General features: G+C 37.9%; 2 pseudogenes; both read right to left on the minus strand.

The window, feature by feature from the left end:
• Nucleotides 1-28,083: 28,083 nt before the first annotated feature.
• On the minus strand, nucleotides 28,084-28,865 carry LOC127137210 (pectin acetylesterase 8-like; annotated as a pseudogene).
• An 11,196-nt stretch (nucleotides 28,866-40,061) lies between these two features.
• On the minus strand, nucleotides 40,062-40,843 carry LOC127137211 (pectin acetylesterase 8-like; annotated as a pseudogene).
• Nucleotides 40,844-72,089: the final 31,246 nt, after the last annotated feature.

Genomic DNA, 72,089 nt, shown 5'->3' on the forward strand with positions numbered 1-72,089 from the left:
ATTTGACTTTGTTGAGTTAATGTCATTGGATTTAGGGGATTGATGGAATGTACATTCCATCTCCCAAAATGAATGGATGATATTAATTTGGTAAAAGTACTCCTTTGACCAATTTGTGTTTTGATCCATTCCCCTCCCACTTCATCTCATTCCCTTTATTCATTCATTCATTTCATTTGGCCTACGATGTCTCAAGATCCTAAGGCTAGTTGATTGAAAAATTAACATAAGTATGGATGAGATTAGGCCACACCTTTTTCATATTCTTTTTGTGTGTCGTATGTTTCATGAGCATAGTTCATAATACTATGTCTCTAACATGCATTAACACCAAAATTCTATTGCCCGACCTCAAATAGTTGTGACTTCTACATAAGTCCAATTACGATTGCTTAACATAGCGCTAAATTTGTGACATCAAAGGCATAGCATTCTAGTTAGTCAGATTGTAAGTCTCCCCTCTTTCATGGTATTGTGTGGAAACTTGGCCTTCTTTCCTTCCTTTGAAAGATGTTTTGGTTCAAGGATCCATGCTTGTGATAAGTGGGTTGAGTGTTCTCCAAAGAATGTCTAAAAATAAAAAGCAAAAGCAAAACAATACTAACTTCTAACTCATTAACAACTAACTTTTAATTTGAAGCCATTTATACATTTTCCATTGTTCATATCATTCTAATTGTTTATGTTAATGCAATTTTCACTTTGTCCACTTGGACCATATTGTGTGATATATTTTGTTTGTGTATGCTTTGTTCATTTGTGTGGTCTTTGACCATTAATGTAGAAAATAATAACAAAAACCCTAAAAAAAACTTTTGAGTGAACTGTTGGCTTAATCTTAAACAAATGGACTTAGAATCTAGGCAACCTTCCGGTGCTAATGGACTTGGCCAATGCGAATTTGTTGAAGAACCAAGTGCTTGGAAATTTGAAATTCATCTGATGCATCTTTGAAGACATCTCTAAGTTCATCTGCAACATGATCATTGTGAAGCTGTTATTTTGAACCTGTGACTTGTGGAATTCATCTGTTGCATGGGCTATTTTGAAGAAGATCATGGAATGGATAAGCTTGGATGTGGCCATCTTTATTTGATGCCTTGCTCTTCAAGATAATAAAATTGTGCATTTGTGTGTTGCTTGATTCTAAAAGTCCAAAAGGGAATTCTGGGTTTCTATTGGCATTCTTGTCTATTGGATTGCTACCACTTGGTCAGATCTTTTCAAACTCTAAACTTTTAATTTTGTACATATGATTAGTCTCTTCGTCTTCTCCCCATTTCATTAATTTCAAAATATCTCCCTCCTTTTTCAAAACCTTCTTTGTGTGAACTACTTTTGTTCTAAACTTTGACCACTTTTGCAAAAAGATAGAAACTTTGGCCTTATGCCATTGCATTTTCAAACTTCTTTTCTTAAATCAAACTTGTAAATAGACTTAACTATACCTTACTTAAACTTTCAAAAAGCCAAAAAGAACTAACTCTTTCAAACCATTTTTAGTCCTTTGTGCCTTTCAAACTTAATTTTTGTTAAAAACAATGCATCCACTTTGAAATTTGTATCACGAACTACGAGGTTTTGATCCCTCATTTTTATGTTGGTACGTAGGCACAAGTCTAAAGGTCTTGTCAAACAACAAAAATATAATTAATGAAATCTTTTCTCATCTCCCCGTTCTATTTTTTTATAAACATCACTTTGTACAAAATACATATGCATACAAAAAGGGCTCCATAGGAGTACCTAGGACATTTTGGGTGCTAACACATTCCCTCTGTGTAACCAACCCCCTTACCTGTGATCTCTGACTTTTATAAGTTTTTATTTGAAAACTTCTTACTTTTTTGGGGTTTTGTTCGTACTTTTTCCCTTTTCCCTTGGAAACAATAAAAGCGCAGTGGCGACTCTTGTTAATTGATCTCTAGCTTGTCAATAGCTTGATGATCATGAATTTTCCACTACACCCATGAAGAAGGATTATGATGCAAAAGCTATCTCACAAGAGAAACATAGGAGGCTTCCGAGGAATAGTCAATGTCACCAGCATGTGGCGTCGGTAACTCTAGTTATTAATTATGCTCATGTCGTTCACGCAACACCGAGTTATCAACCGCATTTTCAGCAACGAACGAAACAACAGAATCAGCAAAATCATTATATATATTTAGAAAAAAACTAAAAACGGAACAGATAAACATGTATATGTAAAGCTTCAACCAAAAATATAGAACATTTTATAAATAAAACAGAAAAAAGATCAAAAGTGTATATACACACACATAACTCAAACACTAAAAAGTAATGTGTGTGTATATACACTTTACTTTTTAGTGTTTGAGTTATGTGTGTGTATATACACTTTTGATCTTTTTTGTGTTTTATTTATATATTATTCTGTTTTTTCGGTTGAAGCTTTACATATACATGTTTATACATGTTTATTTGTTCCGTTTTTAGCTTTTTCTAAATATATATAATGTTCAGTGGGAACAATCACATTCACCTCATGCCCATCTTCACTTATATCCCTTGTAACCTAAATAAGGTTTTGATCCAGCATCTCTTGTAAGTCCCTTTCACTAGAACACATCATCGGGGATCTCTAGAACATACATGGCAAGAAGCATGGTCAGGCTCATAATAGCTCAAGGATCTTCTGATTAGATTAACGTCAAAAACTCGGTACATTCCTGGGCATCCTTCGACCATATTCAGAGTTGTATTGCCATGTTTGGGTAGCATATTAGCTTGTACATTAGGACTAGAATCTTCGAATGACAAGATACCACCTTGCATTAACCTCCTTACCTCGGCTTTCAAAGCGAAACAATTCTCAATATCATGGCCAGGTGCTCCTTGGTGGAATGCACAATATTGATCAGGTTTATACCATCACATAAGCTCTTTCGGAACAGCTGGTGGAGTTCTTGCTTCTACCAAGTTTTTCTGAATTAAAGCAGGAAATAACTCTGTATAGATCATTGGAATTGGGTTAAATTATGCTAGCCTTTGGGCACGATTTTGTTGATTCTGTTGATTCGTTTGTTGCTGAAAATGTGGTTGATAACTCGGTGTTGCCTTAACGACAAGGGCATAATTAATAACTAGAGTTACCGATGCCACATGCTAGTGACATTGGTTGTTCCTCGGAATCCTCATATGTTTCTCTTGCGAGATAGCGTTTGCATCGTGTTCCTTCTTCATGGGTAACCCATTCCCATACTTTCTAGAACCATCAGATGGACTTCCTTCTTTCAACTGTCCTTCACGGACACCTTCTTCTAATCTCAAACACATATTTACCATTTTAGTAAAGACACTAGGAGCACTTACAACCATTCAGTCATAATATATTGTACTCAACGTCTTCAAAAAGAGTTTTGTCATTTCCTTTTCTTCCAATTGAGGAATAACTTGTGCAACAATTTTGCGCCATCTTTGCACGTATTCCTTGAAAGTTTCTTTATATTTTCAGAACATAGCACAAAGTTGATCTCTGTCTGGTGTCATGTCGATGTTATAGTTGTACCGACGAATGAACGCCTCACCCAGGTCATTGAACATTCAGATATGGGTGCTACCGAGTCCCACATACCATTTCAATGCAGCACCAATCAAACATTCTTGAAAGTAGTGGATCAATAATTGATGGTTGTTAGTCTGAGTCGACATCTTACGAGCGTACATCATCAGATGACTCAGAGGACAAGAGTTGCCTTTATACTTTTCAAAATCCAAAACCTTAAACTCGTGCGGAATCTTCACATAAGGAACCAAACACGGATCATGAACATTTTTCTCAAACAGATCTTTCCCCCTCAAAGCTTGAATTTCTTTCTGCATAACCTAAAACTGATCTTGGAACAGTTCAATTCTTTCATAAACACCAACAGTCTCCCTCTGGTCAGCATGAAACACAAATTCTTCAACATAAGGGACAACATGTACTACAAGAGGTGGTACTGACATCACAGGTTAAGCCATAGGAACTTCAACAATAGGTTGATACCCCTCGGGAACAAAATCATGAGGCATTCCACAAGGGAAACCATAAGGCATTTGGTGCTGCAGAGCACTGACGAGAGCCATAGAGATGGGCGTAGAGACGATCTCCAAAATCACGGTCATCTAAAGCAAAATCTGAGGAGGAGGAGGTGGTGTAGGATGATTCTAAGCATCTGCCAAAGCCTCCATCATTGCAGTAAGTCATTCGTACCCGTCCCTCAAAGTTGTCACCTCTTCACGGAGTTCATGATCCTCTTGCTCTAGGTGGTTCATCTTCTTTAACTGATTAGCTCGAGTATTATATCGGTGAGACAACTTGTCTAGATGAAGACCAAGAAAGAAATAAGACCCCTGGCGAACTTTCTTAAAGAAAGACCAAGATGCAACATGATGCATGACATGCAAATGCAAATGTGAATGTTATTATTATTATTTTCCAAGGAATTTTAAGCCATAAATTTCAAACATTATAATAAGAATAACAAATTTTGATGTACTGAAAATCTCATTTTCTTAATGGTGTAAAGGATTACAATCAGAAATACAATTTAAATGGTCATAAACGGAAAAAAGCTAGACCTATGGAATCATGTTCGATGACGATCCAACTCCGAACTGATACTTATTGCGAAGCCTTTTGATCTTTCCTTGGTAGCTGTTTTTCAAAGCATCCTTCTATATTACAAGCTGGTCTACAATGCCTTTCCAAATGCCGGAAGTAGGAAGATGAGTAGATGATGGACTGTTAGAGGAAAATGAATCCTCTTTGGTATCTTGATCTCTTCATAGCAAGTTGCTCAAGCAATTCTATCAAGTTGTCCTTCTCCTTTAGCTGCTCCTGCAATTCTACTTTCTTAAGGTGTGAGGTGTGAAATTTGTCTTCCCAATCATCTCTCTCATGCTTCATCCTATCCAAATCCTCTTGCAACTCCTTTATGCCTTTAATAGTGGGTGATTTGACCACTACTAAGGACATAGGTCTTTCATAAGCTTATGGCATCTTGAATTCTTTTGCTTCGTTTTTCACCTAACTAGTGTAAGGCTCCAAAGCTATATAATTCTTCAATCCAAGCTCTCTTTTTCCTTTCCTATGAATATTGTACCAAGCACGTACCATTATAGATTTTAAACCTTGTGTATTTCCCTTCTTTGAAAAATAAACTTTCTAACAATGTGTTATTAGGTTTGTCCTTCATAGCGAACCCAAGTTGACGTGTTGCCAAAGCTAGATTGTAGTTAATTCCCTATTGTGTACCAAGAAGAGGCACATTAGAGAACTCCCCACAAATATCAATAATCTCAACGTCATCGTAAATAGAAGAATACCAAGTTATGTCATCATTGATGAGAGATATAAGTCTTTGAGACCACCTTAAATAACCCTTGTTTTCTTTTTAGATGGGAGACTGCGGCAAGTGCGAAATAAACCACTTGTACAGGAAAGGTGCACAACAAACAATAGTTCCACGCCCTTTAGAATTCCTATGATTAATGGAGAAATAAGTGTCGCTGAGCAAAGTTGGGATCAGATTCCTAATCAAGAAGACCCTCATAGCATTAACATCAACAAAATTGTCAATGTTGGGAAACAAGACCAAACCGTTGATGAGTAAGGCAATAATAGTTTCAAAGGACACCTTGATACGAATATTAGCAAAATAAAAAGCTTTCTCAAATAGAAACTTTGAAGTTAACCATCTAATACCTCCTTTGACAATGAGATTGACATCTATGTCAGACTTCTTCAAACGAATGGCTTCGGCAATAACTCGAGATTCAAGAATTCATTCCACCCCATTAAAAAGAAATCTATCAAAAACTAGTATACCCAAAAGATAAGCATACTTCTATTTTTCAATACAATCACTTGAGTAGTGACAATACTTCTTACACTTGAAACACTGAATGTGACTTTTGTCAGGTTTTCGACCATCACCTCTTCCTCTACCTGCAACACCACCTCTTTGCTTTCTTTGGTATTAGGACATTCTCTAATTCTACCAACTTCCTTCTTGATGATTTCGACTATTCAAATTGTTGTAGCCTCCTCTACCTTTGTTGTTGAGCCACTTCCCTTTGTCTTTCTTTTCTCTTGTTGATTGTGGATGCAAAGCCATATCCCTTTATGACTTTCCTGCAGCTCTTTCAATCATTTTTTTCATGAGATTGAAGTGTCCCTTGAAGCTCTTTCTTTGTCAATGTTGATAAATCTTTCGACTCTTTTATGATTATACCACGTGGTCGAACTTTGGAGCTAATGACCTCAAGATATTTTTGACAACCAATCTTGATGTCAACGCCTCTCCACATACCTTGATTTGATTCACCAATTTTGTAACCCTAATGAAAAAATCAGTTATTCTTTCATTATCTTCCATCTTAAGCAATTCATACGTTCTTTTGTGAGTTTGTAACCTCACTTTTTTCACCTTTGTTGCACCTCCAAACAATTTTTTTAGAATTTCTCATGCTTCTTTTACTGATTCAACATCATTAACCTTTTCGAAATTGTTTATATCAATACATTGATGGATCATAAAGAGAGCTTTATAATCTTTCTTCTTCAATTCTTTGTGTGCAGTCTTTTCTTCATCTGTTGTGTTTGCTACAAGCGACGTCACTCCCTCCTTCACAAGATCCCAAAGACCTTGATAGCAAAAGATAATATTTATCGGTTTGCACCAATTCTCATAATTTTGATTCTTCAGAATTGGGAGACTCATTGGAAAATTATCGTTCTGATGATTCATCACCATCGTGTTTTTCTTTCCATGAATCTCCAGGCCAGTGCTCTAGATACCAAATGTAGAAAAATCACCAATTTTCGTTCAAGAAATTCACCACAACTTGATGAATTCCAAACCGAATCTTGATGAACATGAATCAATCTTTCTGATTGATTACTCCTTTTGTTCTTCATTCTTTACTAGAGCGAATCAACCAACCTTGGTTGCAAGTTACGTTGCACAATTGATAATGAAAAGAAGAAAAATTGAATTGGGGAAGAAGAGAAAATTATGAAGTTTGAGAAAAAAAAAAGAAAGGGGGTTTGAATTGTTTTGGAAATAAAAACTTTTTCATAAATCAGACAAACACAGAATCAAAAGGGAAATGACAAAAAAATTTATACTGGTTTTCTTGAAATTCAAAGCTACTCCAGTCCACCCGGCCAAGGTGATTTCGCCTTCAAAAAGGACTTAATCCACTAATCTTGAAAGATTACACGAGCAATCGTCTAAGAGAATAATATCTCAGCCCTCTCAAGTATTCAGACTACACAGAGTCACTTGAGGAAGTATTTTACGCAAAAGTATAAATTATAACGTAATGTGCTTCTAACAAACAAGCAAGAATTACAAAATTGTAAGAACAATAGCTTTTCACGTAAGAGCAGTAACTCGTGAAAGATAAGAAGGAATGATTTAAGAGTTTTCGTATTCTTGTGTGTCTCAGGTGTATATTCTTGTGAAGTATTTCGTCCTTTATATAGTCGTTGTGAAGGACCGTTGGAGTGATGATAGGATCTTGGTCAGTGAAGAATGTTTAATGTCATTACTCTCCTTGTTTATTTCTAAAACAGTTTTGCACGCCTCATTATTTCCTTCTCAGAATAATTTCTTTCCAAATTAAGATTTCTTTTCGGTTACGCGTTCTGAACTGGTGAGTCTGCATCAGAGTCTTGATAAATCAGAGTTGTCTTCAAAGGTTGATTATGTCTGACCACATCAGAGTTTCTCAATGCTCTAGACTTCTTCAGATTCACAGTCTAGATTCGGTATTCTTTTATCAGAGTTTCTGACTTCTTTATGTTGCACTGATATCTGCGCTGATCAGAATTAGAGCCTTCTGGACACAATCTTTCTGAGTGGCATTTGATAGTTGAATATTTTGTATCTGATGTAATTTTCTATCTGATGTTTGATCAGAGTCCTGCATACTAAGAAAAAATCACGTTAGAGTGCCATTTTTGTTTCATCCTTTGTTATCATCAAAATCTTAGAGATATATTGTAGAACCAACTTTGTTCTTACAATCTCCCCCTTTTTGATGATGACAAAACAATACAGAGTAAGGGTGAAACATTAAAGAAAATCTTAGATTAGATAGGAAAGTGGGATTCCCCTGAGTTAGATCCTGGGATAACTCAGAAGTTCTTACCAGACTTTCCTTGGTTTAGTGCTTTAGCTACTTTCCTGCATATCTTTAGTCATTGATTTAGTAATAATTTATTAATAATGTTTGCAATGCTTGAGAGGATTTAGTTATGTATCCATCAGAGTTGTTTTAGTCTTCCCCTTTTTTGTCAGAATCAAAATGACAACAAAAAAAGGTTGATATTGATAAAAGGCATTTACAGATAAGCAGCAAATATGTCAGAAAGCAGAAAGCAAAGAGAAAACAACAAAACAGAGAAAGAAACAAGAAAATAGCCTAGGTGCCTAAGGGTTTGGAGGCGGAGACTTCCTTTGGAGCAGTTGTGGTAGCATGTTCTGAATATTGATGTTGACTGAGTCCTATTGATCCAGCCTAGCCCAAACTACCTGTTGTTCTTTCTGCAGTTCCTCTAGAGTGTTCAAGACCAAAGGGACTAACTCAGAGTTGGAGTGCTCCCCTTGAGTCCGTGCAACAGCGTTGGTTTCGGCATCAAATTCTTCAGCAATACGAGCTGCTTCTTCAGTGTTGGCTTTAGCTTGTGCCTCATCCTCAGCAGCAGCCGCAGCAACATCAGCAACAACCTTTGCTTTAGCTTTGCTGATTCTTTGAAGTTCTTCTTGGTGCGCTTTCTCTTCAGCTTCCTTCCTTGCTCATTCCTCTACTTCTCTAGCTAAGCGCTCTTGAAGTCTAATACCAGCATCTCTGATGAAGTCGTTGCGGACTTGTTCAAAGAGGCCTTTTAGTTTGAAGACTTCAGAGGTCATCCAACTTATCACTTTATTCCAGTGGATCCTTACAGTATAGGGATCATCACTGATACCAGAATTGATGGTTAGAGACTTGACCTTCTCAACTGAAGACTCTGCAAAAACCTGGATTGTGTCTTCAAGGGTAGGAAGGGTAGTTTCTGGTTCAGTGGCAGAGGCTGGGGAGGGTGGGGAGGGTGAATTTGGGGCACTTAGATTAAGTGTGGAAGTTGTGGGGTCAATGGAAGTGATGGATGATGGAATGTCAGAGCGTGACTATGAGGATAGTTCAGGTTGTGGGGTTGGTTCAAATGGTGGTTGGGTTGGTTGTGGTTCCGAGTGGATTGGTTGTTGTGTAGGTGGTGGTGTTTGTTCAAATGTGGTGCGATTTGGATGTTCAAGAGGTGGGGAAGGAAAGTCTGGTGCAGGTTCAGAGTGTGATGGTTGTTGAGAGACCAGAGCACGGGCTTGTAGCTGAGCTAGAGTGGGGGATTGGGGGTCAGATGGTTCGGTGTCATATGAGAGTTTGTAGTAAGGTAGGGATTGAGGAGATGGTGATGATGATGGTGAAGTGGTTTCATTCAGGATTTCTGCTTCCGAAACGGGTAATGGGGTGGTAGCGAGGTTGAATTTGAGAGAGGGTGGGTTAGAGGATCTGGTGGTTGAGGGAGGAGTTTCAGAAGAGGTGTATATGGGAGTTATTTGGGGAAGAGAAGAAGCAATTGATTTAATTTTGACAGAGCGAGGGAGAGGTACAGACTTACCTGGAGAGCCAACCAGAGGAACTGGGGGTCTTCATATAGAGGATTCTCCCAGCTTAGCTTTCTTTTCCTTCTTGGACTTCTTAGAGGGCTCTCACATTCTCTTCATGAAGTTAGGTGGATGCTCAGGAAGCCAGTCCACTGTGAAGTCAGAGATATCCACCCCTTGATTGGCAAGGTCCTATAAATAGTAGGCTATTACCTCTGGAGGGTCAATCTTGGAGAACAGGTAGAGTCCATTGGGAATCTCCCTCTGATCTATGAGTGCTTCCCAAGAGGTATCAATTGTTGGTTTGGCTCTGACTTGATCAATGATTCCCATGCTCTTCAAATTCCGAGCATTCAGCGGTCTTCCAGTGTCAATGGTGACATCTTCCATGAGTCTGAGCATAATCAGGTGATCCACTAAGCCACTCTCAATAAATACATCAGATATCAGTCTCCCCAAAGGGATGTAGTTCCTTGTCTTCATGTTGTTTCTGGTGTCTTTGACTTAATCTCTGAGGTACTTGAAGAGGAGTGCAGGTAGACACAGTTTCAGACCCTTGTGAATGCAGTACAAGATACACTTCTGATCTGTGTTGATGTAGTCAGAAGAGTTTGAAGCAGGGCGATGATGAATGGTGCCTAAGATGATCTTCAACTAGACCCGGAGGTTCTGATGTAGCTCCTTGTTCTTGGAATGCTTGCCTGCAGCACTTTGTTGGAAGATGGTAGGGTTGATTTCCTTGGACGAGTATTTTGCCCTAGGGTTTATGTTGTAGATGCGTCTTCCTCATGTCTTCTCCATGTTCAGAAGGGAGGCAATTGATTTCTCAGTGCTGACTATCTTGACTCCCAGAACATAGGAGACAATGTAGGGATTATCTAAGTTTGCGAATTACCAAAACTCCTTCACCAGGTTTGTGTACACAGGTCCATAGAGGCGTTGAAAGTAGGTTTCCCACCCTTGCATTTTCAATTCTTTAGTAAGGTCTACGCCATTTCGCTTCATGTTTTCAAAATTAACTAAAGATTCACATGGAACTTCAAGCTTCTCAAAGGGAGTTGCTAGATGTATGTGGGGCTCACGATCGAGGATATGGGGTTCTCTGTAGATGAAGGAGAATTGCGGTCCAAAACGCAGCGGAAATTAAAATTTCTCCTTTAGAGATCCTTACGAATGGTCATGATCAGTGATAGAATATTTACCTCTTGTGATGATCGAAACCTTTGGTGCAGATATCTTGTGACGATCAAAACCTTTGATGCAGATCCACGAAGCGATCACGAACGTTGAACGATGACAACGTCTCTACTCAGTCCACACGAACGAGTTCCTTCAATCTCAGTGCTAGCTGGTACGAATGAAGGCTTTGAGTGAGAGAGAGAGAGTGATAGAAAACGAAAATAATGCAACCGCAATGAATGCTTCTGCACAAGGGTTCTATTTATAGAACCACTTGTGTGGGCTTCAAGCTAAAAGCCCACTTAAGTGTATTTTGGCCCATATCTTATAATATGCCCAAAATCACTTAAGCCCGTGGTACCTTACCATATTTCGTATTCTACTCAAGTACACTGTACCTTACGATGTTCTATAATTCACTTAAGGGCACCGTACCTTACGGTATTCCTTAGTTACTCTATCTCTCATCAATCCGTCCTTTGTGTGTGACCCTGTAGGTTTTCGCGACGTTGGCAATTATATTAAATCACGCGTATAATATAATAAACAGTGAGCGGTATCTAGCAACACATCACTGCTACCCAAGACACGAAAATGTCATGTGATCTGACAAAACCATCTGTGATAATAATTATGTGTATAATTACCCTTTTGCCCTTATGTTTATATTGAACACAAGGCATAGACCGTGTCACCCTTGTCCAGTTCAATATTGGGCCCATAGACATTTATCCTGTTATGCAGGATGGGCAAATTCCATCTAGGTCACTCATGTCCCTCAGCATGCTTCGTGGAGTACCCATCAACTGTCTTTATGGTTATCCAGTTACGAACAACGTTGGATCAGCAATAAAGCACTCGACTCTACATCTAGGGTCCATAGTGGTTTCAGGTCGAAGAGTGGAATACACTATTATCGCCATGAGAATAACTTATGACACCTTGCATAACTTTCTATATAGTATTCTCATAGCGGGTCAATCCGGTATAAATATTACTCCTAATATTCATACCTATGTTTAAGACTTGATAACTCTTTATCCATGATCCATGAGATGTGATCATCAGTCTACAAACATAATAGTCTTAATGCTTTAATGTTATCCCACTTCACACTAAAGCTCGACTACGGATACTTTAGGAATAGTGTCCTTATGTTTAATGTGTTCTCATGATTAAATCACACTTAATACATTAAACGGACTATCTATTCTAGGGACTTTATTAATCAACCATAATAAAGAGAATGCCTTTTATTATTCGATACAAGTACCAAAATGTATTGGCCTCTAGGGCTTACACCAACAGTAGACTGGGGTTGAGATGACGCCGGTGGTTGCCGTAGTTTGTTGGCTTGAACTAGTTGCTTGCTCCGTTGAGTTAATTTGTTGGGAGAAGTTGTAAACGGATTGTTGCTGAGAATCCATGAAGAACAGTTGAAGATGATGATGAAGGTTTGAAGAGCTTGATAAAGACTGCAGAAATTCTTTGAAGGAGATGAAGAACTAATTGAGAGGGTTTTGTGAGGTTGTGGGTGTAAAGTGTGCAAGTGTAGTTTGTGAAATGAATATATACACATTTAGGGTGCATGCAAAATGAAAATAGAAAGTGAGTTTAACAGCTAAGAAATTGAATGCAGCACGTTAACCAAGTAAGCATGTTTGGAGGAGAATGATTACAGCCCATGATGGAGGTCTAATCCCCAAATCAGCATACTGCTCGAGGAGATATCAAGAGCCTGTCTCTTGATTTCTGCTAGACAACTGTCTAGAAATTCCAAGGTCATACACAAGATGTACCACGTGTTACTCTATCTGATCTTCAGGAATACCAAAGGGTTGGATCCTGAGGATTTCTGACTCAGATGACATCTTAACTGGTAGTAGCATCAAAATCAGATGCAGATTCCAGGTGTTTACTTCAGAGTCTTATTTTGCTATTTCAGAGGCACATTTCATTCTGGACAATTTTGAATGTTTAGATTTTTCAGGATAAAAGAGAATCTATCTTCAGCGAGGGGTCTATATCAATAAATTTTAAGATTATTACCCCTTTCTGAACATAGTCTCTAATGAAATGATGTTTTATTTCTATGTGCTTAGCTCTGGAATGCAAAACAGGATTCTTACTTAAATAGATGGCAATAGTATTATCACAAAAGATATAAACGTTACTCTCAAAGATCTGAAGGTCTTCAAGTTGATTCTTCATCCAGAGCATCTGAGTAGTGCATAGTGATGCTGATATATATTCTGCCTCTATAGTGGACAGAGCTACGGTTGATTGCCTTTTGCTGGCCCAGGATATCAGATTCTTTCCCAAGAACTGACAATTTCAATATGTACTTTTATGTTCCATTTTGTCCCCTGCATAATTTGCATCACAATAACCAGAAAGTCTATACTCTGGTGTTTTCTCATACATCAGGCCCAGGTTAGGGGTTCCTTTCAGATACCTGAGTATTCTTTTAACAGCTGTTAAATGAGATTCTCTAGGATCTGATTGGAATCTGGCATAGAGACATACACTAAATAGAATATCAGGATGTGCAGCAGTCAAATAGAGAAGAGAGCCTATCATACCACGATAGAGCTTCTAACAAACCTTCTGGCTAATTTCTTCTTTTTCCATAAATGCAGGTTGGATGCATAGGTGTCTTAGCAGGTTTGCATTAAGCCATTTCGAATTTTGAATTTCTTCAGAATGTCTTTTATGTATTTACTTTGATAAATGTAGGTAGCTTCTGAAGCTTGACTGATTTGAATCCCTAGAAAGAACTTTAGTTCTTGCATTAAGCTCATTTCAAATTTTGCCTGCATTAGCTTAGAGAATTCTTGACATACAAAAGGGTTAGTTGAACTAAAAATAATGTCATCAACATATATCTGGCATATCATGAGATCATTTCTAATGTTTTTACAGAAGAGTGTAGAGTCAACCTTTCCTCTAATAAAGTCTTGTTCCATAAGGAAGTTGCTTAATCAATCATACCAAGCTCTAGGAGCTTATTTTAAACCGTACAATGATATCTTGAGTTTAAAAACGTGTTCTAGACATTTAGAGTTTTCAAGACCTGGAGGTTGATTAACATACACTTCTTCTGATATATAACCATTAAGAAATGCACTCTTGACATCCATTTGATATAGTTTGATAGAATGATTTACAGCAAATGAGACAAGTAAGCGAATAGATTCTAACCTGGCGACTAGGGCAAAGGTTTTGTTGTAGTCAATACCTTCTTGTTGATTGTACCCTTGTGCCACCAGTCGTGCTTTGTTTCTGACTACTTTTCCCTTTTCGTTCAGTTTGTTTCTGAACACCCATCTGGTTCCAATAATATGAGTTCCTTTAGGCTTTGGAACAAGATCCCAAACGTCATTCTTTGAGAATTGATCTAGCTCTTCTTTCATAGCCAGAACCCAGTCATTGTCTTGAACGGCCTAATCACAAGAAGTAGGTTCGATTAGAGATACTAATCCTAGAGGAGTCTCTTCAGATACTTTGAATGTTGACCTAGCTCTGACAGGTTCATCCTTGTTTCCCATAATTAAATCTTCAGAGATGTTGGGGTGACTCCTTGATTTCTTCTGGATGATTGTGGTTTCCGATTCATCTGGGTTTTTTCTTTCAAATACTTCTGGTGATTTAGTCTTCTCGTCAGAACCTGCAAAAGTAATATCCAAATCTGCAAGTTTCTCAACTAGCTTTGACTTTTCAGGGTCAAGCTTATCATCAAATCTAACATGGATGATTCTTCCACAATTTTGGCTTCTGTGTTGTATACTCTGTAGGCTTTAGAGCGTTCTGAGTATCCTAACTGTAAGACCCTAATTTTGTCCCTAAGATCCCTCATGGCATCATAACCTTGCATTTGGCATTGCCTCAAGGATCATTAGCATCTTGGTTCCCTTTGCCTTTGGGGTTGGACCTCCTTGTGAGTGGTTTGAGATCACCAAGCATGCTTGAATTGTATATAATTGCTTTTCCAATTTTGTTTACTAACCAAAAGCACAAAAATATATCACTAACATCTTTTGTTTACTGCTTGAGCAATCACAAGGTCCAAAGCTTCTAGGAGGTCATTGGTACAAAGAAATGGTCAAAAAGAGATGATAGCAAGCATGGTAATGGTTCCCAAAGCTCTCATCCATCAAATATGCCTCCCTAACATCTCAATTCATCATTTTGATCATAGCAAGTCAAAAGGTTTGAGGTCTTGTTCTTCAAGGAAACCCTAATTCATCTGTGCACCACATTGCCTTGCTCCTGAAGCAACCTCAGCCCATGATCAAATACAATCAAGGGAAGTTCTTTAACTCTTAATTTCGTACATATTTGAACTTATTTGAGTATCCTCAATCATCAATTCATCAAGATATGAGGCATGGACTTAAGAAGTTGATCAGTCAATTCATCTCACTATTTTGAAATGCACTGAGACCTAACTTTTTATGTGTTGGTCAAAAGGAGATGGTTCCAAAAGAAAAAATGTTCTTAAGGACAATATGAACAACTTTCATGTTCATCAAACAATTATTTGAAGCTTGGAAGGCCATATGTCATTCCAATACATTATAGGTCATTTTGACTGAAACCCTAATTTTGGGTCAGCTTCCCAAGGACATAACTCCTTCATTTTTTATGATCTTGAGGTGGGATCAAATGCATTGGAAAGCTTAAGATGTCTACTTCAAATGTTATGTTGAGCAAAATTTCAAAATCTCAAAGAAAATACATGTGATAATGCAAGACATTATAGGTCATTTTGGACCAAAAGCATTAAAAGGCAAAAAAAGTCCAACTTCAAGTGCCCATAACTTCTTCATCAAAAATCGAAATGATGCAAAATGTAAGTCCATTTTGAGGCTTGCATCATCAAAACAGACGGGCTTGAACATTGGCCAAATTTGGAAACCTTGCATTGACATTTTTTTGCACATCACACTTTAAACTCAAAATTCACTAATTTCCACACTTCAAATGAGCTTTTGTCCAACATAACATTTGTTCCTTATACAAAAACCTTTCCTACCATTACCCACATGCTTATGTTTGGATTTTCTAAATAGTATTTTCGAAGAGGTGAAGGTTTAGGTTCAACTGTGGAATTCATGTTGAAATCTTGATGCACAAGCAAATTCAAAGCAAACTACACGTCCAAACCTTTGGCATCTAAGTTCAGCTTGCAATTGGCATTGTTTTTGGGCCTTGTGCATGATAATGCAAGCCCATGCAAGGATTATCCAATATCATGCACACGGCTTTGTTCATCAATTCCTTGCCACTCTCTCTATAAATAGAGACCCTATGCCATTCAAAACGGGACCCTAGTTCAACCTGAAATGCTGTAGAATTCTCTCCATAGCCATTACTAAAGAAGCTAGTTCATTTTCTCAAAAAATTTCAGATCCAAAACTCAACTACATCTGGTTGAATCCTTGGATCTAGAGCTTCTAAACTTTCACCATTCATCTCACTGATCTTCTGTTTTGGTAAAGAAAGCAAGGATTCGAGCTCAAGTTTCCAGAAATTAAGCTTACTCTCCAACTGGTATTTTCTTCGAATCTCATCATCCTTTGACCTATTGGCTTAGATCTTGTGTTGGCTGAGGTCCTCTCAATAGAGGCATCATGTTTATGCATTCAATTTTTGGAATCCATTGAGTTCATGATGAACACCAGATTTTTCAGCTTCTGATTTCTCACACCATGGTAATCTAGAGTGAAAATGGATGGTACAGGGATGATGTACATCATCCCAGCTTTCCAATGATGTATAGATCGCGTGATTTGGTTAAGCTTTGTTTGTCTGCTATGGTGGCCGGAAACTGCAAGCTCACCGGAGAAGAAGGTGGCTCCGGTGGCTGCTTCACTGCCAGATCCAATCTGGACCGTGTGATCGCCTTCCCAGATTCAATCCATGCCTTTGATTGTTATGACTTTTATTTAATCCACGTGTGGTTGCATTGATTGTGGAACATGTTGGACGCGCGCCTCTGGATGCTTGGATCTGCCAGCTCAATTAATGAGCTCAGATCCAAGGGCTCTCGTTTCTTGCCATTTTTAATTTCTGGTTTTATTTTCTTTAATTCCTTTTTATTTCAAAAATCAATATCTCTTTCATTTTTTATCCAAAAATTATGGGACCAATTGCATTAGTCTCCCAATAAATTCTAGTTTCCATTTCTGATTTTTAATATTTTTTATTTTGTCATTTGATATTTTTCATGAATTTTCTGTTTTCTGGTTATTTTTAATTCATTTTAAATAGTTTTTGATATTCAAAAAATACAAAAATATTTTCCTAACCTATTTGAATGATGATAGATCTATGAAAAATATTCTCATTAATTTTTAAATTGATTTGAGATTTATTTGAGATTTTAGTTCAATTAGGTTATTTTTATTCATTTTTAATTGATTAAAAATAGTTTCTGACTTTTAAAAATGCTGAAATTTTTTGTCAAACTTTGTTTGACCTTGTTGAACTTGGGATTAATCACTTGGACCTTTCAAGGTTGATTTGAAGTGATTTTGAAGTTTGACCTTTCTTTTATTTTTAATTCAAGTTTATTTTTAATATTAAAAAATGCCAAAAATATTTTATTCATTTCTTGACTTCCAATCTTCATCTCACTTCTGTTTTTGATTGTTTGACTTTGACTTTCAATGTTATTGGTCAACATATGATGATTGGTACATGGTATTTCATTTAATGCATTTGTATCATTTTGCCTTCTTTTGTCTCCATTTATTCATCTCCTTCTTCTTCTTCTTCTTTTTCTTTTTGATCAATGAGTTGAAGGTTGATAAGTTGGCATTGATTAGGGAGACTTAGTCTTCCTTGATTCAAATCTAATTCATCTTGATCAATTGATCAAGTGAATGGCTTTGCATTAAGGATAGGTTGTTTCCTAAATCATGCAAAAGGCTTAAACCAATAAAAGATCAATTCTCTTCTCTTTTTGGCATGGCAAGTTGTTGGGACTTGGTTCACTAATCAAGACTCCTAACTTGTGTTGGTTGCCTACATTATTATTGACCGGCCTCAGATAGTTGTGACTTCTACATAAGTCCAATTACGATTGCTTAACATAGCGCTAAATTTGCCTTATGGCACACTAACTACTAACACTAACTATTGACAATTAACATTTACTTTATGCACTTTACTTTTATTGCAATTTACTATTCTTGCACATATTATCCATTTGCTTTTCTCTTTGCTCACTTGAGCACATGTTTATGCCATTTGCCTTTTGCTCACTTGAGCACATAATTGTGTATATATTGTTATGCTTGTATTTTGTTTTGATTGTTGTGAACCAAATGCAAAGAAATGGACTTAGTATCTAGGACTTTCCCTATGCAAAGAATGGAGAATTGGACTTAGATTCTAAGACTTTCCTTATGCAAAATTGGAGTAAATGGACCTTAATGAAGAAGATGGATTAGAAGGACCAAATCTCTAAACTCACTCTTGTCCATTCTTGATTTACTTCATGGAACTTTTGATGTGTGTGTTTTTGTGCTAGGGAATTCTACTTGAGCTTAATTGGAGGACCATTGCCATGATCATTCAAAGTGAAAGATACAAGACACATTGAGGATCTCTTATGAGACTTGTTTGATTGCTTATGCTTTGTGGTTGCTTATTCCAAAGGACGGGAGCTACTTGGATCATCAATATGATCTCAAGAGAGGAACTCCTTGTGTGGTTTTGTTCTCTTTCCCCTCACTTCTTGTATGCTTAGGATCTTAGCCCTCTTTCTTCTTCTCTCCATTCTAACCCAAGCCAAAACTCTTTGTGCAAACATTTAACCATTGTTTTTTTAAACATTAGAAACCTAAGCCTTATGCTTTTGATTTTCAAACTCTCTTGTCATAAAACTTATTTTGAATTGAACTTTTAAGTCAACTTTGACCATTTTTGTATATACTTCTAATCGGTAAATATAACCCATTCAAATGTCTTTTGTGGTTCCAATGGCCACTTTCTTAATCAAAATCTTTCATATTGGTAAATATATCCTTAGTGAAGCCATCCTTAGTGATTGATTTTGTGGTTCCAATGGCCACTTCTAATTGGTAAATATATCCTTGTGGTAGATGTAATACTCACCTATATCCTTAGTGATGGACAATAAGTCTTCATGCTTATTATATGGTTAACCCCTCACTAGCATGTTGAAGCCATCCTCACATGGTGGATTTGTGGTTTGGTTGAGTTTTCCCCCTTTGATAACAAAAGACCTTAAGGCTTTTGGACCAATCAATTCACCCACTTGTTTAGAGATTTTTACCCCGAACTATGAGGTTTTGATCCTAATCTTTTTATAAGATGGTACGTAGGCAATGGGTTTATCCATCCAAACACAAAATGTAAATAAACTTGAATATTCTTTCCTCATCTCTCCAATCATGTTTGCACAAACAAAATTTTCCACAAAACAAACAACCTTCACAACAAGTATGAAAAGGGCTCCCTAGGAGTACCTAGGATGTTTTGGGTGCCTAACACCTTCCCATTAGATAACCAACCCCCTTACCCAGATCTCTGTTTCTTTTACTAGTTTTTGTTAAAACTATTAGGTTTTTGTTCGCTTTCTAACCATTCCCTTGGATAAATAGAAGTGTGGTGGCGACTCGACTTGTATGATTTACCTTGGATTTAGTCAATATCTCTAATGGTAACGAATACCCCGCTATACTAACATAATACCTTTTTGTGCTTTTGAATCAAACTTGTTCAGATGTTCTTTAGTATTGACAATAAAACAAGAGCATCCAAAAGGATGAAAATAAGAAATGTTGGATTTTCTTCCCTTACACAGTTCATAGGGAGTCTTCTCCGGAATAGGTCTTATAGAGATTCTATTATGAATATAACATGTTGTATTTACTGCTTCAGCCCAAAAGTGTTTAGCCACATTTGTTTCATTGATCATGGTCCTGGCCATCTCTTGGAGTGTCCTATTCTTCCTTTCTACAACTCCATTTTGTTGTGGAGTTCTAGGACAGGAGAAATCATGGGATATCCCATTAGAGTCAAATAGTTCCTCAAAAAATTTATTCTCGAATTCGCCACCATGATCACTTCTGATTCTGATGATTTTAGAGTCAAATTCATTTTGCACTTTGGAACAGAAGCTAATGAATATAGAGTGAGACTCACTCTTGTGCTTTAGGAATTTTACCCATGTCCAACGACTAAAATCATCAAGAAAAATTAGTCCATACTTCTTTCAATTGACTGACGTTGTCTTAACAGGTCCAAATAAGTCGATGTAAAGAATTCCAGAGGCTTAGAGGTTGGAACAATATTTTCCTTTTTAAAAGATGTTTTAGAAAATTTCCCTTTCTGACATGCCTCACATAGAGCATCTGAAGAATACTTCAGCTTGGGTAGACCTCTGACTAACTCGAGTTTATTTAGCTGAGAGAGTTTTCTCATGCTAATGTGGCCCAAGAGTTTATGCCATACCCATTGCTCTTCATGAACAAACATCCGACGTTTTACATTTTGTTCTTTTAAGTCTGAAAGATTTATTTTGTCAATATTGTTTTTCCTCCTGCTAGTGTTTTTGATTGAAGATTACATCATAGCCGTTATCACTTAATTGACTTATTGATAACAAGTTATGCATTAATACTTCTACATAGAGGACATCAGATATAGAGGGAAGAGTTCCATTACCAATAGTTTTGGAGCCTCTGATTCTTCCCTTCTGATTTCCTCTGAACCCCACAAAGCCCGCATCTTTAAGTTCCAGGCTTTGGAACATATACTTTCTTCCCGTCATGTGTCGCGAGCATCCAGAGTCCAGGTACCATGACTGGTGTCTTAACTCTGCTGTATAAGATATCTGCAACATAAACAATCTTATCCTTTGGTACCCAGAATCTTCTGGGTCCTTTATGATTAGTTTTCCCAGAGTTTCTTAGCACTTTGGGTTTTCTAGCATTATCAAAATGTTGTGCTTGTGTATGTGTGTAGTGATAAGAAAAAGGAGATTTAAGTTTGTCATTTGTGGAAGATTTATCTTCACTGGGGACATACCCTATTCCCCTTTTATTATTCTGACTTACTCCATAAATCATGGATGCCATTCGACTTTTCTCTATCCCATTTTTCAGAAACTTTTGAAAAGATTTTTCATATTCATATATTACTGTGTTCGAATGTTGTGGAGCTTGAGATAACGCTTCTTCATGTTTTGAGCATTGTTTCTTTATGGAATCTCTTTCTAATATCAAAGTTCAGTTTTCATCTTTTAGTTCTGAAAGTATCATCTCAAGTTTACCACATTCTTTGATGGTTTCTTCAAGAACCTCTTTTACAGCTTTAAATTTTTGTTTAAGTTTCTGATATGAGTTTAGAGTTTCAGAAAGGCATGATTCAAGGTCAGAGCGAGAAAGATCAAAAAATACCTCTTCAGAGTCAGATTCTCCATCTGATGTATTTCTGGAGGTGGTAGCCATGAGTGCAACATTTGTCTGTTCTTCAGAGTCTGATTCTGAGGAATCAGATCTATTGTCGTCACAGGTGGCCATCAGTCCCTTTTTAGTTCTGAATGAGCTTTTCTTAAAACCTTCTCTTTTGGAGCTCTCTTTCTTTAGCTTGGGACATTCATTTCTGTAATGACCTGTTTCCTTGCATTCATAACATGTTATATCTTTGTTTGACTTACCTCTAGAAGTTGATTCTGAGCGATCTCCCTTAGGTCTTGGTCTTCTGAAGTTATTATTCCTTTTTCTCCAGATTTGTTTTACTCTTCTGGTTAAAAGGGATAACTCTTCTTCGTCGTCAGAGTCTTCCTTCTCAGAGTCGTCATTATCTTCCTCTTCAGCTTGGAAGGCTTTGTTTCTTTCTAGTTTATGTCTTTCAGATCTGGACTTTAGTGCTACAAACTTGATCTTCTTTTGTGGCTCATCTTCCTCCAGTTCAATCTCGTGGCTTCTAAGTGAGTTAACGAGTTCCTCAAGGCTGATATTGTTTAGATCTTTAGATAACTTTAAGGCTGTGACCATAGGTCTCCGTTTCTTTGACAGACTCATGACAATCTTCTTGACATGATCTGCAGTTGTGTAGCCTTTGTCCAACACTTTGAGTCCTGCAATTAAAGTTTGAAATCTAGAGAACATTACCTCTACAGCTTCATCGTCCTCCATTTTGAAGGCTTCATATTTCTGGATTAGAGCCAGAGCCTTTGTCTCTTTGACTTGAGAATTTCCTTCGTGAGTCATCCTTAGGGAGAAGAGTATTTCTTTAGTTGTTTCCCTGTTGGTGATCTTTTCATATTCATTGTAGGAAACGACATTGAATAGTATCGTTTTGGCTTTGTGATGGTTTTTGAATTCACGCTTCTGATCATCTGTCATTTTGCTTCTGGGAATAGCAACGCCAGCGTCAGTCACAGGTGGTGTGTAACCGATTGTGACTATATCCATTAGATCAACATCGTAGCCCAGAAAGAATTTTTCAATTATATCTTTCCAATAATTAAATTTTTCTCCATCAAAGATTGGAGGTTTAGCAATGTAACTATCTCTTTCATTGGTGTTGGCCATAGTGTTTTTCTCACACTGGATCTCTCTACACTGTTAAGTGTTTGATTTGAAAATCAATAACAGAGCCGAAGCTCTGATACCAATTGAAGTTTGAGAAAAACAAGAAAGGGGTTTTGAATTGTTTTGGAAATAAAAACTTTTTCAGAAACCAGACACACACAGAATCAAAAGGGAAATGACACAGAATTTTATACTGGTTCGCTTGAAATTCAAAGCTACTCCAGTCCACCTGGCCAAGGTGATTTCGCCTTCAAAAAGGACTTAATCCACTAATCTTGAAAGATTACACAACCAATCATCTAAGAGAATAATCTCTCAGCCCTATCAAGTATTCAGACTACACAGAGTCACTTGAGGAAGTATTTTAAGCAAAAGTATAAATTGTAATGTAATGTGCTTCTAACAAACAAGCAAGAATTACAGAATAGTAAGAACAATAGCTTTTCACGTAAGAGCAGCAACTCGTGAAAGATAAGAAGGAATGATTTAAGAGTTTTCGTATTCTTGTGTGTCTCAGGTGTATATTCTTGTGAAGTATTCCGTCCTTTATATAGTCGTTCTGAAGGACCGTTAGAGTGATGACAGGATCTTGGTCATTGAAGAATGTTTAATGTCATTACTCTCCTTGTTTCTTTCTAAAACTGTTTTGCACGCCTCATTATTTCCTTCTCGAAATAATTTATTTCCAAATTAAGATTTCTTTTCGGTTACGCGTTCTGAACTAGTGAGTCTGCATCAGAGTCTTGATGTCGCACCTCGATTTATGGGGATACGACTTCAAAGCGAAGCGCGATCGCACGCTCGCAATGATAGACTGAACAGAGTCGCCACCGAACTTTATTTATTCCTAAAAAGGAAAGGGGAAATATCGATAAAACCCAAGACAAAAGAAAGGATAAGATATGGTCATCGCAACCAATATCAGGGTTCGGGAGTCGATTACGCAAGGGGAAGGTATTAGCACCCCTCACGTCCGTTGTACTCAACGGGAACCATTAGGTCAGTTGTGTGCGTTAGTGTTAGTTAAAATATTAGGCTTTTCAATTTATTAGGTGGGAAAGAAAGAATAAAAGAAAGGAAAATGTTTTTGGATTTTTTAACAAAGGACTAAACCTAGGTTTTTTATTAGTGGGCCTGACAAGATTTAAAAATCCTTCTCCTACGTATCTCAAAAGAGAAATCAAGGCTTACGTAGTTCTGGGTAGAAAAATGTTTGTTTGTTGGTCGATTTTAGCGAAAGCTATCCTGTATTAATCGATGAAAACATTGTTTTACCCAAAACAGATGAGGAGTGGACGCATACCACACATCGAACGGATTTATAAATCTACATTCGGAAAAGCGTCATTATCTCTACTCAACAATCGTGGCCGAAACATTGTTTTGTATCACTTAAGACAAGATACCTTTCGTTTATGAAAAAGGTTTTTGATTAGTCGCACGGCGGCGAGAAAAAGTTTGATTGGTTGGATGTATTTTGAGTGATGGCGAGAACTTGGATGAGCGAGATATACATCTCGAATCCTAGCCTCAGGAGTGCACGGTATACACCATGTTCCATTTCCATCTTTATTGGCAAAAGTGTTTGCTAGAGATTAAGTATTTTTAGGTTTGATTGAGAAAGGGTTTGAAGAAACCGCATTGACAATTTTAGACGATGGCGAGAGTTAAGATTGGCGAGGCATACGTCTCGAATCTTAACCTCAGGAGTGCATGATATACACCATGTTCCATTTCCACCTTTATTGAAAGAGTCTTAAATAAGATTTAGGTGTTTTGAGTTTTGTTGTGAAAATGACTTGACCTAGATCAAGTATTGATGGACGTTTGAGAAATTTGAATGAGTGTTCGAGAGAACAAAGTGGATAATTTTGGATGATGGCGAGAGCTAGGATTGGCGAGATATACATCTCGAATCCTAGTCTCAGGAGTGCGTGGTATACACCACGTTCCACTTCCATCTTTATTGAAAAGGTCTTAATTATGAATTAATATTTTTTGAGTTTTTATTATAAAAAATGGCTTGACGTTGGATCAAGCATTTGATGAAGTTTGAGAGAAACGGAATAGAAAGGAGGAATGAGTTGATTTGTTTATTGAGAAAATACTCGACATTGGATCGAGTCATATTTTTTGTATTTTTTTGAAATTGTTGATTTTATTCTTATATTAGTAGCTAACTAAACAGTCAAACAAATAAAGAACTAAATAGTACAAAATTATTACACATCGGGGGAGTGGGGTACATTTTGTCAAATGGGGATTCAAAATAATGAAATAATTAAATCAGGCCCAAACAACAAATAATGCAAAAGTAGGAGTGTAAGTGCAAGAGAACCGGCTCATTGTAAGAAAGCCCAAGAGTAAGCTATGTGAGGTTGATGGCGATGCTTAAAAAGCAATCGACTTACAAGGGTGTGGAAAATGGGCTCGATATTAAATCGAGAAAATATGATTTTTATAAGTTGAAAAAATGGTTTCGAATGCATGATGCAATTAAAAGAAAAAACAAATCTATATTATTAAACAATAAATAAAAAAAGAAATATGAATAATAAAGCATAAATATAAAAGAAAATATTAAAAGAAAGAAAAACTACGCCTAGGAGTATCGAACCCACTACACTAAAGATCTAGAAGCCACTCCCCTCCACCGACCACTTAGGATTAGTTGTTATTTTAGTACTAATTTTAAATATATAAACTAAGGTAAATTAAAAAATAGGATTGAAATAAAAAACTAAATAGAAAAAGAACTGTTAGTCTACTAGTAACTGAACCCAGCCGCTTGGCTGTTGGGTTGTCGATGGGGAATGTGTATTGGAAAGGGGGAAATAAATTGAAAGTATAAACAAACATTTAACTAAATACCTAGGAAAATTAAATGGGTTTAATAGTTTTTTTTTTAATAGATATTCTATCTAAAATAAATTATGGAAAGAAAATTGAAAAAAGAAAAGAAAACAAACAGACTCCATCGTCTAGCTCTCTCGAATCCTCTTCTCCCAATCTCACTCCCTCTGCATCGCTAACCTCACTCTCTCTGTATCGCTAACCTCGCTCACTCAACCTTACTCTTCTCACAAGCGCGCTCACTCAAACCCTCAATATCCTTCCGTTTCCACCTCGCGTTTCTCTCCACAGCTCTCGAATCGTACAAGAAAATAAAGGCTGAAGTAAAAGGGAGCTCACCTCCGGCGGTGAAGACGGTAGTGACGGCTCAAAACTTCACTATTTCGCCTCTCTATCAGGTATCTATCGATTTTTGGATTTAGGGTTCTTTTAAAAGTTCTCGCCGCTCTCTGTCTATGGTTAGGGTTTTTGTTCTCTGTTTTTCGAAAATCCCACCCTCTCCTCAATTTTCGTCTCCTTTTATGCTCCAGATTAGGGTTTTCTTTTTTTAATCCTTCTCTCAATTTTTCGTCTCCTCTCTCTCTGAATCGCTCTCTTCCTTTTATCCCTGCAGCTTAGGGTTTCAAACGGTACTCAAAAGTTCAAAGAAGAAAAATTCCAAAGTGTTTTTTTGGTGCTCAGAACCGAGTTGTCCTGTTTGATGCTATTTTCCGGAAACGGTAATCTGTACTTAGCTTTCTCTTAGATTTTTGTCTCTTCCCTGATTTGGGAATTTTTGGAATTTAACTCTTTGCTGTTTACTGATGTTACTGCAGTGAAATTTTTAGTGACAACTCAAAAGCAGTTTCGCTTCAGTAGAAACAAAAACGGAACGGTTTGGGGATGAACACGGGTAAGGTCCTCCTTTCTAAATTGTTTGCCATTGGAAGATTTGACGTGTTTGGTGGTTTTGACGTGAGCTGTTATTGCAGGAGGTGGCATCCTAGGATAATCATGACACAACAAGAAACATGCGGGAACATTCTCAAGATCATCAAATTGAGGCTTCTCTCCACTTGAGTACCGTAAGTTTCCTGGAGAATACTTCTTCAATGTATCAATTGCGTGATATTGTCTTTAGATTGGTTCTTCTCGTTATGACCATAACTTGAATTTCCAAATGCTTTCCAAGTTCTTTATACACTTGAATAAAATTATTATCCTGATCAATTTTCTGTGCAGGAACGGCTTTGGCAACACAAAAATCAGAAATTGCAATTACACCCAATTTTGGCAAGGTGTAAGGAGTGTCGAAGTGATCCTTGTATAGTCCTAAAGTTTCCACAGCAACATCAAGTGCAAATTCCTTTAACTTTTATATTAAGACTTTTCTCTTTGATCTCTGTTGTGGATTTTTCTCTTGGGAGTCCGTATATATCAGGAAGAATAGCGACAACAACATCATTGCCAAGGACGAGTTTCTGTTTGAGATGATCGATGCATAATGTCTTGAATCTTGCTTTAGCAACTGGATTGCCGTATGATGATGCGCTTCTGCAGATAAGTTCTAGTTTCCATAAGGCTCACCTGAAATTTTCCCTGTGATTTCAATAGCATTGAATTGTTGAAAATTTATTGCTTCCGTCAATGCCTTTCTCTTTGCAACCTTGCGTTTCTCCCATGCCTGTGGAACTGTTCTTGTACTTTGTTGAACGCTGCAATAATTTCCTTTCTCCATTTGCTCTTCATTTTCTTGTTGTAACAAGAACACCATTTTCTTTATTTCAGGTGCATGCTGGACTTCTTATGCGTTTTTGTGGCATCCGGTACTATTGGATCCTATACATGCTTTTGGTTCACAAGGCTCATCCACTCTTCATTCAAAATTGATTAGTTATAGCAGTCAATGGTTTGTGCTACATCTCCAAATAAGAAAGGCATTGAAGCATAACTAAGAAGCTTAGAGCAAATGAAGAGTCCAATAGCAAAATTTGGCACAAGAGTGACAACATCCCATCCATCTTCTCCTCTCTCTGAATTTGATGCAAGTTTTGGTTTTATTTTCTTGTAGGATTGAAATTGAAGTGTTGATTTTGGGTGTTGGATGTTCACTTTTGGATGAAGATGAGTGACCTGCGGATTATGATTCCACATCCTGCAATCCAAAAATCCCGGTATGCCCTTTACTCTTTCTATCAAAATCATCATTGGTTTCAATGTGGTCGTAAATTTGGTGTGTGCAATAAAAATCACCTTGCTTTTCATGCAAAACAGGATATAGCTGCAAGAGCTCGTGATTCATACATTCCACTAAACCTAGCCGAGCTCTTTTCTCTTCCAAGGCTCTAGCAGAAAAATGGCATGATTGGAAATTTTTGGCTTATTGTTTTCTTGTGTTGTACAGCAGTAGCATCAGTATATTGCAATGTTTAATTTGCATTTGTAAGAGGGCCCTCTGATGTTCCTGAGAATGGAGATTTTTCAAGGCGTAATTGAGGTTCATTTCCAGCATCAACAGTCAATCTTGAACAAGAAACTTCCAGAGATGGTAGTGAAGTATTCACCAAAGTGCTTGTAACGTGGAGGTTATCTTTCAACTGAACTACAACATCTGTATCAGCTTCATCTCTATCAACTAGGCATATTGTTGAACCCTCCAATTCATTTCCCAGACACCAGTTCTATAACTGCAACTCCCCCTTCACTCGGTTCATCTGTTTCTCATTTGTGAACATGAATGCTGAGGTAATTTTCTTCACAAGTTTTCAATTTGGTTGGTCTTTGTGTAATTCTCTGAAGGTTCTGATATATTTCCATGAGGGATCATTAGAGATTTTCGGTTATAAAAATTTTGTAGGGTCGTTTTGGTTATCTGAATTCTGTTGTAATTGTTGGTTGTATGTCATGAAGATAGGTGTACTGATATATACGACCTCATTTTGCAAACAGCAACACAGCACAGGCGAAAGTCTTGATGCAAGACGAAGGCAAATTCTTTGTTGAGGCATGTGTTTGAACGGCTTGGCTGCAGAATTGTTCAATGTGTTGTGCTCCAGAGACCGCTTTTGCATTGATAAGATAACCGGCACCTGAGACGCATTTAACTTCAGCTGCTGCAGGAAGTGAAGTTCTAAAGCTTATCACATTGTAAAATAGAAGTCCATTCTCCGGAGAACATCTAGATAGAATTGTATTTTTAGCATTTTTGATTCGCTTTGCTTGTAAATCCTCAATGATAAATATTCCTCCTCCTCTGTAGTGCAAATTGGTTGCTGAATCAACAACTTTAACACAACTGGTAAATGATGAACCGTCACGAAACCTAACCTTGATTCTGTTCCAATTGTAGACATCTGGATTAAAACTCTTTTTTTTATTATTAAAAGAAAAACGAAAAGGAAAGTGATGTATCCATTTTCTTGGACGATCCTAATGGGGTGTCTCTACGGTTATCAATTCCGGCATCAAATCCCTTATCAAAGTGGTAGGTCGGTGGACTCCCATCCAACCAAATAGCCCCTTTTTGTGCTGCACTTTGAACATAAGCGATTGGCACAACAAACCCCTCAGCTGACCTCACTAACAGCAGTGTGCATATTACAAGACTTAACAAATGCTCCATATTTGCACTTTTCGTTATTTAACTGGTGGAAGGTTGAATGGAAGAAGAAGAATGAATTGTATGGTTAAAGTTGTAGTTTGAACTTGATGGAGATGATTGTGAAGAATAAGAATAGTTGCAACTTGGTTTATGGAAATGGATATTTGGTTCCAATGGATGTGGATTTTGCATTGTTATGCTTGAATGTTGAATGAAAATGTATGTATGAAAATGAGTTCGGAAATAACTGAAAGTTTAATGTTACTGAATGTCATGAAATGTGTGTATGTATTGTTTTGATTTGAAATGCATTATGGATACAAAATGGATTTTGGATTTTGGATTTTGAATTTTGATCATAAAAATGGATGTGGATTTTTTTAGGAATAATCCAATATTAGTTTGAATATCAATTTAATTACTAATAACAAATCAGCAAAAAACCAAATTAAAAACAAAATATTCTATAATTCATTTAAAATTACTTGGATATCAACTCTAACATTCATTTGGAAATAAAAATCGATTAGAGTTTTAATCATTAGTAAAAATAAACAATTAAGATTAAATTGACAATTGGAATTAAACTTAATTTGAAATTAAAATCAAATTAAAAAAAAGAAAGTCAAGATATTAAAATCCGTTTTATACTGATGAATGTATGCAAATGCAAAAATAAAAGAAAAAATGGAAAAATTTCAGGATCAAAATCGGGGTATGACAGTTGCCCCTATTTAAGTATCTTCAACTAGAGAATATGAAGCAGGACACTCTTCATATGATCATAGTGGGAGATGATTAAATATTAAGAAGACCCGGATTTTGATCCTGAATCCCTATGACATGATGTGATATGATATGATATGATATGATATGATATGACATGATATGACGTGACATGATATGACATGATATGACATGATGATTTATTTATTTTTTTTTTTTTTTTTTTTTTTTTTTTTTTTTTTTTTTTTAAAATTTTCTTCCCTGCTAGGGATATGGTGGACCCTTGACAGGAGGTGCTACTAGACAGACCAATATGTGGGGAATGCTGATGGTTTACAGGAAGACAGACAAATGGTAAGAAACAAACTTGCTGGGGAAATAGTCCTACTGGAGAATCAGACACACACTAGGGAGTATTCACAGTGAGATTTGATAAACGACACTTAGAATACAACCGAATAAAGGAAAAGATGCTACAATAGGTTCATATATGACCTGACAACGCTGAGGAATATCAAGAAGGAAAACTCTTCAGAACAGGTTCATGTATGACCTGACACCGGAATAAGGGTTCAACAACAGGTTCATACATGACCTGAATGGTATTGAACAAACAGAGAAAAAAAATCTTCAGTACAGGTTCAAGTATGACCTGATACCGGAATAAGGGTTCAACAACAGGTTCATACATGACCTGAATGGTATTGAACAAACAGAGAAAAAAAATCTTCAGTACAGGTTCAAGTATGACCTGATACCGGAATAAGGGTTCAACAACAAGTTCATACATGACCTGAATGGTATTGAACAAAGAGAGAAACAACTTCAGTACAGGTTCAAGTATGACCTGACACCGGAATAAGGGTTCAACAACAAGTTCAAACATGACCTGAATAGGATTGAACAAAGAATCTTCAGAGCAGGTTCAAGTATGACCGGACCCCGGAATAAAAAGGTTCAACAACAGGTTCACATATGACCTGAATAGGATTGAACAAAGAATCTCCAGAGCAGGTTCAAGTATGACCGGACCCCGGAATAAAAGCTCAACAACAGGTTCATACATGACCTGAATAGTATTGAACAAATGGAAAAAACTCTTCAGAGCAGGTTCAAGTATGACCTGACCCCGGAATAAAAGCTCAACAACAGGTTCATACATGACCTGAATAGTATTGAACAAATAGAGAAAAAAAATCTTCAGTACAGGTTCATGTATGACATGATACTGGAATAACAACAATTGGACTCTAACCGTAAGCAATGGACTACAACCACCCTTTAACGGATTTTGCCAACAACAATTGGACTTGAAAATGACCGTGAAAACCGGATGCTGGTTTATGGATACCAAAGACAAGCTGGAATTAGAGGTCAAAGGATTTAGGATCGACAACAAGACCTGGGTTAATGCAAAATGAGCACGAAGTACATTTCGGCTATGCATGATTTGAATTTCCTTTTATGCATGATATATGAATGATCATGATTATGAGAATGCTGACACTGGGCAGACTGGGAGTTTGTAAAGGCTTTTTATGGAAGCCCATGATTCCTCAACACCGAGAACTCACCCAAATATTTTATGATAGATGTTGTCAAAGGAGGATTCTATCCAGTTTGATAGCCACAACTTAGCCAATGGATCCTTTTGTAGGATAAATTAATTGTGCTAACATAATTTTCGGGCACTCGTCTTAAACTCAATAGTTGTTGACGTATGGCAGAATTTGTTTGAGCAATTTGAAAGCGCGAAGAAAGAGGTTATGCCCCTCTGTGGCTCATCTTGCCCCAGTTTGTTGGGTCTTTGGAAATGTTCACCTTGAAAGTGGATTTGGAAACAACTCTCCATGAGACTACCTCGAGAGGGCTTGCCCCAAGTGTTTGAATCTTGCAATGGTCCGCACTTGACTAACCAAATGTTGGAATGGCAGACTCTTGGTTGACTGTCCTTTGGATAGTTGGACTTATTGAGCTCTGAGGTGGCTTGCCCCAAGTGTTTGTAACTTGCAGTAGTCTGAACTTGACTAACCAAATGTTGGAATGGCAGACTCTTGGTTGTCTGTCTTTTGGATAGTTTGACTCATTGAGCTCTGAGGTGGCTTGCCCCAGCCTAAGTCTTGAAGCAAATTACTCTTGGCTAACTGAACCTTGGAGTGATTGGACTTACTGAGCTCTGAGGTGGCTTGCCCCGGTCTGATTCTTGAAGTAGATTACTCTTGGCTAGATGACCCTTAGGGTGAGTAGCTCGAATTAACTGATGCTCAAAGTGATTTGCCCCCGAATAGACTTCTTTCACTCCATCAAGTTCCTCAACTGTATTTGGAATTTCTTGATGCTAAGTGTTGACTTGCAAATAAGATTGTTCATTCAAAAATGGTAATTTTAATGCAGTGTTTATGCAAAAAATTTGAAATCAAAATTTATTGATATGAACAGGTGAAATACAGTGAACGAGTCGTTGATAAGAACACAATGGTGATCAAGTCATTCACAGTATACAAGTTGGTGCTATCGAATGATTTACAAAAATCGTTTGGAGTCAAGTTAACACAAACTTGTTATAGTATGCTTTCAAAATAAACCCTGCCTCAATTAGGTCTTTTAAGGGTTGTAACGTGGTCTGGTTCGCGGTTTCTTGAAACAAAAGGATATAAGGCTCAAAATTTGTTTTTACCCACCCCTTCTTCTTGATGATCTCCAGTTCCTACGTTCAGTTAATTCGATACACGTATTCGACTTCCAAGAGGGTTCGAAGGTGTGATGAGGGTTCAAGACGAATTTTTCTTGAAATGGGAGTCACCTTGTTTTGTTTTTGTCGAGGATTTTGGTGACCTCTTTTGATTGATTTTCTTTATCCCTAATTTTGCCTGGACCGCTTCTCTGAAGCTTTTGGTCCATCGGGATGCCCTAACTTTTGCCTAAGTCATTTTGTGGTATTTGACCTAAGGGGCCCCTTTTTTATTTTTTAAAGGTATTGACTGCCACATTATTGGTGGATGAGGATCAACCAACACTAATTTTAGCTTTTCTCAACTTCTTTGACACTTCAACATGTGCACGAAGGATGACATGTGGTTGAACCTAATTGGAGGGTGTTCATATGGACAATTTTTTGAAAGATCGGATGCATGATCAAACTATCTGAACACAACTACCCTGCCCCAGGTTAAGATTAAGGGTTTTAGATCCGAAATAAACACCAACTTCTAGGCTCAAAGTGGTTGTCTAGGGATTAACATCCTTATCACTCCAGTGTTTGGGGATTTGAAACAATGCCTTACATCATCGACAAGGTTTACTCAAAAGCATACCACAACAATTTCAGGTGTTTCGTTTTCATCATCCTCCTTCCAATCTTTGTTAACACAACGGTTTGATAAACAAAAGTGAATGAGAGAAGTATTTTTGTTTTTGTTTTTTAACATAAATGAAAAACGAGTGAATACGAATGGATTAATTCAAAAGATGCATAAACATTTCATTAATCTTACCAATTCAAAGAAAACAACAATGCTTAAAAGCAATTAACAGTCAACATGCAAGGAAACTACAAAAGAAATGCTGAAACAGCCAAATGATTGCCAGCTTTAGGGAATTGATTTCTTCAAACTTGAAGATTGGGATCAACCAGCTTTTTGACATGACGATCTTCAAATTCTTTTCTTTCAATCTCATCGTCGAACGTAACCCTCCTGGATCCACTACTCACTTCTCCTTTTCTTTCATTGGTATGGGTCGTGACATTGGAAATCCAAGGTGGTATCTCAATGCTCTTACCAGGAAACAATGATAGCTCATTAACCACATCCCTGACATCTTCCTTGTGGTACAAAACCTTGAGGGGTCTCAAGGGTCCTTTCCCTTTCTCATTACCTGGCCCAGAAATCAAGGTATATGTACCTGAGCCTTCCTCCTTGAGTGTTGGTGACCTTATGTTAATTAATCCTTGCAGCTTGAGCTTAAAACTCATGCATTCCTCGATGGAGTGCCCCATTGTTCCAGTATGGTATTCGCACTTGATCTTCGGGTGATCTTCTTCAAAGACTAAACTCTTCTTGTTAATCAGTCCTCGTACCAAGGCTTTTAGCGCACAGCAAGAATCTAGGTTATGTCCCAATGCCCCTTTATGGAATTCACACGTTGCATTTGGATTGTACCATGGTAGGTATGGTGACACAGGCGTGAGAGCTCGAGGGGTCACCAAAGCATTCTGGATCAGTAGCGGGTAGAGCTTGCTATATGGCACCGGAATCGAGTCATTGTGATCCTTGTTCCTCTTGTTCTGATTCTGATTTTTGTTTTGAACCTGGCTTTGGTGACTTTGAGGAGGAATAGCCAGAGGATGTTGATGATGACGTCTTGAGGGAGGTCCATATACTGGTAAATGAGGAGTTGCCACATAGAATTTCCCTTGACTTGGGGTGACACCAGATGGATGCGGGGTAATAGCTCTCTTTGTTGCAGCAGTGTATATTGGGTGACCCTCTTTTCCCAACAAGACTTGCAGCGTTTCCAAGACCCATCTCATTTGGCTCTTCAAAAGATTAAGTTCCTCCTTCAATGCCTCTTGGCGTTTCCTTAGCTCGTCCATCATCTCCTGAGACATGGTTCTTTGCTCTTCGCGTGTTGAGAATCACTTTGCTTCACGGACAAAAGATGGATGAGTTTTTTGGTATTTTGTCTGGAGAATGACATGCATTATGATGCGATGCAAATGCAATGAATGAATGCAATGCAAGCCATGCATATTTGTGTTTTTTCTTCAATACACGGGTTCAAAAGTCCGAGGTACTGATAAATTTGATTGCTTTTCCAAAACGGGGTTCTCACCGGGTATGGTCTAGTGCTTTGTTACAAAGGATCCCCAGAGTCATTGATTCACAAGAATGTTTGACGCTTACGGGAAATACTTTCCGGTCGTCAACTCCATCAAGGGAATCTATTCTGGGTGAGGTTCTCGTACCGACTTTTACGAAGTATACACCTCGCAAGTCCGTACTACGCAACCATCGACTGGGTTCTAGACAGGGTACTCAGAGTCATGGATTCGAAAGACTGTTTGACGCTTACGGATAATACTTTCCGGTCATCAACTCCATCTGGAGAATCTATTCTGAGCGAGGTTCTCGTATCGATCCTTACGAGGTATCCACCTCGGGAATCCATACTACGCAACCATCATTTCTAGTTGGCCAAAGGTTTAATGTTCTAAAAGGTCCTTAGAGTCATGGACCCCTTTGAAACATCGCCGCTTACGAGGTATACACCTCGGGCGACAATATTTGCAAAAGGATCTACTCTAAGTGAGGTTCTCGTACCGACTCTTACGAAGTATACACCTCGGGAGTCTGTACTACTCAACCATCGTCCTATCTTATGTTTTTATTTTTTTTCACTCTAGACTCGGGTGTAGAGTCTTTCCCACATGGTTTGCAATCAAAAACCCAAATACCAACACATTGGAACCAATATACAACAAATATATCAATATAATAATAAAGATAATAGAAAGCAATAAATAAGGAAAAGCCACACAATTAAACAAACAAAGGCACACAGACGTCCTAACTAGGCTTGACTCGCTTAGGATTTTATCGTCCCCAGCAGAGTCGCCATCTGTCGCACCTCGATTTATGGGGATACGACTTCAAAGCGAAGCGCGATCGCACGCTCGCAATGATAGACTGAACAGAGTCGCCACCGAACTTTATTTATTCCTAAAAAGGAAAGGGGAAATATCGATAAAACCCAAGACAAAAGAAAAGATAAGATATGGTCATCGCAACCAATATCAGGGTTCGGTAGTCGATTACGCAAGGGGAAGGTATTAGCACCCCTCACGTCCGTTGTACTCAACGGGAACCATTAGGTCAGTTGTGTGCGTTAGTGTTAGTTAAAATATTAGGCTTTTCAATTTATTAGGTGGGAAAGAAAGAATAAAAGAAAGGAAAATGTTTTTGGATTTTTTAACAAAGGACTAAACCTAGGTTTTTTATTAGTGGGCCTGACAAGATTTAAAAATCCTGCTCCTACGTATCTCAAAAGAGAAATCAAGGCTTACGTATTTCTGGGTAGAAAAATGTTTGTTTGTTGGTCGATTTTAGCGAAAGCTATCCTGTATTAATCGACGAAAACATTGTTTTACCCAAAACAGATGAGGAGTGGACGCATACCACACATCGAACGGATTTATAAATCTACATTCGGAAAAGCGTCATTATCTCTACTCAACAATCGTGGCCGAAACATTGTTTTGTATCACTTAAGACAAGATACCTTTCGTTTATCAAAAAGGTTTTTGATTAGTCGCACGGCGGCGAGAAAAAGTTTGATTGGTTGGATGTATTTTGAGTGATGGCGAGAACTTGGATGAGCGAGATATACATCTCGAATCCTAGCCTCAGGAGTGCACGGTATACACCATGTTCCATTTCCATCTTTATTGGCAAAAGTGTTTGCTAGAGATTAAGTATTTTTAGGTTTGATTGAGAAAGGGTTTGAAGAAACCGCATTGACAATTTTAGACGATGGCGAGAGTTAAGATTGGCGAGGCATACGTCTCGAATCTTAACCTCAGGAGTGCACGGTATACACCATGTTCCATTTCCACCTTTATTGAAAGAGTCTTAAATAAGATTTAGGTGTTTTGAGTTTTGTTGTGAAAATGACTTGACCTAGATCAAGTATTGATGGACGTTTGAGAAATTTGAATGAGTGTTCGAGAGAACAAAGTGGATAATTTTGGATGATGGCGAGAGCTAGGATTGGCGAGATATACATCTCGAATCCTAGTCTCAGGAGTGCGTGGTATACACCACGTTCGACTTCCATCTTTATTGAAAAGGTCTTAATTATGAATTAATATTTTTTGAGTTTTTATTATAAAAAATGGCTTGACGTTGGATCAAGCATTTGATGAAGTTTGAGAGAAACGGAATAGAAAGGAGGAATGAGTTGATTTGTTTATTGAGAAAATACTCGACATTGGATCGAGTCATATTTTTTGTATTTTTTTGAAATTGTTGATTTTATTCTTATATTAGTAGCTAACTAAACAGTCAAACAAATAAAGAACTAAACAGTACAAAATTATTACACATCGGGGGAGTGGGGTACATTTTGTCAAATGGGGATTCAAAATAATGAAATAATTAAATCAGGCCCAAACAACAAATAATGCAAAAGTAGGAGTGTAAGTGCAAGAGAACCGGCTCATTGTAAGAAAGCCCAAGAGTAAGCTATGTGAGGTTGATGGCGATGCTTAAAAAGCAATCGACTTACAAGGGTGTGGAAAATGGGCTCGATATTAAATCGAGAAAATATGATTTTTATAAGTTGAAAAAATGGTTTCGAATGCATGATGCAATTAAAAGAAAAAACAAATCTATATTATTAAACAATAAATAAAAAAAGAAATATGAATAATAAAGCATAAATATAAAAGAAAATTTTAAAAGAAAGAAAAACTACGCCTAGGAGTATCGAACCCACTACACTAAAGATCTAGAAGCCACTCCCCTCCACCGACCACTTAGGATTAGTTGTTATTTTAGTACTAATTTTAAATATATAAACTAAGGTAAATTAAAAAATAGGATTGAAATAAAAAACTAAATAGAAAAAGAACTGTTAGTCTACTAGTAACTGAACCCAGCCGCTTGGCTGTTGGGTTGTCGATGGGGAATGTGTATTGGAAAGGGGGAAATAAATTGAAAGTATAAACAAACATTTAACTAAATACCTAGGAAAATTAAATGGGTTTAATAGTTTTTTTTTTAATAGATATTCTATCTAAAATAAATTATGGAAAGAAAATTGAAAAAAGAAAAGAAAACAAACAGACTCCATCGTCTAGCTCTCTCGAATCCTCTTCTCCCAATCTCACTCCCTCTGCATCGCTAACCTCACTCTCTCTGTATCGCTAACCTCGCTCACTCAACCTTACTCTTCTCACAAGCGCGCTCACTCAAACCCTCAATATCCTTCCGTTTCCACCTCGCGTTTCTCTCCACAGCTCTCGAATCGTACAAGAAAATAAAGGCTGAAGTAAAAGGGAGCTCACCTCCGGCGGTGAAGACGGTAGTGACGGCTCAAAACTTCACTATTTCGCCTCTCTATCAGGTATCTATCGATTTTTGGATTTAGGGTTCTTTTAAAAGTTCTCGCCGCTCTCTGTCTATGGTTAGGGTTTTTGTTCTCTGTTTTTCGAAAATCCCACCCTCTCCTCAATTTTCGTCTCCTTTTATGCTCCAGATTAGGGTTTTCTTTTTTTAATCCTTCTCTCAATTTTTCGTCTCCTCTCTCTCTGAATCGCTCTCTTCCTTTTATCCCTGCAGCTTAGGGTTTCAAACGGTACTCAAAAGTTCAAAGAAGAAAAATTCCAGAAGTGTTTTTTTGGTGCTCAGAACCGAGTTGTCCTGTTTGATGCTATTTTCCGGAAACGGTAATCTGTACTTAGCTTTCTCTTAGATTTTTGTCTCTTCCCTGATTTGGGAATTTTTGGAATTTAACTCTTTGCTGTTTACTGATGTTACTGCAGTGAAATTTTTAGTGACAACTCAAAAGCAGTTTCGGTTCAGTAGAAACAAAAACGGAACGGTTTGGGGATGAACACGGGTAAGGTCCTCCTTTCTAAATTGTTTGCCATTGGAAGATTTGACGTGTTTGGTGGTTTTGACGTGAGCTGTTATTGCAGGAGGTGGCATCCTAGGATAATCATGACACAACAAGAAACATGCGGGAACATTCTCAAGATCATCAAATTGAGGCTTCTCTCCACTTGAGTACCGTAAGTTTCCTGGAGAATACTTCTTCAATGTATCAATTGCGTGATATTGTCTTTAGATTGGTTCTTCTCGTTATGACCATAACTTGAATTTCCAAATGCTTTCCAAGTTCTTTATACACTTGAATAAAATTATTATCCTGATCAATTTTCTGTGCAGGAACGGCTTTGGCAACACAAAAATCAGAAATTGCAATTACACCCAATTTTGGCAAGGTGTAAGGAGTGTCGAAGTGATCCTTGTATAGTCCTAAAGTTTCCACAGCAACATCAAGTGCAAATTCCTTTAACTTTTATATTAAGACTTTTCTCTTTGATCTCTGTTGTGGATTTTTCTCTTGGGAGTCCGTATATATCAGGAAGAATAGCGACAACAGCATCATTGCCAAGGACGAGTTTCTGTTTGAGATGATCGATGCATAATGTCTTGAATCTTGCTTTAGCAACTGGATTGCCGTATGATGATGCGCTTCTGCAGATAAGTTCTAGTTTCCATAAGGCTCACCTGAAATTTTCCCTGTGATTTCAATAGCATTGAATTGTTGAAAATTTATTGCTTCCGTCAATGCCTTTCTCTTTGCAACCTTGCGTTTCTCCCATGCCTGTGGAACTGTTCTTGTACTTTGTTGAACGCTGCAATAATTTCCTTTCTCCATTTGCTCTTCATTTTCTTGTTGTAACAAGAACACCATTTTCTTTATTTCAGGTGCATGCTGGACTTCTTATGCGTTTTTGTGGCATCCGGTACTATTGGATCCTATACATGCTTTTGGTTCACAAGGCTCATCCACTCTTCATTCAAAATTGATTAGTTATAGCAGTCAATGGTTTGTGCTACATCTCCAAATAAGAAAGGCATTGAAGCATAACTAAGAAGCTTAGAGCAAATGAAGAGTCCAATAGCAAAATTTGGCACAAGAGTGACAACATCCCATCCATCTTCTCCTCTCTCTGAATTTGATGCAAGTTTTGGTTTTATTTTCTTGTAGGATTGAAATTGAAGTGTTGATTTTGGGTGTTGGATGTTCACTTTTGGATGAAGATGAGTGACCTGCGGATTATGATTCCACATCCTGCAATCCAAAAATCCCGGTATGCCCTTTACTCTTTCTATCAAAATCATCACTGGTTTCAATGTGGTCGTAAATTTGGTGTGTGCAATAAAAATCACCTTGCTTTTCATGCAAAACAGGATATGGTTGCAAGAGCTCGTGATTCATACATTCCACTAAACCTAGCCGAGCTCTTTTCTCTTCCAAGGCTCTAGCAGAAAAATGGCATGATTGGAATGTTGAATTTGCATTTGTAAGAGGGCCCTCTGATGTTCCTGAGAATGGAGATTTTTCAAGGCGTAATTGAGGTTCATTTCCAGCATCAACAGTCAATCTTGAACAAGAAACTTCCAGAGATGGTAGTGAAGTATTCACCAAAGTGCTTGTAACGTGGAGGTTGTCTTTCAACTGAACTACAACATCTGTATCAGCTTCATCTCTATCAACTAGGCATATTGTTGAACCCTCCAATTCATTTCCCAGACACCAGTTCTATAACTGCAACTCCCCCTTCACTCGGTTCATTTGTTTCTCATTTGTGAACATGAATGCTGAGGTAATTTTCTTCACAAGTTTTCAATTTGGTTGGTCTTTGTGTAATTCTCTGAAGGTTCTGATATATTTCCATGAGGGATCATTAGAGATTTTCGGTTATAAAAATTTTGTAGGGTCGTTTTGGTTATCTGAATTCTGTTGTAATTGTTGGTTGTATGTCATGAAGATAGGTGTACTGATATATACGACCTCATTTTGCGAACAGCAACACAGCACAGGCGAAAGTCTTGATGCAAGACGAAGGCAAATTCTTTGTTGAGGCATGTGTTTGAACGGCTTGGCTGCAGAATTGTTCAATGTGTTGTGCTCCAGAGACCGCTTTTGCATTGATAAGATAACCGGCACCTGAGACGCATTTAACTTCAGCTGCTGCAGGAAGTGAAGTTTTAAAGCTTATCACATTGTAAAATAGAAGTCCATTCTCCGGAGAACATCTAGATAGAATTGTATTTTTAGCATTTTTGATTCGCTTTGCTTGTAAATCCTCAATGACAAATATTCTTCCTCCTCTGTAGTGCAAATTGGTTGCTGAATCAACAACTTTAACACAACTGGTAAATGATGAACCGTCACGAAACCTAACCTTGATTCTGTTCCAATTGTAGACATCTGGATTAAAACTCTTTTTTTTATTATTAAAAGAAAAACGAAAAGGAAAGTGATGTATCCATTTTCTTGGACGATCCTAATGGGGTGTCTCTACGGTTATCAATTCCGGCATCAAATCCCTTATCAAAGTGGTAGGTCGGTGGACTCCCATCCAACCAAATAGCCCCTTTTTGTGCTGCACTTTGAACATAAGCGATTGGCACAACAAACCCCTCAGCTGACCTCACTAACAGTAGTGTGCATATTACAAGACTTAACAAATGCTCCATATTTGCACTTTTCGTTATTTAACTGGTGGAAGGTTGAATGGAAGAAGAAGAATGAATTGTATGGTTAAAGTTGTAGTTTGAACTTGATGGAGATGATTGTGAAGAATAAGAATAGTTGCAACTTGGTTTATGGAAATGGATATTTGGTTCCAATGGATGTGGATTTTGCATTGTTATGCTTGAATGTTGAATGAAAATGTATGTATGAAAATGAGTTCGGAAATAACTGAAAGTTTAATGTTACTGAATGTCATGAAATGTGTGTATGTATTGTTTTGATTTGAAATGCATTATGGATACAAAATGGATTTTGGATTTTGGATTTTGAATTTTGATCATAAAAATGGATGTGGATTTTTTTAGGAATAATCCAATATTAGTTTGAATATCAATTTAATTACTAATAACAAATCAGCAAAAAACCAAATTAAAAACAAAATATTCTATAATTCATTTAAAATTACTTGGATATCAACTCTAACATTCATTTGGAAATAAAAATCGATTAGAGTTTTAATCATTAGTAAAAATAAACAATTAAGATTAAATTGACAATTGGAATTAAACTTAATTTGAAATTAAAATCAAATTAAAAAAAAGAAAGTCAAGATATTAAAATCCATTTTATACTGATGAATGTATGCAAATGCAAAAATAAAAGAAAAAATGGAAAAATTTCAGGATCAAAATCGGGGTATGACACTTGATAAATCAGAGTTGTCTTCAGAGGTTGATTATGTCTGACCACATATGAGTTTCTCAATGCTCTAGACTTCTTCAGATTCAGAGTCTGGATTCAATATTCTTTTATCAAAGTTTCTGACTTCTTTATCTTGCGCTGGTATCTGCGTTGATAAGAATTAGAGCCTTCTGGACACATTCTTTCTGAGTGGCATCTGATAGTTGAATATTTCTTATCTGATTTAATTTTATATCTAATGTTTGATCAGAGCCCTGCACACTAAGGAAAAATCATGTTAGAGTACCATTTTTGTTTCATCCTTTGTTATCATCAAAATCTTAGAGATATATTATAGAACAAACTTTGTTCTTACAAATTAGGGTTTTCGAGCAAAGGAAGAAGAAGACGAATTTCTACAGAGTTTCTCTCTGCTCCCAAAATGATAATTTTATTCTTTACAATTGCAAGTATGTGTTATATTACAATGATATGAGTTATTCCCTATTTATAGATTTGAGTTTGCTTGTTTCTCAAGAAAAATCCAAATTAAGTCTAACAACTTTGTCAAGATACACTTCGACATACTATACATTTCAATACATAGGTGATTCGACACTTCCTTATTTCTGTCAAACAACATAATTTGACACAAAAAATTACAATTCAACGCATCCCACTAAATAGCTCAAAATATTATAATTTTCTTGTGTTTAAATATGTGATTAAGAACCCAAGAAAATGTGACTTTTTTCCTTCCTTACCCCTTTTTTTATTTTTATTTCCCTATATACCCTATTCTGAAATTAAATTCCCAGAGTACCCTTTTTTTAGTATCCACTCGTCCAATGGATGGACGAGTTGCTGAAAATATTTTCTTGTAGTGTGGATTCGGCCAATGGTTGGCCGAGCTATTGAAGGAAGGATTTTTTTTTTAATTGAAATACATTTTTAGTATTATTAAGAATTCTAATAAATAATGGATACCGGTAATGAAAACATATCTTTCATGTAATGAAAGCATATAAATCACACAAATTCACAATGATGACGACATAGTGGATACTGATAATGAAAACATATCTTTCAGGTACTATTATAGAATTGCAATCCTTATCCGTGATTTCAAACGATGTATCACAATTGAGTTAAACATTATTGTCAAATTAAAATATATCTTCCAAATATATAATTGAATTTAATACTTTATAATATTGTCAAATTAAAATAATAATTATTACAAATCAATTATAATTTATCATATTTTATTGTTTAAACATATTTTTCTGTAAATGTGTGGTTAAGATAGATGTTAAAGAGTATATTTTATACATGGAAAAATTATTTTTCACTAATGTAATTAATTTTTTTTTTTTCTATTTCTTAAATAAAAATAATTATAATTATAATATTATAAAAATTATATACAAGATACATATTTGTGGTTAAAGAATAAAATTAATGTCTTTATCTCATATAGTCAACATAAAAATAAAATAAAAACTTATAATCTACCGACTACTATTTTTTCACACTTTAAATTTTTAAAGCTATTTTATTTGAAAATGAGTAATTAAAAAAATCGTGTAAGCGTAAAAGTCATACAATGAAAAAAGGTAGGGATTGTGATCCATTGTTTGAAATCACAGGGAGGGATTGCAATTCTATAATAGTATCGGGAAAATATGTTTTGATTACCGGTATCTACTATTTCGTCAGCATTGTGAATGAATGTGATTTATATGCTTTCATTACCTAAAATATATGTTTTCATTAGCAGTATCCACTATTTATTACAATTATTTATATACTTAATTAATATAATTATAATTTTATTATTAAAACAAATATTTAATTTACAAAAATATTATTATAAATAAACTATAATTTATATTATTTAAATAAAAAAATTATTATAAAATTATTTATTAATAATACTAAAAATATATTTAAATTAAAAAAATCGTTCCTTCATTAGCTCGATCAATCATTGGCCGATTCCATACTACAAAAATATTTCTTTCAACAACTCGTCCATCCATTAAACGAGTGGATACTAAAATATGGATATTTTGAGAATTTAATTTCAGAATAGGGTATATAAAGAATAAAAAATCAAAAAAGAGATAAGAAAGGAAAAAAGTCAGAAGATGTTACACAATCATTAATCCTAAATTTCTCTTTTGTATATTGAAATGACATTGAAGTGTTTGAGGATATACCACTCCCTCTATCAACAAGTACATTGGCTTGTTCGTTCATCATTAGTAGATTCATTTTCTCCCTCCTCTTCGAATCATTATATATCTCATCCGTAAGAAATAAACATTTATTTATTTTTTAGTATAAAAAATGAATAAAGTTAATATGACACAGAGTATGAGTTGTACAAAAACATGGCAAATGAGCAAAAGAATTGTAAGGGAACAGGTCATTGATTTCAACTTGCAAGAACAAGGTTAAGTCTCAGGTCAGATTAGTTAAATGCGTGTGGATACAAAATTGACCACAAGGATATGCTTGTAAAGGAAACAACCTTATGGACCACAAGTTCGCGATTCTTTTGTGACACCCACTAATAAACTAATGTCATATATATGATAATGATAACGATGATGATGGGGTATATTACCCATGCTTCCCATGCAACTACGCTTTGAAAACACCGAATCAGATTTAAAAAGCTAGGGGACATAAAGATAAAATAATTGACAGAAAGGTTGAGTTGACGTATGAAGATGTTAGGGATGATATTAGAGTCATTGGAGTTCTTGTATCAATATGCAGGTCAATACACGTCTTTCTCACCTCAAGGACTCCGTGTCACGATTTTAGTATTGATTTTGAATTTGGAGTTTGGAGATTTTGAATTTGATAGTGATTTTGTGTATTTTTTTAATTACTTTTGATATTTTTTTACTGATTTTTTTATAACTTGTAATAAATTAAGCATAAAAATCAGAAAAATAATCATAAAAAATCCTATTAAATTTTTATTTTAATATTTTTTTAAAATAAAACTCATTATTAAGTTTTTTTAAAAAAAATAACCAACATTTTCAACTAAAATACTAAAATAATCATTTTTTTCAAATAACCATTTTTAAAAAAACAAATTCTAAAATAACATATATTTCAAAAAAATTACCGAAATAACCACGTTTCAAAACAAATGCGCCAGATGAACTGGCACATCCATTTTAAATCAAGAGGAGGTGCCAGCACCACTGACGCATGCTTTAAAAGCAATGCTTCTAGCGCCTACATGTGTTGACATGTGTGGCGCCTAACCCTTTGGCGCATGCATTTTCATACTTCTTTTATAAATACGTTGTCATTCAGTCATATTTTTCATACAACTTTTACCCTACAACCATATTTTCTTTCATTCAACTTCAATCTCCTTCAAGTTTTTGAGTTTTAACCATGTCTGAATACATTCACAAGTGAAATATCGATTTAATCTTTTCCGCCCTTGGTCTCCGATAAAGATTCGACTTTGGAATGTTGATTCGTTTGAACGTCTTAATTGGACGTTGAACAGTTGGTTAGATGGAGAAATTAGAGATGGTGACAGGATTAGAAGAATCCAATGACTTGTGTCCACGTTCAACCAAAATGGAGAAAATGCGTGAATGGGGGGATATTAAGACTGACAAAGACGTTCATAGGATGATGCATTATATGTTCAAAATTGTTTTGATGGTTGTAACCGCTTAGTTATTGTAATTGTATTTTAATTTTTGTTGTTGTTTGTGTTGTTGTTTATGTAATGGTATTTTCTCACAAACTTATAATATGAAATGAATTTAGTTTTTTATATATTGCAACAGAGGTACATGTGAATTTATCTTGTTGTGTCCGTTTCAACACTAGGATAGTCAATACGATTGTGACCTGGCTGACGACATGAACTACATAATCTAACCATTTTGTTAGCCGTATCCATTTCGATTCGAATACGGGTACTGTTTGGGCGACACTTTTTCTTCCTTCGCATAACTTTATTGTGTCAGACAATGCCCCCTTGATATTCTGGCCAGTAATCCTCTTTTGTGTACGGAAGGCTTGCAACTTTCCGCAGTCCCACCAACCTCTATTGTGTTCCACTCTGTATTGTCCTATTGGCATGCCCTCATTGTGATCCATGTACTCGGCAACACCATACCAACCTTTAGTACGGTCAAACATCGTGACCACATGTGTGTTTGCTTTGGAAGATTCATGTCTAATGAATTTCTATGAAGCATTATTGAACAACTGCCCAGATTGCAACAATGAACTCCATTTGGAACTTTGTTCTCAAACAGCGCCCCTAGCCTGAAATATGTTGCCTGCACGAAAGCGGTTATAGGGAGGTTTCAGATGCCTTTGAAGATAAAGTTCATTGATTCCACAAGAATTGTTATCATGTCGTCTCAACGTTGACCGTTGTTGTATGCCCTAGTCCACTTCTCTAATGGAATATTGTCGATCCACCATATTGCATCTGCGTTTGACAATCTTATTTCTTTGCGGTAGTGTTTGAAAAAAGGTTTTGATAATGCGTAACCTACGTTGACAACCTTCTTACGCAACGGTTTGTCTTTGATTTCCCGCATAAAATTATGAGCAATATTTCTAATACAGAAGACATGCATCGAAGAAGGACCCTGCCAGCCATTATCAATGTTATTATATGCACTGAGGAATGAAGGGTATTTGTCGGAGACCAAACATAAGTTAAGAAGCAACATGCAATCGGAGTTTTCTTAGGAAAAAACTACATCCCTCAGTAGTCTCCCCTTCAACAATGGCAAAGACGATTGGAAAAATTTTGTTGTTGCCATCTTGTGTCATTGCCATCAATAACGTTTCTTTGTATTTCTCATACAACCATGTACTATCAATTTGTATAATAGGTTTACAGAAAGAAAATCCTTTGATGCATGGTTGATACGCTCAGAAGAGACGGTGAAATAGTCCATTTCCAATTGCACACGTCCCGTCTGGTGTATATGCGGATAACATTTCCAACTTGACAATAGTCCCTAGAGCATACTGTTTAAGAGCCAACAGGTATATTGGAAGTTGTTTGTAAGACTCCTTCCAATTGCCCTACATTTTTTCAATACCCTTTGTCCTAGCTATTCAAGCCTTCGCATATGATGGAGTGTAGTGGTATTGTGCTACAATATGTGAGATTATTATACTCACTTTTAACTACGGATTGTCGCCAATGAAAGATAAAATTTCATCGCATATTAACTGAGAGCTAAGTTTCCGATGGTCTTGAATTGGGTTTGTGAGCATGCATGTGTGAACTGGACCCATGGACCCAATCACCCAAGAATCACTCTTCTTCCAGTACGAAGCTGGAAAGCCAAAAAGGTAGTGCTCATTTGGACAAAAAAAATTGTACCTCAATGCATTAGTTATATCAACTCTGAAATCAGACATGTTTGAGAGATTGGCATAAAAAAAGAATCGATGCCTAATGGGATTATTCTGAATAGAGAGACTTCGCAAATTTGATGTGACTTCATTGGAGGAATCGACGACAACACATCTTAAACGAACCATTCATACATGGTGCTAGACCAACTCAATAATATATGGCATGGTTTAGGTCGGTAACAATGCAACAATTTGTGTCTGAGCCACGGTATTTGATTGATCCACGCCAACTAGCATCATCATCATACGCCCAATTACAAGTCCCCGTCCAACACCAATGTCAAACCACCCAAACCCAACAACCAACCTCACACCATCACCCTACCACATACACCCAACAACCAAATACCCAACTTCACAACCCATTCATGTCACACACCCAACAACCAAACACCCAACCTTGCAATCCATTCATGCCATCCACCAAACCACAAAACTAAGAATCAAACCCTACCCACCAACAACCATATGCATCAACCACAACCGTCTATAGCTCAGATGATTCATATAGGTCACTTCATCGTAGCTCTCCACCAATGACCATCCAAACATGCCATCAATAAAACACCCAACAATTATTTAACTATAGTACACCCCATGAACCATTGATTCGTTTCCAAAACGATTCAATGTCCCAATTTGGGCAACTATACCGTCCATAGTTCACCCAACCACATCACCCAACTACAACAACATAGGCACCAAACTACATTAAGGAAGCCCCATTGGCCAGAGCCCCCCCGGCTATTGGGAACAAATTATGACACATCAATCAAATACCGCTGGAACTTCCGTCGGACCTTCACACCAACCATCATTGGATCAGATCAGCACACAAAGACCCCTAACACCTCAAGAAAATCGTGGGAGCCCTCAAAGACAAGCTAACACACTTGGATGTGGAACATGGGGGCGTTTCGATCGGGCCGGTCATTAAATTTTTGTCAATCACATGTAACTTTTATTATATCATGGATACAATTTTTAATAATATTATATTTCATTATTTATTAAATAAACAATAAAAATTAAAAAAATAATAATACAAAGGTGTGTGCGTCAGCTGAATTGGCGCATACGCCAATGCCCATGCATAGGCGCCATGGTTGCTGGCGCCTCCATGCACTGTGTTTTAAAGGATCCGCCAACATCAGTGACGCCTCCTTTTGGTTTAAAATGGATGCGCCAGTTCATATGGCACATCTATTTTGAAAGGTGGTTATTTCGGTATTTTTTTTTTAAATATTGGTTATTTTAGAATTTTTTTTTAAAAAAAGTTATTTTTAAAAAAGTCACCAAAAGTTAATAACCATCTTTTTTGACTAATGCGTCAATTGAACTGGCGCATCCAACTAAGGCACATAAGAGGCGCCCAAAGTGCAGGCACATGCATGTAGGCGCCACATGCATGTAGGCGCCACATGCATTGGCGGATGCATGCCTTGGTACCACATGCATTGGCGCATGCATACACTACATAGTGTATGCGTTAATGCATGTGGCGCATGCACCTTTCATTTTTTTTTTAAATTTTAAGTGTTAAATTTATAATTAATTAAAAAAAATACTGAAAATAAAAATTATATTTATATTATAATGAAAAATTAGACATAATTGACAAGAAATTCAATGATTCACCTGATTGAAACGCCTCCCTGTTCCACATTCAGGCGCGTTAGTCTGTCTTAGAGGTCTCCCATGATTTTCCTGAGGTGTTTCGGGTCTTTGAGTGCTGACATGATCCAATGGTGCTTGGTGTGAAGGTCCGGTGAAAGGTCCAACATTAGTTGATATATGTGTCATCATTTGTCCCCAATAGTTAGGGGTTGTCGCCAACGGCACTTCGTAATTAAGTTTGGTGCCCATGTTGTCGTAGTTGGGTCGTTGTGGTTGGGTGAATTATGGACGGTATGGTTGCCCGAATTGGGATATTGAATCGGTTTGGAAACGAAACAATGGTTCCTGGGGTGTACTATAGTCAAATAATGGTTGAGTGTTGTGGCAATGGTATGTTTCGACGGTCATTGGGGGGGGGGGGGGGTTACGATGGCATGACGGTGAATCTTATGAATCTTATGGGGTATAGATTGTTGTGGTGGCTGCGTATGGTTGTTAGTAGTTAGGGTTTGATTCTTGGTTTTGAGTTTGAGTGTGTGGCATGAATGGGTTGCGAGGTTGGGTGTTAGGTTATTAGGTGTATATGGTAGGGTGATGGTGTAAGGTTGGTCGTTGGGTTTGGGTGGGTTGACATTGTTCTTGGATGGGTATTGTTATTAGGCGTCTGATGACAAAGCTAGTTGGCGTGGATCAATCAAATACCTTATTTCAGACACAAATTGTGGCATCCATCCGCCAATGCATGTGGCACTTACATGCATTGTGGCGCCTACATGCATTGATTGTCTAGCACCCTGTATGACTGGTTTATTTAAGATGTGTTATCGTCGATTCCTCCAATGACAACACATCTCTTTTGCGAAGTCTCTCCAGTCGGAATAATCTCATCGGGCATCGACTCTTTGTTGATGCCAATCTCCCAAACACGTCGAAGGTTCTGGAATTTGTTGTTGCATGACGAATTGCAGTTTTACACGGTCACTCTGGTGTATCTCCATAGTAGTGAACCAAATAATTGGTGTTTTTGTTGTCCAGAATGCAACATCATCATAGTTAACCTGATGATTAAGACCCAAATATGACCTCCAGATAAATTGTACAAGAATATGACATGATTATATGATATGTAATTTGATAATTATTTTTAAATCAAAAGTAGAGTTGTGTAGTAGTATTACATCGTCTGGTCCAATGTGGTCCAACAAATTGCGATAGACTACTACAACGTGTGTCAGACACCTGTTGTATTTCATCCCTTTAACTGACCATCTAGATCGAAAACATTTGAAAAATATTATTTACAGTTAGTTGTAGTATAAAGTCTAATAAATTAGATGGTAATGTTTCAAACTTACTTTGTTACAAAGGGTAATATGAATGACTTCTCATTTACCGGGGCGAGTGACGACAGTCTTGACCAACCCCCTGCTTATAGCAAATATGCGCATGAATAAAATGTACAAGTATTTTTTTTCATTTTTACATAATGCACTGATAGATGGGACAAAACATCTAAACCCCAACTATATGTGCTTACTGTAAGACCCCAATTTTGACCCTAAGATCCCTCGTGCCATCTCATCATATGCATTGGCTTTCGGATCACACCTTGGCATCCTCCTTACCCCTCATTCATTGGGTTTGCATTGGGGGAGATCACTAAGCACATTTTATTGTATCATACTTTGTTTTTTGTTATTTACTAACCAAAATTCCAAAAATATGTCAATGTATAGTTTACTTCTTTTGTAGGTAGTGTGTGTGTTCACCTATGCTCCATCAAGATCATATCTAGGGTTTGAGACCCTTAATAAAATAAGACTAATCAAGAGATGGTGCACATTGGTTCTAGACATCATATATGGATCCCCATGATCTTCACATATAATTTTGATCAAGAAATCATCAAGAGTTTGAAGCTTGTTTTCCTTGGAAGCCCTAATTTATTTGGGTATCTTGTGCGACTTCCTCATCAATTTCTTCTTCATTTGATCAAATATTTCGAGTTATAATTCATATTACATCATCTTACACATATATATGATCCTCCATGAGTCCCAAATATCAAGAGAATGTCAAGTTTGCAAGATGGCTCATGGTGGTTGACCAGAGAAAGTCAACTCGTCAAAACTGGGGTTCCCTATCTCCTATCTCCTAAAATTTTTATCATAAGAAAACTATTCCAATAGAAATGTTACTCCTTAAGACATTCCAAACAACTTTCATGTTTAAGTCAAGAGCTATTTTTTCTTGGAAAGTCATTTTTATGGTTAAACCCTAGTTAGGAGGTCAACTTACAAGGACCATAACTTGCTCAATTTTTATGAGATGAAAAACATTCAAGTTCCATGATCACATTCAAGATGTCCTATCCAACTTTTATTCTTGGAATAAGTTCAAATTCAACTTGAAAATGCATGTTCCAAGAGGAAACATTATAGGTCATTTTGGGCCATTACCATTGAACAAGTGATTTTCCTCAACTTCTAAAATGCATAACTCCTTCATGAAAAATCCAAATAAATTCAAATTTGTAACCAAATTAAATAGGTTTGAAATAGATACAACTTTTATGAAGGAACGTTTTCCATTTGAAGTCCATAGCAAAAGTTATTCAAGGTGGAAGAAGTGAACATTTGACTTGGTACTTAGAAAATTTCAAATACATTGGATTTTCCAAACTTCCACCTCAAATTTCGTCATGATCCAAGATTCAAATTTAAAAGTGTTCAACATAAAAGTTGTTCCCTTTGATCTCACCTTTCCAAAAAGTCTAAGATCATCTCATTTGGCCAAGAAATGAAGGACTTGCGCATGGGTTCTTTTCAAAGGTCCATTTTGATGAATTTCACCTTCACTTTGCAATTTCAAATGCATGGCCATATGACATGATTTCAGCATTGAACTCAAGTCATTTTGGACCTAAATACATCACTTGATGGGCCTATCACATGCTCATGCAAGCATGCAAGGCAAATTGAAAAATTTTGGCAAATTTTGGAAGTGTGTGGAAATAAATTGCATTGGCTATAAATACAACCCTCATGGCTCAAAATTGAGGACCTCATGCCCAAGCTTTGAACCTACAATCCAAACCCTCACCATTAAAGGATAATCTTGAAGGTTTTCATTTGAAAATGAGCTTTAAATCTCATTTTGTTTTGAGATTGAAACTCCAAGAGTCCAAGCTTTTCTTTGGCCTAATTCACCTCCTACAATCTTCTGAAGCCAAGCCAAGGACAAATGGAAGCAAGATCAAGCAAAGTTGAAGATCCTTCAAAGGTGATTTTTCATAATTTTCATCTCTTTGATTCTCACTCAATTCTTCACTATTCTTTGTGATTTTTGGTTGGCTGAAGTTCTAACAATGTAGGCAACAAGACTGAGTTGCTTTGAGGTCAAATCTAAGCAACTCAGTTCATGATCCTTAAAATTCAAATCCCTGTATCTCTTAATATACTTGGAATTGGAGAAAAATCATGCCAGATTCGAGCTCCTGATCATTTTTTCTTTAAATCCATGTCCTTGTTTTTCATTTCCATGGTGGTTGGCGGTGGACCAGTCTGGTGAGGTCCACCGAAGAAGACAACCGGAGCTAGGGCTCCGGTGGTGTGGTGTCATGTCTCCTGGCCGTTTGAAATGTTTTAATCTTATCCATTTGTTTTTATTACCAACCATGTGACGCGTTAACTGAAGACTATGGTGAATAGCGCGCGCGTGACCATCAGATCTGCCACCTCAATTAATGAGGGAGATCCGATGAGCCTTATTTTTTTTTTAATTTCTGATTTTATGTTTAATCCTTATATTTTGTTTAATTCATATTAATTTCATTTTTAATCCAAAAAATATGGGAATTTCACAAAAAATCTTTAAATATTTTTCTTTTCCATATTATGAATTAAAATTATTTTTTGGATTAATTTTGATATTTTCATGAATTAAATGTTTTTGTATATATTTTTAATTATTTAAAAATACTTCTGACTTTTAAAAAATCATGAAAAAAAATTTCTAAGGTCCTTTGACCTTGTTTGACCTAGGGAAAATATCTTGGCCGTTTATTTGGTGTTTTGAAGAGGTTTTAGGGTTTGACCAAATTAAATTGTATTTTAATGCATTTTTAATTTGACTTTTGATTGATTTAATGTGTAAAAATTATGTTGAGCTATTTTTATGGTCTTGTGATGGTTGACTATTTGTTTGTGCCTTGGTCAAGGTTGATTTGCCTTTTTTATATTAAAATCATTGGATTTAGGGGATTGATGAAATATACATTTCGTCTCCCAAAATGAATGAATGATCTTAATTTGATAAAATTCCTCCCATGATCAATTTGTGTTTCTCTCACTCCCCTCCCTCTTCATCTTCATCCCTATTCTTTCCCATTCCTTTCATTAACCAATGAAATCTCTAATGTCTTAAGACTAATTGGTTCATCAATGACCTTGTGTCAGATGAACCGATACAAGTATAGATGAGATAGGTCCATCCCTCTTGATCTTTTCTTTTAGTGTATGGTATGTTTTAGGAGTTTGGTTCATCATACCAAATCTCTAACATGCATTAACACCTAAGTTTTTATTTCCCGACCTCAGATACTTGTGACTTCTACATAAGTCCAATTACGATTGCTTAACATAGAGCTAAATTTGACCCTAAAGGCATAACATTCTAGTAAGTGAGATTGTAAGTCTCTCATCTTTCATGGTATTGTGTGGAAACTTATCATTTTTTCCTTCTTATGGAAGATGTCTTGGTATAAGGATTCATGCTTGTGAATGGATGATTGAGTATTCTCCAAAGAATAAATTAATCCATTAAAAATCAAAAACACCACTAACATTTGACTAACATTTGACTAACTCTTATTAATGTTGCTTTAATTTCAAGTCATTTACTTTATGCAATTTAATTTTCAGTCATCTATCATTCATTGCCATTTATATTTCATTTAACTTGTTTATGTTTATGTCATTTGAGACATATCTTGTGATTGTAAATATTTGTTTATGCATTTTGATTTTGTTTGTGGTCTTAGGACCTTAAAATACTTAATAAACAACAAAAACACCTTAAAAAAATTTTGGTGGACTGTTGATCTTGATCTGAACTTTTGGACTAAGGATTAGGCAACATTCCCTGTACAAAAAGGACTTGGCCAATGCTAACATTTTGAAACCAAGTTAGTGTGAACTGAGCCTTCATCTGATGCAAGCCTTGGGACTCTATTTGAATTCATCTATTGCTTTGTCTTGGTCCTAATTGTTATTTGAAAACTTCTTATCATTGGATCTTGTTCATACTTTTCCCTTTTCCTTTGGAAACAATAAAAGTGCGTTGGCGACTCTAGTTTTATTGACGTTAAGCTTATCCATCGCTTGATGGTCATGAATTTACCGCTACAGTGAGCCATTATGAACATAACCATGATGGTTGTGTTATTTGCAGTGTGAATCCTCGTGGCTGTGTCATTGTCAAAAGAGTTATTCAATGGTTGATGGACGAGAATGGTATTCAAGTTCAACAATCGAGGTATATGGGAGGTGATGTGAATGTGATAGTACCCGTGTTCAAAACTCCTGAGCGGGTAGTTATTCAGTTTGATAGCAACAACAACAATAATGTCAACATATCAGTATCATCGTTGGTTATATGGTTAGCGGGATCCGTCCCCTACTCATCTGATAAAGTTGTGCCATACAAGTATAATGCCACCATGATTGAAAATGGTCAAGAGGTTCCTCTTCTAGTTGCAAATTTAGTGGTGAATATTGCAGATATAGAAAAGGTGACCCGTAGCGGTCATGTGTTCAGCCCTGTGTTTCCAAAGGTTGTGGAAGATGTGTCAGTACATAAGAAGGTGGAGATTAATGCAGTTGATCCAGTTAGTGCTCCAACGTGTCAGTTTGGTGAATCCAACAAGTTGAAGATTAACGATGATGATGAGGTATAACACTTGATTAAAAGGAGTGAATTTAACGTTATGAAGCAGCTGCTTCAAACGTCGTCAAACTTTTTGGTGCTATCATTACTAATGAGTTCTGAGGCATACAGAGAAGCATTGTAGAGGGTGTTGAAACAAGCTTATGTGAAACATGATGTTACTGTGGATTAGTTTGACCATATTGTTGCCAACATCACTTCTTGTAACAATTTGAGCTTCTGTGATGAAGAACTTCCTGATGAATTGAAAGGAAGACGCTTTGTCCAATGTTTAGGTTGATACAGGTTCATTCTCGAATGTGTTGCCAAAGTCAAATCTAGCAAGACTCGCTTATCAAGGTGCCCCAATGAGGTACAGTGGTGTGGTTATGAAAGCATTTGACGGTTCTCGTAAAACTTTCATTGGAGAGGTGGACATTCCAGTTAAGATAGGTTCGAGTGATTTTCAAATTACTTTTAAGGTAATGGATATTCACCCGACCTATAGTTTCTTGTTGGGAAAGCCTTAGATACATGAAGCTGGAGCTATAACGTCTACACTGCACCAAAAGCTAAAATTTGTGAAGAACTACACACATTTCGTTGTTTGTGGAGACAAAGCATTATTGGTAATCCATTTGTCATCTTTTACTTATGTTGATGCTAAAGAGGAAGTTGGAACCCCATTCCAGACTTTGTCCATCGTTGATGAATTGAAGAAGGTTGGGGCACCCATGTCTTCTTTGAAGGATGCACATGAGGCTATTCAGGGTGGCAGCACCAATAAGTGGGGCCGCGTTATAAAAGTTGTTGAGATAAAGAACAATGCAGGGCGGGGATTTCAGCAAGGTCCATTCAACGCCAATGTCAAGGTTATACAACCGATTTTCTGCAGTGGAGGGTTCATTCATGAGAACGATCAACACTCAGCTGCCATTATTGAAGACATCGATGAAGACGAGGCTTGTGCCAACTTTGTGACACGCAGCGAGACTTGCAACAAATGGATCGTTGTTGATGTTCCTGTTTTTATGAACCGTTCTAAGTAATTTGTTTTCATAATTTTAATAAAAATCCTTCTCCTATGACTAAGGGAGAAGTGAACATTATTGGGAATTTTCCTTATTATCATCAATGAAATACAATTTTATTCATCCACGTCTATAATGTTCTATTTTACTTTTTGCTTTTTTTTTAAAATGGTAATCCCAAAAAACATAAATAAATAATAATCTTTTCATCTGCATAATATTTGTTTGCACTCCACTTCTCTAAAATCAAAATATCAAAGCATTATGCAGGTTGGTTCTCAAACCCATTGAATGTAATGATCCTACTCCCTCTCTAAACATTGATTTCCTTGTGTTTGAAGCTGAGGAAGAGAATGAAGATGAAGAAGTATCTGACGAGTTATCCTGTTTGCTTGAGCACGAGGAAAAAGCCATTCAGCCATTTGAAGAGCAGATTGGACTAGTCAACTTGGGTTCCGAGGATGATGTGAAGGAAGTCAAGATTGGGTCTCAACTGTGTCCAGAAGCCAAAAAGGGGTTGATTGATCTTCTTTGAGAATATTCTGATGTGTTTCTTGGTCCTATCAATATATGCCTGGTTTGGATTCTGAGATTGTGGAGCATAGATTTCCTTTGAAGCCATAATGCCCGCCGGTCAAGCAGAAGTTGAGAAGAACTCATCCTGATATGGCAATGAGGATTAAGGAGGAAGTGCAGAAGTAGATTGATGTCGGCTTTCTTGTTACCTCCGAATATCTGCAGTGGGTGGCCAATATCGTTCATGTTCCTAAGAAAGATGGAAAAGTCCGTATGTGTGTTGATTACAGGGATTTGAATAAATCCAGTCTGAAAAATGATTTTCATCTCCTACACATAGATATGTTGGTAGACAATACAACTAAGTTCAAAGTATTTTCATTTATGGACAGATTTTCTAGTTATAATCATATCAAGATGGCACCCGAAGATATGGATACGACCATATTCATTACACCTTGGGGAGCATTCTATTATAGAGTGATGCCTTTCAGTTTAAAGAATGCTGGTGCAACATACCAGTAAGCTATGACCATTCTTTTTCATGATATGATGCATAAAGAGATTGAGGTCTATGTTGACGATATGATTGTTAAGTCAAGTAATGAAGAAGAACATGTCGGTTCCTCTGATTTGGGGTGGGTGTTCTGAGTGAGGCCCAATACCCAGGCCTGAGCATACACCTAGGATTAGCGTGGTCTCATGTTTCTTTACATGTTGTACGACATGATGAGGAGACGTGTCACCACAGCCGGACGAGGTTCATTTGAGAGAGTCCTTCCGGGTGGAGTTATTCCGCTTAGGTCGGATTATCTCTTTTGGGCTATTGACTTCGGTGACCGCTCTTTCCCGGATCTTTGGTTTAGATGATCTTAAGGGAGCTACAACGGCACACCCGAAAGGGCAAACCCGTTGAGTATCTTGCCCGATTGTCGAGACCATTGTCCGCCTTAGGATGACCTTGTTAGAATTCACCTGTGAGGGGAGGGTTTGATTCTTGCAAGTACATGTTTCTGCCAGTGATACTGTGGATCTTTATTTCTGGACGTCGGAGGTTTGACCCTGGCATTGATCAGAGGGTTCCGTTTATTTCAGATCCCTGGGCTGAATTTGAGGGCACTTGTTCAGATGACTACGGGTCTCAGATGACCTTGGGTTTCAGATGAATTTGTGGTTTAGAATTCAAGCCGATGCTATGACCCTGTGCTCCGAGATGCACAGCCAACCAATCATGTTCGCATCATTTGCATCATAGCATGTTTATTTTCAAAAAAAAAGTAATGCAAAAGTAATGCATAAAGAAAAAAGTTAACCCGCATGTGCATATCCTTTATCAGGATCATTCATGATAAAATAGCATCCGCATCATGCATATCATGCACATATCATTCTTGCATTACAGACATGCTTGGGAGAGACTTCTCATTCTGGTTCCTGACTGAGACAGGATTGCTGATCAATGACCGCATCGCTACTCAACCAGACTCAACCATCAGAGGAACATGGACCAAGTTCAGGCAGAATTGGCCGAGATGAGGGAAAATATGGCCCAGTTTATGACAATGATGCAAGGGGTTGTTCAGGGGCAAGAGGAGCTGCGTGCCTTAGTCCAGAGATAGGAAACCGTGATTCCGCAGTCCAACCGTGCGTCACCAGTGGGTGTACCTGTTCATGATAATGTTGCTGCTGCTGCTCCCGTCAATGACTACGCCGTAGGGGATGAATTAAGGGGTATCAGGATCAATGGACAGCCTCTTGCTGCAGAGACTGTTAATGCCAGAGCAACCCTTGCTCCAACTCGCCATCCTGCTCCATTGGTTGACCGACAGGAGGACATGTTCACTCTCCTCAGTGACGATGACGAGGTTGTAAGAGTTGAAGAGAGGGATAGAAAAGTGGATACCCTTGCTGAGAAAATCTGTGCCATGGAGTGTCAGAACTCTCTGGGGTTCGATGTAACCGATATGGGTTTGGTTGATGGTTTGAGGATTCCCTACAAGTTCAAGGCGCCGTCTTTTGACAAATACAATGGCACTTCTTGTCCTCGCACCCATGTGCAGGCTTACTACAGGAAAATCTCAGCATACACTGATGATGAGAAGATGTGGATGTACTTTTTCCAAGACAGTTTGTCTGGAGCGTCTTTGGACTGGTACATGGATCTGAAGAAAGAATCAGTCAGAAGCTGGAAAGATCTGGGTGAAGCCTTCTTGAGGCACTACAAGCACAACATGGATATGGCTCCGAGCCGAACTCAACTGCAGAGCTTGTGTCAAAAGACTGGGGAAAGCTTCAAGGAGTACGCCCGGAGATGGCGTGAGCTAGCCGCAAGAGTGCAACCTCCGATGTTGGAGAGAGAGTTGACTGACATGTTCATCGGGACCTTGCAGGGTGTGTTCATGGACCGCATGGGGAGTTGCCCGTTCAGTAGCTTTTCTGATGTTGTTGTTTGTGGGGAGAGGACGGAGAGTCTTATCAAAGCGGGAAAGATACAAGATCCTGGCTCTTCAAGTTCTTCGAATTCTAAGAAGCCATCCTCTGGGACACCCAGAAGGGGAGAGGGTGAAACCAATGCTGTGCACCGTCGGAGGAATGTGAACAGAGGACAGTACCGTCAGGTTGCTGTTGTGACTATTCCAGCAACTCAATCACAACAGCAAAGAAGACCAACTCAGCAATATCAGCATCAACAACATCGTCCTCAACAGCAGGCTTACCAGCCTCACAATGGTAATCAAGCCAGTACAAGTAATGAGAGGAAGAAGATCATTTTTGATCCGATCCCTATGTCGTATGCAGAACTGTATCCCTCTTTGATAGAGCGGAACTTGATTACGCCCAGAGACCCGCCGGCTATACCCGTCAACCCTCGGTGGTGGTATAGGCCTGATCAACATTGTGTGTATCATTCGGGTGCTCCTGGTCATGATGTGGAAAGCTGCTTTCAGTTGAAGAATAAGGTGCAAGACCTTGTGAGATCAGGTATTCTGAGCTTCGAGGACTTAGGTCCCAGGGTTAATCAAGTTTGAAGATAACAAGTCCCGAGCTGGCGTTGACTTGTCTTCTGAGGTCTTCAACGAAAAGGTTTGTTCAGAAAGCAGAAGCTGCTGATGCAAAGGATATTGACAGTTGTCATCCCTGGAGGGATCTATCGCAATTGGGTCACTGTGGGCGTTCCTACAGTTGTTCATAAGTCAGAGTAATAATCACTTTGTTTAAAAACCCTTCTCCCATGCCAAAAGGAGAAGTGATGACATTGTTGGCAACATTTTGTGCAATGATATTTTCATTCAAATAAAGCATGTTAAAACATTTGTTTTTCCATTTGTTTTCCATTTTCGCTTTTTGCATGAAATTGGTGATCACAAAAAACCCTAAAAACAAGAATAAAAGCAATCTTTTCATATGCATAACGATTGTCTTGTTTGATTTACAAAAAGCTTTTCATATTCAAATCATTATGCAGGTTGATTCTTAAACCCATTGAACATAATGATCCGACGTCATCTTCCAATTTTGAATTCCCTGTATTTGAAGCGGAAGAAGATGATGTTGAAGGGATTCCTGACGAGATTTCCCGATTTCTTGAGCAAGGAAAGAAGATCACTCAGCTGCATCTCGAGAATCAGCAGAACAGCCAACTAGGGCATTACAAAAAAGAAAAAAAAAGAGAAAAAAAAGAAAGAGGAGGGTGCAAAACCAAAAGAAATCAAAAGAAATCGAAATCAAAAGAAAGAAAAAGAAAGAAAGAAACAAAAGAGAAATAGCACCCTCAAAGTCCCAAGTTGACTGATGCTGAATGGATTCAGAGTCGTTACGACCAAGTGAATCTGATCGAAAAGAAGAGATTAACTGCCATGTGTCATGGTCAGTTATATCAGCAGATAGTGAAGAAAGCATTCGATAAGAAGGTCAAGCCTCGTGTGTTCCGAGAAGGTGACCTTGTGCTTAAGAAAGTCTTGTCTTTCGCGCCCGATTCCAGGGGCAAGTGAACCCCAAGCTATGAAAGTCCATATGTTGTCAGGAGAGCCTTTCAAGCGGTGCTTTGACACTTACAACAATGGATGGAGAAGTTCACTCGTGCTGTGAATTCCGATGCAGTCAAGAAATACTTCGCCTAAAACAGAAAAAAAAAGAGCAAAGCAGAATAGCTCGCTAAGTCGAACATCCCAAAGGGCGACTTAGGCAAAAAGGAGCGTCTCGGTGGATTGAAAACCCGAAAGGGCGATCCAGGCAAAAGTTAGAGACATTGAAAAAAAAGAATTTGCATCCCGCTAGATTGAGCACCTCACACTGGGGCAATCTAGGCAAAAATTAGGGATTTGGCAAGTAACTGCATCATGACAAGACTGTGCTCTACATCTGTCATCCGCCAGAAATTCTCGATTCATCGTCGACTGAAGCTCCGGATACATCGAAATTAGGAATGGTAGAGAAAAGGTCATTATGTTCAATGTAGCCCTCTTCCAATATATATCACCGATTTCAAACTTGTACAGATCTATGGAGTCCTGCCATTTGCAGACTACCATTCCATCACATCAATTTGAGCTTTTATCCAATTATTTGCACTCTTATTTGTTTCAACTCAACAAATGTTTTGCATGTTTTAATTGATAAAGTATCATTGTTTTTCAAAATAAACAAATTTTTCAAAATTGTTCTTAAACAAAGCGAACATTCACAATGATGGAAGGATACTTAGGAGATCCGCAGTGCTCTCCCAAGGGTGGTATGATTCCCAACAGGTAAGACATTTGTTCGTATCTCGAGCATAACTGTATCTTTTTCCTGTAGAACCTCTTATGGTTTCTCCTCAGCGAGGTAGCTCAGGGCAGTGTTAGTTGAAGATGTTCATCTTCATGTCCCCGGCAGTGCAACATTCTTTCTCCAAGTCCCTGTTAGCTCTATTGTGGTGCATCCCCAGTAGAGTGCTGTTTGAGCCCTACCGTGGGGCATTCCCAGCAAAGTTGTTGTTCGAGCCTTTTTGTGGGCCAGTTCCCAAGCTGAGTGTTTATTGAAGACTTCAACTTTCGCCTCTCCAGCAGAGCAGTCTTCTCCTCTCCCCGGCATGGGTGCTTGTATTTGGAAGATTCGGTATTTGGTGGATTGACATCCCAGTAATCTGGCATTTCCTCGGATAGATTCCTCAGCGGAGTTGTTGGCATGATGAGCTTTCTCAATGCCTATCTATCCTCATCAGAGATCTGGTTGCTTCTTGGTATCTCTGACCTCCGGCATGAGTTGTTGTTGTGGCGTGTCTGCCTGTATATTGAACTCTTTCACCCGGTTGTGATTGATGATCCCCCCTGCAGCCTCTTGTGGCCTTCCTCCCCTGCAGGATGATGTTATTCCCTGATGTCCCAGTCTCCAGCAAGTTTTCTTTACTCTCTGGTGATTTTGGCCTTCCCTCTGGAAGAGTGGCACCGGATAGTTGATTCCTGGACCTATGTGTGTTGAGCATGTCTGTTTGTCAGCATTCATCATACATTCCTCATGCATAATGCATACATGCATAATCATAGCATTCAGGTACTCATGTTGCATTTGTTGCCCTGTATCGGTTGATGGTTGTCTCCTGCTAGTTGGTGATACAGATCTCCCTAGTAGATCCTCCCCTAGCAGATGTGGGTGTGTCTGATCTCTCCATATAGAGTCGACCCCTTAAGCAGAAAGTGTCTGTTATTTCCTTCAGCGCTCCCCACTGAGTTATATCCTCGTGGATGACGGTTGTTTCCGTTCCCTCCCCACACATAACGGGATGGGTTTTCCCTATTGAGTTCTTTCCTCATTAGGATGAGTCTTGATTCAGTCTGCCTTTTTGGATCGATCCTAAATTGGCTTCCTTGTGGCTGTCTCTTGTGCTTCCCTGTGGTATAAATGAATAGTTGCTCACTAACCGGCACTCATTCATCTTATCCTCAGCGGAATTTGTTGGCCTCTGCCTACAAAGCAGCAGTTGTAAGTCCTACCTTTGCGGTCTTCTACCTACTACATGGTAGTTGTAAATCCTTTTTTCTCACTCTGTCCCTCAGCGGAATTTGTTGGCCTCTGCCTACAAACCAGCAGTTGTAAGTCCTACCTTTGCGGTCTTCTACCTACTACCCGATAGTTGTAAATCCTTTTTTCTCACTCTGTTCCTCAGCGGAATTTGTTGGCTTCTACCTACTAACCGGTAGTTGTAAGTCCTATCTTTGTGGTTTTCTACCTACTAACCGGTAGTTATAAATCCCACTTTCATCCCCTAGTAGAGGTAACCTTTGTGGTTCATTCTGGTTGTTGGGGGATTTTGCGGTCTTCTACCTACTACTCGGTAGTTGTAAATCCTTTGTTCTCACTCTGTTCCTCAGCAGATCGTTTTGTTGGCTTCTACCTACGAACCGGTAGTTGTAAGTCCTATCTTTGTGGTCTTCTAACTACTAACCGGTAGATGTGAATCCTCTGTTCTCCCCTTTGTGGAGTTAAACCCTTATGCTCATCCTAGTCGATGACGGTTACTGTTCCGTGGTTTTCTACCTACGAACCGGTAGATGTAATCCCCTCTTTGTGGTTATCATTATCCAGTTTTCGGCATTGATATTCCTTTTCCCTTTCGGATATTTGCTTTGATTAAGCAACTTTATCCCCAGCGGGTCTTCCCCTTCCTTTTGGATATTTGCTCCGAGTAAGCAATTTCATCCTCAGTGGATCCTCTTTCATTCACCGTTTGCTGGTAATGTTTGTTGTTTCCCCTTGTGATTGGTCATCTTTACATACCCAGTCTCGGTATCCCGATGCCTTTCTTTTCGGTCGATTTATCCTTTGACAACCTACAACCCGGTTATGGATAATCTGCCATGCGAGTGTATTATCTACGTTTTGACGGCTATAGATAATACATCTCATGCGCTCTTTGGTCGAAGTTTTGTCCTTCCCAGTCGAGTAAGATTCGTATTCCTTGTGGAATCGAATATCCATTCTTTAACAAGTTTGCTTTGCTAGCTCTCTTCAGGATGGTGAGTGTTTTGGAACACAAATCAATTCACGCTTTGGTCGGTCACCTGTTTCATGCCTACAACCCGGCATCCTTGGTGTTCCTTCCTGTCTGCTCCCTGTCGTGACCTTGATCCCCAGTGAAGTATTTACCTCTCCGTTGGTTTCGATAAACGTTGAGTTTTTCCTATGCGTCCGTTGACGTATAGTTGTGCCTTTTCTCCAGTAGAGTCTCCTTCTCCGTTGGTGTCGATAAACGTCGAGCTTCTCCTTCTCCGTTGGTGTCAATAAACGTCGAGCTTCTCCTTCTCCGTTGGTGTCGATAAACGTCGAGCTTCTCCCGTTCGTCCGTTGACGTCTGGTCGAATTCTCCCCAGTCATCCGTTGATGTCTGTTACCTCTCCGTTGGTTTCGATAAACGTCTAGTTTTTCCTAGTTGTCCGTTGACATCTAGTTGAGTTTTTCCCATTCATCCGTTGACGTCTGGTCGAGTCTTTCCCAGTCATTCATTAATGTCTGGTCACCTTTCTCCGTTGGTGTCGATAAACGTCGAGCTTCTCCTTCTCCGTTGGTGTCGATAAACGTCGAGCTTCTCCTTCTCCGTTGGTGTCGATAAACGTCGAGCTTCTCCTTCTCCGTTGGTGTCGATAAACGTCGAGCTTCTCCTTCTCCGTTGGTGTCGATAAACGTCGAGCTTCTCCTTCTCCGTTGGTGTCGATAAACGTCGAGCTTCTCCCGTTCGTCCGTTGACGTCTGGTCGAGTTTTCCCAGTCATTCATTAATGTCTGGTTACCTCTCCGTTGGTTTCGATAAATGTGAGTTTTTCCCATTCGTCCGTTGACGTATGGTGGTATCTCTTTTTTCCCATTCATTCATTAATGTCTGGTTACCTCTCCGTTGGTTTCGATAAACGTCGATTTTTTCCTAGTTGTCCGTTGACGTCTAGTTGTGATTTCTATTCCCATTCATCGGCCTTCGATGTCTGGATGTGGTTTCTTTGTTCTGAGGAAGAATCAAAATCCCCAGTAATAAACATCAGATCCCGGTTGAAGTTTCCGTTGGTGAATTTTCCTTTCTTGGATCCCCGCAGAGTGCAAATTTCTACGGTTCTTTGGTATTCAATCCCTGTTTACCCTGAAAGTCTGACAACCATTGCTCTCATCCATTCGGGTTCCCAGTTGATTGAATAGGGGCAGCTGTAGCATCTCAAATTTGCACCTCCCATTTTATACATACATTTTCATTTTTAGGTCATTAGCATTGCATTGCCCACTGCATAGCATTGTATTGTCCATTGCCTAGTGCAAGTCATCAGTCAAGACTGGTCAGGAGATCCAGTTGTACAAGCAAGCAAGTGCATTTTCTATTGAAGCAAAGCCCTAGGGTTGGTTCAATGAGTTCATATGACCTAGGCATCATTTTGAAGTGGTTTGACCAAAGATTGGATGTTCAGAGATCATCAGTCAAGATGCAATTCATCTGAAACCCTAGAAAGTCAACCAAAGTCAATTGTGCATTCAATCATGGATTTGAAGGTGGGAGATGGTTAGAGAGGCCTCATTCATGTCCATACAAGTCTCATTTGACATTTCAAACATCAACATTGAGGGATTTGAGGTCAGATGAAAACTTTCCAAAAATAGTAAGTGACCTGTAATTTGAAATTGCCAAAGATGGAAAGGTTTTCTCCTCAAGATTACATCATCAAGCAAGCTCCAAATGAAATTTTGTCCAACATGAAAGTTTAAGATCTTGCTCTCACCTTCCCAAAAAGCCCAAGAACATGAATTTCTCATGTATGGTTGAAAAGATATGGATCAATCATGGTCATTGAAATTTGAACTTCAAGAAGGCATAACTTTCAAACCATAAGGCCAATTGAAGTGGTTCTTTTTGTAACATTTCTCTCTTGACATGCACTATCCAAAAGATGCATCATATTCCATGCATTTTGATCACAAAAATATTTGCATTTTAATTTGAATTTTGGAGGGAAATTTCCAATTTGAAAATGGTGCATTGTTTCTACATTTTTACACTTGCCTTGGCTCTAAAACAACATTTGAAAGGATTTTCAAACCAAAATCGTGCATTGTTCCATTGGCATGCATGCATAAGGGGTGAATTTGCAAAATTGGCATTACACCTTCATTTCCACTAATTCCCTTGGCATTAGCTTAATTGTGATTAACAAACTTCATTAGCATATCATATATAAACATAATCATAACAAAAAATTGAATTAACACTTCATAATTTCCAGATTTGAAACTTTTCTCCACTTTGCTCTCAAACTTTTTCTTCAATTTTATTCATACACATTGTTATTTCCTTGATTGAATCATCATCCACAAGCATAATTGAGCTGGATTGAAGCAAGATCTAGAGATTTTCATGCAGAATTGAGGACTGTTGAAGCATATACTCATCAATGGCAGTTGGAGTTTCTGGCCAAATCAAGCTCGATTAACTTCCAATTCTTCATCCATTCATTCATCCAGGAGTTGAGGAAGATCTATTTCTGCTTTTCCAGGCCTAAATCCACTGATTCCAGTTCTGTAGCTTCTTGAAGGTTAGGATTCGATTCTCATAATTCGTGAAATTGATGTATGCATGCTGTAGATCTTTCATTGGTGATTAATCTGAGCTTTGTTCCATGAAATTCCATGAAGAAATGACTTAGTTCTGTTGATTTTAAGTTTAGCATGTGAATGTTCTTGGCCTCGATTCTTTTGATATAGTTTGAATTAGCATTAACCAAGCCTTGATCCGTGATGTATGTTGAAAGGTGAATGCAATGGTGTATTTGTTTTGCATTTCTGTGCATTTGTGTTCTTGAGTGTATGAACATGTATGAACATTGTATGAACTTAGGGTTTTCTGTCCAGAAACCTGTTTGATCTTTGAAGCGTGTGTTTGCATGCGTTTTCTTGTTAGTAGCCATGCGTTGGTCCACGTGTTGCTTGCCTGGCGTTATGATTGGTTGCTGTTGTCTTGCTTTGCCATGTAGACTTTAATGAAACGCATAGTTTCATTGTTAGCGCGCTACAGTTCAAATATACACTCCCTTCGATTCCCAGCGCATGACAAATCCACAAATTGCCTTTTCATTTTAGTCATTGTTCTTCATGTCATTCATGTATGCCATTTCATGTGTTTTTAATTTTTTCATTCATTCAAAAATTCATAACTCCATGAATAATGATCCAAATGACCTGGGAATTTTTGCATTGTTCTCCTCATGATTTCTAGTGTTTTATGACTATTTTTCCAGAAATTATGCACGGTTGGAATTTAATTTGGCTTAGGGTTTGTATATGTGTGTGTTTTCTTGACCTACCTTTCCATATGCTTTGTGAAATGATGGATTTTAATCCAATGCCTTTGAAACTTTGCATGCTTAAACTAGACATCTTTAGGGACCTTTTGGTGTTGAGTTTGCATTTTTAGTATTTCTGGTTGTTGAGATATGATCTGGTTAATGTAGGTGTGACAATGTGTGTCACACCATTGCTTGCTCAACATGTTGATTTTCTTTGGCATGCCAAATAAATGCCAATTGATGTGATTTTTTGCATGATGCTTCTTCTGGATGTTAGGATTGCTCATGAATTTTTGGATTGATTTCTGATTTGTTTGGTATTTTGTTATTGCTGGTTAGTCATGTTTGAACTTTTGAATAGTCTTGAATTTCAATGATTTGTGAAATGCTTATGATTTATCCTATGAACTTGAAATTTTGCACATTGTTTCTAGACACTTTGAAGTTTGTTTTGGCTTTGGTTTGAGACATTTATCATTTGTCAATTCTGTTTTAGGCTTGTGCTAAGTTGATGTAGCATTTGGTGCCTCATTTGAGCTTGTTTGTGCTTACCTTGCCTTATGGAGTTTGATTGCCATGCTTAAACTTCTTCAAATGCCTTGATTTTTAGTGTGTTGATCATGTTATGTGTTCTGTTTAGCCATGATTTTTCTTGAGATTTATTGAATCATTTTTGAATTAATGGGGATGTGTTCATTCTGTTGCTTCAATGAGCTTTCAATTTGGATGCCTAGCCATGATTGATGTATGAAATGAATTTGGTTGATGCTATTGACATGAGACCTTTTGGATGATGTTCTTAATTGATTAAGGTTGCTTCATGTCAATTTTCATGTTCTGTTTTGAATTATTTCTCCCTCTTTGACCCTAGGCCTTGTCCTAGTGGTTTGTGCTTATGTTTGAGCTTTGTTTTTAGGATAAGAAGCATATGGCCATGAGGGGATTGATTCATTTGCTTGAGTTGGATTATTTGGTTGATGTTGACTAATCTTGACTTGTTTTGTAGGTGGATCTTAGCTCATTTGAGTTGAGCTTGTGTCTTGCACCTTGTTGCATTGCTTGTTTGACTGTGTACTGTTGACTGTTGACTATTGGTTGTCTGTTTGACTTTTTGACTTGTATACTGATTGAGTTAGATTTTTTTCAGGTACATTAGTTGCTTAAGTTCATTTTGAACTTGCTTTTGCTGTTGCTTGGTTGCTTAACCATTAGAGGTATAACTCACTGACTTCATGTAGTCTGGAAGACCTGTCCTGTTACTTGGGCAGGCACCTGTCTGAAGTCCTCCTTAAGAGGCAATGCTTGTGTTTGTTTATCTTTGTCCCCTGTACATATCAAAGACCTCCTAAGTGAAGAGGCATTGGCAGATACAAGAGATGTGTAGTCCATCTCTTGCTATTCAGTTTGCCATCCCTTTGCTCACACACCTTGTGTTGATGCATTGTGGATAATAGCCCAAGATCTTTGTTGTGTCGGTCATGTGGATAGAAGAGTTCCAACTTTCTGAACTCCCACATTTTCATTTGTCTGAAGCTCTCCCAGGCCAGGGATAAGAGCTGTGAAGTCTTATCTTCACTTCCCATTTCATCTGCTTCACCCTAACTCTCAATGTCAGGGTTAAAAGCTAACATCACCCTGTTACAGTGGCTTGTTTGTCGAGGTTGACATGACCCCTCGACTAAAGCTTAACCTTGTGTGAGCCCACTTTGCTTGTATATAGTGTGTGCTATTTGTGCTTGTTTTTACTCAGTTGCTGTTTAGGATAGCTTGCTCCCTGTGCAAGTTAGATAGAAACTTCAACCTAGGACCATGGTGAATTTACATGATAACTATTAAGCTCGAGTCAGTCTCCCTTCTAGTTTGTCATTTCCCAGTCTCTGGTTAGGTTAGAAGTTCTTTCCCTGCGTAGGGGAACTACGTCGCCCTGATCCTCATACCAGATGAGGTACGTAGGCAGGAGATGAGCAGATCTCTCCGGGCGCCCTTTTTGTTTTCTCCTTTGTGTTGAGTTGGAGTCCGACATAAGTCCAGCGATTGGCAGTCGGTTTCCTGTGTTTGTTTGTCGTGTGCTTGGAGTCCGACATAAGTCCAGCGATTGGCAGTTGGTTTCCAGTGTGTGTTTGTTGGTTCGGAGTCTGATGTAAGTCCATCGATTGGCATTCGGTTTCCATGTTTGCCTGTTTGTGTGGAGTTTGACGTAAGCCCAACGATTGGCAGTCGGTTTCCTGTGTGGTTTTGTTTGGCGTGCGTTAGCCGAGCTACGAGTGCTCTGATTCTTCTTTAGTCCGAGAAGATACGTATGCATAGGATGCGACATCCTAGCGAGCACGTTTCCCCCTGTCCCGAACTACGTCGACTCTGATGTCTGTGCCTGACAGACTACGTAGGCCCAGGATGCGATATCCTGCCGAGTTAGTTTCTTTTGTCTTTCCTGTGTCTCTTTCAGCCAGTGTGTGATGTTTGAGCAGTGTTTTTAGCAACCTTTATCCTTCCTTTTGTGCGTGGATCCCGTCGAGTACGACGGATGCGTAGGGTTGCTAATACCTTCTCTTCGCATAACCGACTCCCGATCCCATCTCTCTCTGGTCGCGAGACCATGTCTTTTCCAGGTTTACTTCGAGCGTTTCCTTTCCCTCTTTGGGATAAATAACGCACGGTGGCGGCTCTGTTGTTTTGTTTTCCCGCCGGTTTTTCGCGTAATGCCACAATAGGCAATGGGTTCATCCATTCAAACAACAAAATTTGTAAATATAATATATTCTCTTCTCATCCCTCCAATCTTGTTTGTTCAAATATTTTCACAAATACCAACCTACAACACATATTTGAAAAAAGGGTTCCCTTAGAGTACGAAGGATGTTTTGGGTGCGTAAAACCTTCCCATTTCATAACCAACCCCCTTACCCAGATCTCTGACATTTTTATTAGTTTTTGATTTGAAAAACTTCTTACCTTGGCTTTTGTTTGCTTTTTAGCCTCTTCTTTGGACAAATAAAAATGCGGTGGCGACTCAAATTGTATGTTGACTTTTGGTTTAATCAATAAACCTAAAGGTAACGAAAACCCCGCTACAGAAAAGTGGCGACTCTGCTAGGGAGCAATAAATCTCTAGCGGGTTTAGCCTACTTTTTGCTTACGTGTGTTGTATGTTTATATTTATTTGTGACATATTTTTGTGCAAATTTGGGATGAATGTATTGTTTGTAATGTATGAATTGCTTGATATATTAATTGCTTGTATGCTTGGTGGTTTCTTATGAGATGAGTTCTATACCCAAACTCGAGTTCACTCATGATAGGAGAATGGCATAGTCTTGTTGACTTGTGTGGAGTTATTCCTTAACAAGTTAACATGCAAGTCCATTCGCCTGGTGGAGGTCTTGTTGGGATCACTAATGCCACACGAGTCGTCGTGGTTAGGAATTACTATTTCCAATAGGAACCTTAGAAGCCAAGGACCTTAGATACCTAGCCCATCTTGGACTATTTTAGGACGTAGTGCGAAGGTCGTTCAAGTGTAAGACTTGAGGCGATTGTTACGTGATACTACACTCATAAGAGTCTCTCTTGAGAATATTTTTGGAAGACGAGTAGTCGTTTCATCTGATAATATCCGAAAGATGAGATGATGACTATGGGAACCTTTTTAGAACATGATTGTCGGGTGTAACCATAGTACACTCCATTTGGGTGGTTCTTAACCGAGACTCCATGCTCGTGACTTACAACAAACCCTTGATTCGCGGTCAATCCGTTCTCGTACATCCTCAATATCAATGGAACTTGGATGTTGATAAGGTGTAAGCCATAATCCACCAAAATGGATGATTGATATTGACGATGACTTGAGCCATCCCGTGACCTTTGTGTGGTGTGACTTGCTTGATCCTTGAGTGTGTTTGTTGCATTCATGCATTCATTCGCATTCATGTCATCAACAATAAAATTTTTACAAGAAACTTAAGAGGTCTATTTGCAAATTTTCAGACATGGATAAGCAAAGAAGGAATATGAAGAAGTACAGTTTCAGACAACCCGACTTGAAAGAGTTAAGGAGTTTGACATATTATGTATTAGAGCCTTTGGAGTTCAAAGCTCGCCATGAGAAACTCCTGCCTATTCTTTCTACTAAGGTGGATGAAGGTCTGATGAGTGTGTTGGTACAGTTCTATGATCCTCTGTATCGGTGCTTCACTTTTCCGGATTTCCAGCTTTTGCCTATGCTAGAGGAGTGTGCCTATCATGTGGGTATACCTATTCTTGATCAGTTGCCATTCAATGGCTTGGAGAAGATTCCATTTTCTCAAGAGATTGTTAACATGCTTCATATGGATGTATCTGACATTGTTGCCAGTATGACTACCAAAGGTGGAATTCAAGGTCTCCCATCTGATTTTCTGATTGCCAAATCTACTTTGTTTGGGAAGGCCATGAGTAAGGAAGCTTTTGAAGCCATATTTGTACTCCTCATCTACGGGCTAGTGTTATTTCCCAACATCGACAAATTCGTGGATGTGAATGCTATTAGGATTTTCTCTTCTCTTAATCCCGTTCTGACTCTGTTGGGTGACACTTATTTCTCTTTGCATATGAGGAATGCAAAGGGTGGTGGTTCCATTGTGTGTTGTTTGCCTCTGTTGTACAAGTGGTTTATTTTGCACTTGCCTCAGACGCTTGCCTTCAAGGAGAACAAGGGATGTCTACGGTGGTCCGCGAGACTTATGTCTCTCACTAATGATGATATCTTTTGGTATAATCGTGTTTATGATGGCGTTCAGATTATTGATTCTTGTGGTGAGTTCTCCAATGTACCTCTTCTTGGTACATGTGGTGGAGTTAACTACAACCCTTCTTTGGCTCGTCGTCAGCTTGGGTTCCCCTTAAAGGATAAACCTAACAACATTTCGTTGGAAGGCTTATTCTTTCAAGAGGGTAAAGATCCCCAAAACTTGAAGGACAGGATGGTCCGCGCCTGGCGCAAAGTTCATAGGAAAGGGAGGAATGAGCTTGGCCCGAAGAATTATATTGCTTTAGAACCTTACACCACTTGGGTGATAAAGAGAGCTCTTGAGTACCGCATGTCGTACGAGTATCCGAGACCTACCCCTGTGATTATGGTTGGGCCTTTAACCCTCCCTAATCAAGGAGTAGAGGAGTTGAGAGACGAAGACCGTTCGCGTGCTTGGGTTCGTGAGCGTGAGGAGCTTCTTCAGCAGCTCAAAGATAAGGATGCAATGATAGAGTTTCTAGAGCATCAGGTTATTTATGAGCCTGATGATGTGGTTACTTCTCTCCTTCCTCACTTATCTAGGTTTTGGAAGAGGAAGTATGATCAGCTTGCTAAGGAGAAGGCCGATATGAAAGCAGCTTATGAGAGAGAGGTGAAGAGGCTTCGTGCGACGTATCTTCCGATCTCGAAGGCTTTGGACAATTGCTTCTAGGGCTCCATAGGATGTTTATTCTCCTTTTCTCTTGTATTGTATTTGGTTACCAAAACTGTGCTACTTCTTTGGTGTAAAATTTTTCCAAATATTATATTGCTATGCGTATTCCATATATGTCTTAAAAATTTCAATATTTTCAAACACTTGCAAATAGAACCCTATAAAGTTCCTCTAATAAAAACAAATCATATGAATAAGCATTGCATGCATCATATGCATAAGAAGGTTTTTGTTTCGAGCTCTTGATCAATGATCTAACTCTTTGCTCTTCATTTATGTTGAAGACAAGTTGACGCACCGATAT

This window comes from Lathyrus oleraceus, chromosome 4 (genome assembly GCF_024323335.1).
Source record: "Lathyrus oleraceus cultivar Zhongwan6 chromosome 4, CAAS_Psat_ZW6_1.0, whole genome shotgun sequence".
Classification (NCBI taxonomy): Eukaryota; Viridiplantae; Streptophyta; class Magnoliopsida; order Fabales; family Fabaceae; genus Lathyrus; species Lathyrus oleraceus.